Raw genomic sequence first — 72,089 nt, forward strand, 5'->3', positions numbered from 1 at the left:
CCAAGAAGGCGGAAAAGAACTAACAAAGAAACACACATGAGATGGGACAAATAAAAAGCAAATTGCAGGATGGCAGAATTAAATGCAACCACATGAATAGTTACATTGACTGAGAATGCACTAAATACTCCAGTTAATAATAAATTTCATAATAAAAAAAGGTCAGTTCATCAAGAAGATACAACAGTCTTAAATGCATATTCATCTAATTACTGTGTTTAACATAGCTCCTGGCACATAGAACTATTGTTAATGCAAGGATGACTCAACACAAGGAAATCCATTAATGTAATTCACTATATAAATAGATCAAAGGGGGTAGAACTCATGACATTTCAATATGGGCAAAAATGCATTTGCTAAAATTCAATCATCACTCTTAATAAAAAACAAGTAAACAATAACTCTTGGCAAGCTAGCAATAGACGGAAACTTGCTTAAGTTGATAAAGGTTAGCGTAAACCAAGAGCAAATACTTGGTATAAAACCTTATAGTCATTCCTCCTAATGTTAGAAATAAGACAAATTTGCTCCCAGCAGTGGTTGCTATTTAATCTTATAATGGAGAGTCTAACTAATGCAGTAAGACAGAAAAGAATAATATATATAATTATAAAGGAAAGACACAGGTATAGTTATTTGCAAATAAGAAATTGTCTTAGAAATCAGGAAAAAGTTACTAGAATCAATAAAGAATTCAATATGAGGATTAGATTCAAAATTAGCGGAGCAAAATCAATGCTTTCCTATATATTATCAACAATATATTAAAGAATGAAACAGAGGAAAAAGGAACCTATTCTCAACAAAAAGAAAAATTACCAGATACCTAACAAAAACATAAGATTCATAGGTGGAAAATTATAAATCTCTAGGAAAAAAATAAATGATCCAGTAAATGCAGATAGTCCCTTCCTAAATGGAAAGCCACTATTTTTGAGATATAAATCTTTTCAAGTTAATTTAGAAATGTGATGCAATTCTAATCATTATATATGAAACTTAACAAGCTGATTCTATAGATTACATGGGAGAAAAAAAATCACAAGTAATAGCCTAGCAAACTCTGAGAAGAAAGAAATTGTAGTAACTTCTCTTTCAGAAATTAAAACACATTTGAAAATAATAGTTTTAGAAGTATAGGGTTGGTGCAGGTATAGGCAGAAATAGTGATGAATAAAGATTGTGTAGAATTTAGAAACAGGAGTCTGTACACTGAGATTTGGCATCATGGTTAAGAGCATTGAATCTCAAGCCAAGGTGTAGTCGCTGCGCATTCTTGGTTAAGTTACTTAAACTCTCTCTGTCTTAGTTGGCTTATGCGTAAAATAGGGACCATTATACCATCCATATCCTGGGGTTGTTGAGAAGATTAATTAAGTTAATAAAGAAAAAGCACTTAGAAGAGGGCTTGGAATATGGTCAGAACTATGTAAATGTTCACTGCTATTAATAATAAAAATAGTAAGGAAATCAGTAGGAAAAAGATGAATTACTTCTCAAATCAGGGTGAAGTTTGGTTATCGGTTTTGAAAGAAATACACGTGGGGTGATGAGTTGTTCATCCTGAAAGAAATATACTTACACATATATCTTACCCAATATCCAAAAAAACTAAACATAAAGGTATTAGATGAAGGTATTAAAAAAATTCGTAATCATGGGATGAAGAAATCCTGTTTCAGCAAGATATAAAACATGAGAGTCATCAAGGAAAATGGCATATTTAAATACATAAAAATTAAAAAGATATACTAACAACATTAACGGGCAACATGAAGCCTGGGAATATGTTTGCATGATATTAACAAGGGATTAATATCAATATGAATCAATAGGGAAAAGACAAACACTCCAGTAGAAAAATGAGCAGTGTGGGCACCTGGCTGGCTCAGTAGGTAGAGCATGCGCCTCTTGATCTTGGGGTTGTGAGTTCAAGCCCCACGCTGAACATAGAGTTTACTTTTTAAAAAATGACTGATGGATAGGAAAAGTAATATAGATATTCAACAAGCTTTACAAAATGTTTAACCTCATTGGTAATCAGAGAAATGTAAATTAATGTGACACATTTTAAGGAGTTTTTACTCATCAAATTAGCAAAAATCTAAAAGCTTGATAATACCCAGGTTTAGTAAGGATGTGGCAAATGACACTCTGCTGGTAGGAGGGTAAGATGACAAAGCATTTTTTGGAGGGCAATTCTTCCAGTATCTACTAACGTAAAAACTGTCCATCTTTGTTGGCTTAGCAATTCCATGTTGAGGACTTTATTCTAAAGAATCAGCATGGACTAAAGGTCTGTGTATGAAAATGATCACAGCAGGATTGTTCATAATAGTGAAAAAGGGGCAACAGCCAAATACTGATCATTAGAAGAACAGTTAAATACATTCTGGTAAAGCCATAATGTTGAATACCACACAACTACTAAAAAGGATGAAGTATGTATATTTCATATTTTTTTAAAGATTTTATTTTTAAGTAAATCTCTGCACCTAACATGGGGCTTGAACTCACAACCCCGAGATCAAGAGTCGCAAGCTCTGCCAGTGGAGCTAGCTATATGTCCCTGTATATTTTATATTTTTAATAATATATAGGTGGAAATTTTCCAAGGAAGGTTAAAAAAAAGTAAATGTTTCAAGACAGTTCCTGGCTTTGTTATTTTGCACACACACACACACACACACACACACACACGTTTGTATGTGCACCTGTAAATATGGAAGGGCATAGGAAAAATACTGAAACAGAAGTACTAAACTGTTAACCCTGGCTAACTCTGGGCTTATGCTGGAAGAGGTACAGCCTCACATTTTCAATCTTTACACTTAGGTACAGTTTTAACTTTTTGTAATGAAAGCATGCTCCTACACATCTAGAATAACAAAGAACAATGAAACATAATAGAACTCTAATGACTGAAGAAGTTGAAGCACCAGGAGACAGAGTATTTTCTGGGAAAATGCTCTTGACTTAGCAACTAATCCATGTTACTTTAAAACTATTATAGAGCAAATGCACGCAATATTTTAATTATTTTAATATGGCTAACATCCTGAAACTGAAGCCAACAAAGATAACTTGTAACAAAACTACAGTTCATACTCATAGGCACAGAGGCAGACATTTAAAATAAAATACTGGGAAATTCAGTTAGTACACCACAATGAAGTAAAGTGTAGTCCATAAATACAAAAGTGGTTTAACGGTATGACAAATATTAATGTTTTTCATAGGCTACAAGAGACGCAGAGGCGTCTGACTGTCTAGAGGTGACCTGTCCATCATTGATTGATACATTCGTTCAACAGATTTGTAGATCCAGGCATTATTCTCAGTTCTGGGATAAAATCAGACACTCATCCGTACCCTCAGAAACACATTGTGGGGGCGAGGGGAAAGACAAGTAAACAGATGCTAATGCTAAGGTATGAAGGAGTATTTCGACAGGGGAAATACTAGAAAGAGAATAAATAGATCAAATTTCTGTCTGAAACCAATAGAAAATAACATTCATGTTGGGAAACACTAGAAGTCTTTTTGTTCCACTTGAAAGCAACACAACTACTCACTCCATTATTAAAAAGCTGCACTCAACAAGTTGGAACCAATGCCACAGAACAGGTGAAACAAATGAGTCGTCTGCACTGGGAAGGGAAATTGTGATATGCAATGATAATTACTGAAGACAATCAGTTGAAAAAATACTAGAAGAGAAGTGTGCAGTAAGGTGGCAAGTTACAAAAAATGTAGAGTGCTTTTTAAAATCTATTAGCAACAGTTACATAATGAAAAAAACTGTCCTTCATACTAGCAAAAGATACTATAACATGCCTTGATACGAATGACAGAAAACGCACAGGACCCATGACAAGAAAATGATAAAACTCTGAGGATGAAAGAAAAAAGTCCTAGCCATCTTCCTAGAAAGAAATATTCAGCATTATAAAGATGTTCATTTCTCTCTAAATCATTTATAAACTCAATGGAATTCTAGTGAAAATAGTGGTGTAATTTGGGGGGGGATTTAGAAATTGTTCTTATTTAAAATTTTAATCTTTATTTTTGTCAAAGTTATCCATACTCACTTTAAGTATGATGAGTTCTGCTAGCTTATAACAGCAATCCTCAGCTTTCCCCTTTCTGGCTTTTGATTCACACTCCCCAGGTCAATAGTAGCCAACATTTTGAGCAGTTTTTACTGGTGTTTATATCTTTATTATTTTCCAACAAGAGGATTTTTCTGCTAATTAAGTTTTGGAGATGATCAATTTTCTTCTTCTTTTTTTTTTTTAAAGATTTTTTATTTATTTGACAGAGACACAGCGAGAGAGGGAACACAAGCAGGGGGAGTGGGAGAGGGAGAAGCAGGCTCCCCTCAGAGCAGGGAGCACAACGCTGGGCTCGACCCCAGGACCCTGGGATCACGACCTGAGCCAAAGGCAGACGCCCAACGACTGAGCCACCCAGGCGCCCCTATCAATTCTCTTCTTACTGTGAAAGGTAATATTCACTTTTCTGATCCACTTTTCAAACCTCAGCCAGACTCCCTCCCACATACCCATACACATCCTACAAATGTGTACATGGTTCAGCTTCTCTTCACCCTGACAATATTTTTGGTTCTATCAGTGTTCAATGTTATAAGCAGAATGTCTCTGTAGATATTATTATACACAGCTGAGTCTCACAGTACTCTATGCTTTCCCTTCATGGACAACTTGCTTTCCTAGAACTTAATAATGTCTGCTTTTCTCCTCCCCCACCCCCACTTCTTCTTCTTCTTCCTATTATTATTGTTAAGCAAACTCTACCCTCAAAGTGGGGCTTGAACTCACAATCCTGAGATCAAGAGTTTCATGCTCTACTGACTGAGTCAGCCAGGTGCTCCAATAATTGTCTACTTTTAAATTTTGCTTTGTTATTGATACAATGGACAGAATTAAGAGAGCAAGGGAAAGGAGAGAGGAGGAAGAAACGAAAGAAAAAAAAAGAACTTCTCACCTTGGTCACACACTTGAGAAAACCTGAGAATTTCAGTTTTGCTTGAAACTATGCGTTCTGGATCATCCTTCCAATTTACACTGGACAAGTCCTCTCTGGACTCGCTGCTTAGCTTTGTCAAGATCTCCCCTTCATGGTCGTCCCTTGGGCTGACGTTGGAGCTCCCGCTTGGTGGGCGCCGTGTCTTCCACTGTCATGGCTTACACTCTTGTTTGGCGGGAGCACTTCCTCTAGTAGATTCCAGGGAACGGTGCCCTGGAACTCACCTAGAGAGGAAATGCTACTCTAGGGAGGCGCTAGAGAAAACTGCTGTCACCTTAGCCATTCCACCTCACACCAACCACTGGCACCCAGTGGGACACCTCTGCGCCCTCCCCTCCCCCAGTGATGCCCAGAAGCCTCTGTGGCCACCCAGTCCTACTATTTAGAAACTCTGCCTGCCATTGTGTTTTGAAATTAATCTGTTAGGGCGCCTGGGTGGCTCAGTTGGTTAAGCGACTGCCTTCGGCTCAGGTCATGATCCTGGAGTCCCGGGATCGGGTCCCGCATCGGGCTCCCTGCTTGGCGGGGAGTCTGCTTCTCCCTCTGACCCTCTCCCCTCTCATGCTCTCTCTCTATCTCATTCTCTCTCTAAAATAAATAAATAAAATCTTAAAAAAAAAAAGAAATTAATCTGTTAGACCCTTTTCTTCAAATCCGTCTTTACAAGCCCCGTTTCTAAATGTTAAGAAACGTTAATGCCAAGAAAATCTCCTCCATTCCTTCTACACAGGTTGGAATAATTCAAGCTACATCAGGTAGTGCCCCAGAGGGTTCATGCTCATTAAGTTGTTGGGTAAAACCAATCTGTTTGACAAATCTGGTTTATAATTTTAAGTAAACATGCACGGTTTTTTATAGCAAACATTTCAGCAAACATGATAACCCATAACACATGGTCTAATTGCAAGATTGTAAGCCAACATTTGGTAGAAATATTAAAAATAAACCTTCAAATATTACATGAGAGATTTGTATTTAGCAAACAGACCTAGGCAGAAACTCAAGTTTTTGGTGACAGGATACAGAATAACTATAGTTTTCATTTAAATTGCTTGGTAATAGGTATGTACATAATTGCTAAATATTACTCATCAACTTTTAAAGTTGTAAGAGCTAGCACAAAAAGCAAAAGGACTTTTTAAAAATTCGTTGAAAAATTAAGATCTGTTTCTGCTACTTCAGTAACATTTTCAGTCAAATGCTTCCCTAAAGAATATCATTAACATAGTGGTGAAATATGAAGATGAAATTATTCTCTGCAAGTCCGTGGGTTTAAATTTGTTTTTAATAGAAGGTTGATAACAGGATTCAGAGACCCATCGATCTGATATTTAAGTTTCCCCTTCCAATTGTGTTCCGCGTTCTTGCTTTGCCCAGCGAATTTTCTTTTCTCTGGAATGCAAACTGGAAAATTTTCTTCATCTCATCGTAGGGACCACACAACATTTGTGTTGACATCAATCATCTCTCCTTGGGGTAATCTATGGCACTGTTGAGGAATTGAGATTGGTTTTAAGAGATTGGAACATAAGTGAGGAAGAAGAAAGTTAAGAAACAGGAAGTGAAATCATAATAACAGCTCCTTACAAGCCCTGCGCCATTTAAATTCACAAAATTAATCAGAGGAAAGAGTTGTAAGTACGTTCATGTTCCAAGTTAGAGCAACTTTGACTTGAATATCGTCCATCAGTAATTCTTAAAGATTTATTCTTTGCTTCAGATTTGGAACAACAGGACTTTGAAAGACATGCAAGGAAGAAAGGGTAGGGTTGCAGGACCAAATTTATGGCCATTTCTCTGAGTTTCTCTTACCTAATTATATGTCAACTTTTTGACATGGAGGAGCTGCTGAGGGCCACTGGAGAGTGACCGACGGTCACAGTTCTACAATAAGCCTTCTGGTCAGGGTTGCACCCGAGAGCCTACTGCAATAAAAATTCCATTTGCAAGAGGATGTGAGCTTGAACTCTGAACGGTTGCAGATGAGAGGAGGTAGTGGAAAGAGGACTTGATACGGCTGATGATGATCCTCCATGATGGTAAGGTTGGTAAATCTGGGATAGGGATGGGAATCAATATAATCATGCTACTCCTGCCACCCACTGGCCAAAGCATGAGTTCTGCATAATTGAAAGGTACATGTGTAGGGTTATGATTTTTCTCAACCCACAACTTCTTTCATTTTTCTATGATCCAACAGTCTCTATTTTGAGCTTCCGTCCTCTTTGTTGGTGGGAAACTAACCCAGGCAAAGCATTATCTGTCTCCCAAGGTTTGAAGGCTTTGGGGAGAGGCTTTAAGTTACACTGAGATGTCAAGTGGGGAAGGTGTAACTGCAGGTCATCTTCCAGCCGGTCTGGCATTTGCTGTGATGGAACAACCCACCTGGGTCCTGGTTGTCATTACCCTCCTGTCATGATGTTCACATTCTTACATCATTTCTGGTTTTACATGGTTCATGCTGCTGTGTCTCCTCTTCTGGCTGCAAGGCCCCTCCCGGTCCACCAGCCACCTCTCAGCTAAATTTCTCAGGGTTTGGAGATAACTTTTGGATGATATCTCTTGCCACTCTGGGGCTGTGGGAAGCTGGGGAGTTACCTCAAGCCCTGTCTGCCTAGAGGGGCTGCCACATCAAGATGTCTCAGAGCATAAATTAAGACGTTTCCAGCTGTAATAGGAAATTTATCTCCAACTGCCTTGAGACAAGTTATTAGCTCATATAAGGAGTCAAGAGGTGAGGTGAGCTTCAAAGCGTGTTGATCCAACAGTTCAAAAATGCAATCAAAGACTTGGGTTCTCTCTGTCTCTCTACCCTGCCCTCTGCCTGTGATCTTCACTTTAAAGTGGATTCGTGTTGCATGATAGCCGCCTGCAGAAATTATGGCTTTGTCTTTTGTATCTAATTGCCTTCTCAAGCTTCTTTCTTCAGAATGAAGTAGAACCTTCCTAGAAGTCTCCAGTAAAACCCTCTTCATCTCTTGTTGGTGTGGCTGGATCACATGCCTATTTCCCCCTCCCCCCTCTTTTTTTTATTGAAGTGTTTAATTCCAGTTAGTTAACATCAAGTGTTATAATCACGTGCTTATTTTTGAATCAATTTTTAGCAAAAGGAATGGGATTACCACTAGACCAAAATCGGGTTGAACCCAGAAGCTGAGAGTAGAAATCACTGTCTCCTGAGGTACTTGGCAATGTGGAGAAGGGGTGAGCACCTGAAGAAATTTGGCATTTTTTAGGGGGAGAAGGAGGAGGATAGCTGCTCTCTAGGCAATAATATCGGTCAGGATTTAGTTAGGAAAACAAATCCCTCTAGAAATTTCAAGCAGAACGAGATTAACATAGGGAAGTAAGCCACAGAAATCACTGGAAGGGGTAGAAGAGAGGAAACCGAGGGGGTAAGGTGGAGCTAGTCAATGTTCAGGAGTTCCAGGAAGCTGCTGCAGCCCCTGTAGGAGAGCACACCTGTCTAACCCCGGATTCCTCTGAGCCTGTGGTCTTCTGCCCCTGCAGACCCAGTGCACCTGTCACAAGGTCATGTTGCGGCCCCAGCCAAAGCCCGGTGTGGCTCTGGTTTCCTTCTTCTCTTCAATCTTTTAAAAAGAAACAACAGATTATTTATTTATATACCATGCAGTTGAACAATTTTAAGTATGCAAAGTGTATAATTCCCTGGCTTTAGTATATTCACAGAGTTGTGTGTCCATCACCATAATCGATTTTAGAACATTTTCATGATTCCTGAAGAAGCGCTTTCTCCTCAGACATCACCCCCCCCACTCCCAATCCCTCTAGTCATCCCCCCCATCCACCCACCCTCCCCTCCGCTACACAAAAACTAACCTCCTTTTTGTCTCTGTAGATTCGCCTCTTCTGGACATTTCATATAGATATGAAATTTATAATGTGTGTTCTTTTGTGATTGGATTCTTTCACTTAGCATAATATTTTCAAGGTTCGTTCAGGTTGTAGCATGTGCCAGAACTTCATTTGTTTTTACTGCTGAATATTCTTCCACTGCATGGATAGGACCATATCTTTTTTATCCATTCATCAGTCAAAGGACATTTGAGTTGTTTCTACTTTTTAGCTGTTATTTATGCTGCCGTGACCATTCATGGACAAGTTTTTGATGGATGTATATACGTTGGACGTAGACTGAGGAGTAGAATCGCTAGGTCAGGTGATAAATCTGTTTCACCTTTTGAAGAACTGCTAACCTGTTTTCCAAAGTGGCTGCACTATTTTGTATTCCCTCCAGCATTGTATGAGGATTCCTTCATTTCTCCACATCCTCACCAGCACTTGTGATTATATGTGTTTGTTTATTTGTTTGTTTGATGATAAGCCTTGCTACTGGGTAGGAAGTGGTAGCCTATTGTGGTTTTCATTTGCATTTCCCTGAGCATCTTTTCTTGTACTTACTGGCCATTTGTGTATCTTTCTGGAGAAATCTCTCTTCAGAGCCTTTGCCCATTTTTAATTGGATCATTTGTCTTTTTATGATTGAGCTGTAGCAGTTTTCAATATATTCTAGATACAAGTCTCTTAAGAGACATATAATTTGCAAATGTTTTCACTCATATTGTGGATTGTCTTTTCACTTTTTGATAACGTTCATTGGTACATAAGGGTTTTAAATTTTGATGAAGTCTAATTTATCTGTTTTTTTTTTTCTTTTGCCCCTTGTGCTTTTGGTGTCATATCTAAAAACGCATTATGGAATTTGAGATCATGATGATTTACCCCTGTGTAGTCTTCTAAGAATTTTATAGTTTTAGTTCATAGACTTATGTCTTTACATCAATTTTGAGTTAATTTTGGTATATGGTATGAGGTAGGGGTCCAACTTCATTCTCTTGCACGTGACTACCCAGCTGTCCCAACATTTTACTTTAATCTTGCACAGATTCTTTCTACTGGCAGGTCCTGAACTGAAACCTTCCTACCAGAGGAGACTGGGAAACATAGCCCCTGTGATAGGGAGAACTTAGAGGGGTGGGAACTAACCCACAGTATGCAGCAAATAACTAAACATCAGCCTTTGTAAGGATTTGCTGTCTCTTTGGTGTCTAGATGGAAAGCAGGCTACAAATTTCCTTTTATTCAAAGATCCTAAACCTGTCTAGAATCATTTTGTCACCCTTATAACTTGAGAGGTGTAGACAATATAGGGCCCAACTCACTTTATTCTATTTTTCTCTTCTGTGTTCTTCTTTCTTCCCAGTCCACACAATTCTAAAATTGAGTCTAAGAGAAACTTAGCCGTACATTTTTCCAGATAGTTCTGTTTCATGTGCTTTTGTTCTGAAGAGCTATATCTTGCTTTTTAAAAGAATGAAAAAAATCTTAAAGGTACAAGAGATTATTTTAGGTACACTATTAGACCATAGAAAGCAGCATTTTGCCTGACAGATTGGGAATATGGTTTCATGAATGTGATGCAGAGCTCCAGAGACAGGGATGAAACTTTGGGGAAGGGAGACAGATTCTGAAGGAGGAGATGAATAATTATAGATAAGGAGCTAAAATTAATAGGTAAGCAGGACATTGATGCCTTTGCTAGAGATTTCCAGTTATAACCATACAGGTATTAGGGGCAACTTGGCAATGGTTTTACAACTGTATTCTGTAATAAACCATAGCATACAAATATGGACTGAACAGTTTAAACATCTTGGAGACTTTAATTTATTCAGCTTAAGAGCTTAGTTGAACGGAAAAAATAATAATGGAAACTAAGCTGTGGGATTGCTTTTCCTGAATTCTAAATTTAGCTTAAATATATTTCTAATCCTCCATGTCAGGGATATTTTGTTGGAAATTCATTTGATTTGTATAATCTGATCACCTTTATTAATGCACAGAATTAGGTGGGCATAAACATACTTACTGTATTTTACTGTGTCTATTTTTAGCCTAGGTAATCCTGTAAATGATTAGCTAATTACATTCTTTCTGATTATCAAGCTACTTAACTTAAATCCAGTATGATTATAAAAGGTGCGTAAATCTTCCGTGCCAATAGAGGAGATTCTACACATGGTTACATTTAAGAAGGTAAGGGAAACTGCACTGTATGACCAAAGCCTGTGCAAGATTAAATCCCCATTATCTGGATGACAGAAACTCGAAAGGAATAGAGTGTGAAGAGCAACACAAATTCACAGCCATCATTTTGAGTCCATCTTACCTGAAAAGACAATTATGATTGCTCCCTGAACTGATTGCCTTATAAAACTAGATGGGGAACATTCCATCACCTGTTGTAGAAAATGCCTCTCTCAATTTTTAATTAAATTAAAATTAATTTTTAATTAAGGTTCACATTATATCTGGGTATAAATGGAAAACTTTTAAGTGATGGATAGAAAAGGAAAACAGTGTTTGAGGACTCAAGAGTATGACATCGTTACAGCTCTGGGGAAATTTAAAAATGGGAACTAGCACATTCAGAATGTCTCTCCCATGCACATCATACTATCTCATCTAGTCTTCATGACAGGCCTGAGAGGAAGGCATAATTATCCCAGTATCTCTAGATGTAGACACTGGATCACAGATGTATTAGAATCCAGTTTGTCTGATTCCAAAATCTGTGCTCTCTTGGTTGTTAAATTTTGACAGCACGCTTTCAGGTACAAAACACAGAAAGAAATACTATTCTAACTGGCTTAGGAAAACCAAGGAATTTGTCAGCTTATAAAATTGACACATAGAGACCGGATCCTCCTCATTCAGCATTGTCTGCTGCAGAGATGGTTGGATCCAGGGGCCGAGAGGAACTCTTTCTCTCTAAGTCTCATTTCTACTTTTTTTCTGTGTTGTACTTGCTTTCAGGCAGGCTCTCAGGAGCTCCAGTTTCAATCTTTTAAAGCTTTAAGCCCGTGGGAAAAGAGATCTTTCTTCTAAGTTGGAATAAGAGTTCCAGGATTGAATTTTACTGTCCTCATTTCATCTAACCAGCCTTAACCACATACTATAAACAATTTGAAAGGAAAGTGAATGTACAAGGTTGGCTATATCAGGAAATGTGACTTGTAACTCTTAAGCTTATGTATATATGTTAAAGATGCAGATACAGATGGTAGAATGACTCCACTATATGAGGTTTTTAAAAATGTGGATCATGAATATAACCAGATAACTATAGCAATTGGTGCTGATCATGAAGCTTCCTGAGGTGAACAAAGGCCTTTACTTCTCTGCTGTTGATAAGGTTTTAGTCACACTAAAGTCAAACATACAGTCTCATTCAAGTCTCTATGAAAATATATTACGTAGCATGTTCAAAAGTATGTATTTGAAAGGGAGGAAGACCAATATTTATCAAATACCTGCTATGTACAGGCAAAACATAGGTACATTATATCTACTTTTTAAAAAAAGATTTATTTATTTATTTTAGAGAGAGGGTGTGGGGGGAGGGCAGAGGGAGATGGAGAGAGAAACCCAAGCAGACTCTGTGCTCGATCTCATGACCACGAGATCAGACCTGAGCCGAAATCAAGAGTCAGATGCCCAACTGACTGTGTCACCGGGTGCCTCATATTATATCCACTTTCATGTTAGACATATGATCCAGTGGGTACTAGCCACATGTGGCTACTTAAATTTAAAGCTTAAAGTAATTAAATTAAATTAAAATTTAGTTCCTCCGTCATAGGAACTGTACTTCCAGTGCTGAATAACCATGTGACAGTGGTTTCCATGATGAACAGCGTAGCCATAGAACATGTCCATCATTGTAGGAAGTTCTATGAGACAGCTCTGGATATCTGTCTCAATTTTCCCCTTTTTGTCAGAACAGAAACTAACAATCTTAAGTTATATGAGATAAGACTATAACGAAATAATCGGTGTAGAATGTGTATCTTCTGTAAGAAAACCACTCTGAACTCTTAGAAAAGTTGGTGTCATGGGCCAAAAAAAGTAGGGGGAGAGATATTAGGTACTAGATATTAAATGACATAATGGAATTATTGTCAATTTTGTTAGGTGTGAGCAAGGTGTTGTGGTTTTGTCAGACTATGTTCTAACTCTTTGGAGATGTGTGCTGAAGCATTTAGAAGGAAAATCTTGACGTTTTTCATTTACTCTGGAATGAAAGAATAAAAAACAGAGATGAAGTAACAGTGGCACAATGTAAACAATAGTTAAATCTAGCTAATCAGTGCTATTGTTTCTAATTTTGATGTATTTTAAAGCTCACAAAATGAAAATAGTTTTGAAAAACCTAACTTTCTTTTAGCAGTTTTTGCCTTTGATGTCACACTCAGAAAATGTTTTCTTAAATTAGACTTTTAAAAAAATAGTTACTGAGACAATCTTCTAGAATCTTAATGGGTCATTTCTTTTAACGCTTAAATCTTTTATCTCTTTGTAATTTGTTTTGATGTAATGGACACATTAAAGATTACTTTTATTTTTAAGTACTTAAGTGGTAGTGACTATTTGCTTTCCTAAATTCATTCACAATTTTTTTTCTAGAAACAGCCCTTGATTTTCATTTAGAGATCCACCTCCCTTTCACTTTCTGCCCGTGTGTTTGGGGTAGTGCAGAAACAGAACATTAAAAGCCTGGGATTCTTTAATTTACTCTCAGCTAAAAAGCCCCTGGGGCAGAAACCATAGTCCTTTTGGTAGTATCATAGGCAATTTAAATAATGGGAGCCTGTTAAAACATGAGCCGAGAACACTTTGCTAGCCATTACATCGTATTTAATAGATCAGAGAAAAGTTTAGAGAATATTAACATACCTGTTACCATAAAACAAAAGTGAAAGTTGTATGTTTGTTAAATGTCTTCTATCAAAAAGTGGAGTTTCTAGATTTATTTCCTCAGGAGAATGTTTCATTGACGGCTCAGACAAGAACATAAAACGGTGTATTTTGAGGTCTTAATACAAGGACTCAGGTGCTCACAGCCCCATTACGGGGGCTGAAGAAGGGTTAGGCAAGGGGCCATCACTAACTTTTTGGCACATCACCATGGAAGATCAGAGAGCCTCTGTTTGCCAGAGTCATGAACATGCAGGAAACTCCTGTACATCTCCTGGTAGTTCATAGCTCCAAGATGGGGAGAATGGGAAGGGAAGCAGAAGCCACTCCAGAAACTCACATTTGAAAGGCCCATGCTATGCCTTCTACAGCTCCCAGAGAAAGAAGAAAAATGACTTGGGCCTCCCTGCTGTCTTTCAGGTATTATGTGAGTTTATTTGTAAGACGGAGCCTAAACATGCATTCAGAACTCTGCTGGCTAGGGTGTCAGAGAAATCTACCTCTGAGGCTTCCAGCTTCTGCAATATAAGGGAGATAGAAAAGTTTTTAAAGCTGGGTGGTGGGCTGAGGGTCACCAGACATAAACACCGCAGAAGAGGTGAGAAGCTTTCCCACAAGATTCAAATGTTTATTTTCAAGATTCAAAGGATTGTTGATTTGAAAGTTTGAGAGGAGGTATGTTTGTTAGAGTATCTGGTGAAGGAAACAATTTGAAGTTGTAACCCATGTCTATCATAGAAGATTGGTTTCACCTACCATTGCTAAGAATTGACTTCCTTTGATATCATGTTGCGCAGTAGAGCTCCCCACCCAGTGGGTCACCCGATGACCTAGGGGTGGCTGAGCAGGCTGGGTCACCAGAGGAGCCTTGCAAAGGGCTCCAATTCCCTTATTGGTCCCAATATGTCATATAAACATAACTATCCTCTTAATGTATTATGAAAAAAAGCTATGAAGCGCTGCATTTTAGTGAAACCATCTTCTCTTGATTTAATGTGAATGTTGTTCCCGAATGTGAAAGCTCCAAGCTTCACACAAAGTGAATTAGTGTACAAGAAGCATCAGGAAAGACTCTTTGGGGGGCACTTCCTCTTCACGTGTGTGAATACATCATGGCCATGTAAAGTGGCAGATCTCAGGATTTAATATTAATATTCCAGAGAGGTAGGTTAGATAAATAACAAAGGAGGCTGATAAAAATTCCCTGGGTTTTCAGAAAAGTTAAAGGCTTTGATTAATTAATTCTTTATCTTCATCTCCTCTTCCTTTTCTTTTATTGTAAGAGTGAGATCGTTATAATCTGAGAGATGAAACAGAATTTACTGAGAGCCATATTTGTGCAACTCTGTGGTTTGGGCAAATGTGTTAAATGATTGAAAGAAATTCATGTTGAGAATGCTATGCTTTTAAGATAATTTTCTACTTAAAAAAGATAACTTCCAAGTGGAAAATAAAAACGCTCTACTAAGTTATAAAACTGTGTTTAAAATGTATTCACTATTTTTGAGACATTAGTATGCACAAGGACATTGCTTGGTGCTTGAGATATATCAGTAAACCAAATAGAGATCCCTGCCCTTGAAAAGCTTATATTCTGATGGGGAAAAGACAGATAGCAAAAAATAAACATAATGAGTAAGTAGATTATATAGGATATTATAAGGTGAAAGCAATATAAAAATGTAGAGTATTTTTTTAAAGATTTTATTTATCTATTTGACAGAGAGAGAACAAGCAGGGGGAAGAGGAGCAGCAGGGAGAGGGAGAAGCAGGCTTTCCACTGAGCAGGGAACCTGATGCGGGGCTCAATCCCAGGACCCTGAGATCATGACCTGTGCCCAAGTCAGACGCTTAACCAACTGAACCACCCAGGTGCTCCAAAATATGGAGCATTTTAAAGGGGATTAGGTATGTTGGGGGAGCAGAGATGAGTTGCAATATTTGATAGGAAGTCTCACTGAGAAGGCACTATTTGAGTTAGAAATGAAAGAGATGAAAGAGAGAAGCTGTACATGCCAGGGAGAGGGAATAGCATGGAGCCTAAGGGAGAATAATCCCTGGTGTTTTTGAAGAAAAGAAAGGAGATCAGTGTGTCCGGGCTGGAGTGAGCAAGAGGAGAGCAGAATATATAAAGAACTCTTATAACTTAACAAGAACAATCAAATTAAAAAAAAAAAATGGGTGAAGAACTTGAATAGACATTTCTCCAAAGAAGATACAAATTACCAACAGCACATGAAGAGATGCCCAACGTGAAAAAATGCAAATCAAAAGCACAATGACAAACCACCTCACACCTATAGAGTAGCTAATAGCAAAAAATGGGTGGGGCAGGAATACCAAGTGTCGGCAGGATGTGGAGATATTGGAAGCCTTGTGGACCATTGGTGGGGGTGTAAAATGGTGCAGTCACATGGAAAACAGTGTTGCTCTTCTTAGAAAAAGTAAAAACAGAATTACCATATAATCTAGCAATTCTACCTTTGGGTATTTATCCTGAAAAATTGAAAGCAGAGTCTCTAAAAAATATGTGTAAACCTATGCTCATAGTAGTGTTATATAAAAGAGCTAAAAGGCGGAATTCATCCAAGTTTCCATCCACAGATGAATGGTTTTCAAGGTATGGATATACATACAGTGCAATACCATTCAGCCTTAAAAAGGAAGGAAATCCTGACACATCCCACAATATGAATGAACCTTGAGGACATTAGGCTAAGTGAAATACACCAATCCCCCAAAGACAAGTACTGTATGATTCCACCTGTGTATCGAGAATGGTTACATTCATAGAGAGAAAATAGAATGGTGGTTGCCAGAGGCTAGGAGAAAGGGAAATGGGGTAGTTCATATTTAATGGGTACAGAGTCTCACTTTTGCAAGATGAAGCGTTCTCATGATGGATGGTGGCAAAAATAGCTAGGGGCACCTAGGTGGCTCAGTTGGTTAAGGCTCCGACAATCAGGTCATTATGTCAGAGTTGTGAGATGGAGCCCAGCGTGGAGCCCTGCCTGCGCCGGATGTGGAGCCTGCTTAAGATTTCTCTCTCTCTCTGCCCCTCACCCCCTACCCCGCACTCGCACACACTTTCTCTCTAAAAAAAGTAAATAAGAAAAATAAAATAGCCGGGAACTCTCAGTAGTGTTAGAGTGATAGTGAGCCACTTTCCTACCTACACAGCTCTCCACTGGGTGATTGCCAACAAGGTACAAAAACAGTAATACCTCCCACTTTAGAAAACCTTTCTTTGATCCTCCATGATTACGGTCTCATTTTTCTGTTGCAGTTTAGAACACAATTTGGAAAAGTTGTCAATACTCTGTGTCAAATGCCTTTTTCCATTCTGCCTTCACTTGCCTCCAAATGGACTTTCAATCCACTACTCCACTGTAGAAGGATACTCCAGACATAGTATGTATAAAATCTACCAACCTAGCTGCACTCACTGTGTAATACATGCATGTGGAATTGATCTGATGTAGGAGGGTTTTATTGAATCACATCTACTTCCCCCTGGCCTGACTAATCAGTATGGAATGATCTGATCAATTTGCTTATCTTTACTATTTCTACAATTTTCAGGATAAAAATAGGAATAACTTAAGAGTGTCTACTTTTAATTTCATAATGGAACTTGGTCAAAAAGTTTTTATATAGATTATTATACAGTATTAAAATGATACATACCTTTTCTTGCAGATACTTAAATTATTGTAATTGTGAACAAATGATTATTTGTTTTAACATGAAAATATGTAACTTTTCCCCATAAATCTTCTCCCCTTTTGTTAAGCATGAGATAGTCATTTCATGAACCAGGTGGGGAGTTGATGTCAATATACTATACCGATTTAAATTTTTAATGGTCCCAAGTAATTGTGCATGATGATTCAGATATGCCCACCCTGGGCCAATATCACTTTGTGTTTCCATTCATTGGAGGCCAAATTCCATACATGGTGAAGAGAGACTCTCCTAGTGATGGTGATTCAATTTCACATTAAATGATGACTTATCACAGTCCAATTTTTGCCTAGCTTTTGTTCACTTGCCTTGGTTTCATGAGAGCATTGGTCTTTATCAAGCTCTCATGAAACTGGTCTTTATCCACTGGTCTTTATCAAGCTACATGCACATTACCAGTTAACCATATTTCTAAGCTGGGTATCTTCCTTAATATACACCCCCTTTCTGTGTTGGATAAACATTCACCTTAACAGCAGGGCTACTGCATACAGCTGTTGGATGTGTGCTCTGCACAAAGACTCCAGCAGAGTGGTCAGGTGGAGCTAAAAGTCAAGTATGCTCTGCTCCCAAATCCTGACAGTGGCCTGGAATCACTGGAGAAGGGAAAGAATAATTTTGTCAACCAGAGGTGGGCATTTCCCTCAGTTGCACAAAGCATCAGAGACGCTAATAGTAATCCTGCTTGGCAGACTTGATTACAGGAAGAGGCTTCCTTTCAAGATAGAAACACAAAGGATAACCACTTACTGTTTTAGACACTTTTGCAACTGGGCCTTGGACATGTGACTTTAGGTTCAGCCAATGAGTTACATGTGCCCTAGTCTTTGATTTGGGAACTGGGACAATAGAGATTTCTTTTTGCAGCTCAGGGGAGGCAGCAACATCCCATCCACATTGGAGTGGTAGTTGCCTGGTCAGGATCCAGGGCTGGAGGTGTTTGTGCTAAGACCTCCAGCACCTGGTCATCCATGGTGGAGCAGGGCTTCCCCAGACCAGCTCTGAGGAGTGATTTTTCGCTCTGGGTGCAGAACCTCACTCTGTCCCTACATCCCTTCCCTACCTTTCCCTCCAGCCTTCCTAGTGTTTTACTGTGAACACCCAGTAGCTTCTCAGTGAATTCCCTTTCTATTTAAACTACTCCAAGTCTGTTTCTTTTATTGGAGAGTCTGAACTCAGCAGGATATTAACATGAAACCCTTCTATTTTATTTTTCCAACACTGTTTTCAGGTGTGTTTTGATAAGGAGCTGTTTTCTGCCCCTTCACAACATCTTGGGTAGCTCTTGTCACATCCCAGACGCTTTGAGGTTTCACAACATCAAGGCCAAAGTGATCCAGTTTACAGCTTGAATCTCAAATCCATTGTGACGCCCTTCCCCTCACCCGGACCAGGTCTGACCAGTAGTGCAAATGGTCCTGCCTTGAAGAATTTGGTGTGCTTTGCTTTCTTCTTCCTCCTCTACTTTTTCTTCCTTCATCTTTAGGGTCCATCTTTTCTATCTTGTCTAGAGTGTTGGGGTCCCGAAGGAGGAATCAGGTAAGGACCAACATATCCTGCTTAGCGGTTGCTGCTGGGTTCCATGCTGGATGGCCAATTCTGGCTGAAGAGGGGATATGTGCCTGCTGCTGAGGGGCAGGGCAAGGGTGGGCTCTTCCGGAGGTCTTGCTGGGGCCCCAGTTGCCCAGGCCTCTGACATTTGGTCTCACAGTTTCCCATCTGTTTTGGACCCCCTTAATGGCCTCCCCCAGTTTCGTTTTATGAGGTTAGTCAGAGTTGACTTTTATTGCTCGAGGAAAAGAACCTTGTCTGACACAGCAAGCATTCATATTGTGGACAAAAGGAGATCACACCACAGGAAATAGTGGGTTTTTAAAAAATACTCCTATCATTGCCACAGTCCCTTCTGGTCATCTTCTCTAACTTTCCTTTTGCACACAGTGATGAGAGTCCTCATTATGCAGATTGCATAGATTTATTTATTCCAAATTAGGTGTATTTATTGTGTCAAATGTTACAATTTTAAAAAGCAATGTCGGAAAGATATCCATGTCTTCTAAACATTTTCTGATCTTGGTGTGTGAAAGGTGAAGCCGATTTCCTGTTGAACTGCTTCCAAGCACGATACCATCCCACACGAAGTCTACTTTTATACAAATATCCCAGATAGGTCAGTTGTTGTTTCAAGAGCTTCTGCAAGCATAGTATTACACCAGGAAATAGGCCAGCACTGCTTTCAGAAACAGGCAGCCCAGATACATCCAAGAGTCATAAAAGTAATGTCACATTTAAATAAAATGAAATCGAATTTTGCTGCTCAAGGTGTGTCTGAGAAACAGAAACATCCACATAGGAGTTGGTTAAAATGTAGGCCTCACCCAAAATATTGAATCAGAATCATATATTAACAGAACCTCTAGCTGATTAACATGCACATTAAAGTTTGAGAAGTACTAGAATCGAGAATATCAGAGGACCTTACATACAGTAAGAGTCACTGTTGTTTCATGAAACTTGTTCCAATTATATATAAAATATGAATTTGATCATGATGAAAAATGTATTTCTGACTGTGGGTCACAGGATGTCAGCAAGAGGGCCAAATATGATCCTCGTCATTATGTGCCCACCACCACCAAAAATTCGGCATCAATCCGTGGAAAAAAGTGACTTTGGAGGAGCTGTAGGGTCCACACCATATCTCAAAGGATGGATGAAGGGTATCACCCACCTGTGCATCAGGTAATAGGCAGACCTTGGTCCTGAAGGTGGACCCTCAGGTGACCCATGAACTTGTATTAGCCCCACATAGTCACGGTCCAGGATCTTCTGGAGAACACTGACTTAGACAGTCACCCATAGATGAGAGAGTCCTTGGATAAGTCCAGAAGTACACTGGAGAAGTTCCAGCATACTGTTAGAGAAAAAATATATACATAAAGATTAGATGTATTATAGATAGTAAGAGGAACAGTTTGACTTCACCCAGGTCACCCCTCTCCCAAGGTAGCTCAGTTCACTACTACCAAGAGAGACTTTCTCAGACAATCATTTCTTCCTCAGGGAAAATGCAAGCATATGAGTAAGCACCCAGTTTCCCCAGCTATGCGTAATGAGGTCAAAGAGAACCATTTTTTGAAAAGGTATAAAGTAGCTGAATGGGTTTATTTAATTTTATTTTTAATTTTATTTTTACTATGTTATGTTAGTCACCATACAGTACATCATTAGTTTTTGATGTAGTGTTCCATGATTCATTGTTTTCGTATAACACTCAGCGCTCCATGCAGAACGTGCCCTCCTTAATACCCAAAACTGGGCTAACCCATCCCCCACCCTCCCTCCCCTCTAAAACCCTCAGTTTGTTTCTCGGGGTCCATAACCTCTCATGGTTCATCTCCCCCTCTGATTTCACCCCCTTCATTTTTCCCTTCCTTCCTCTCATGTTCTCCATTATATTCCTTAGGTTCCACAAATAAGTGAAACCATACGATAATTGACTTTCTCTGCTTGACTTATTTCACTTAGCACAATCTCCTCCAGTCCCATCCATGTTGATGTAAAAGTTGGGTATTCATCCTTTCCTATGGCTGAGGATTATTCCATTGTATATATGGACCACATCTTCTTTATTCATTCATCTGGTGAAGGGCATCTCGGCTCTTTCCATGGTTTGGCTATTGCGGACATTGCTGCTATAAACAGTGGGGTGCATATGGCCCTTCTTTTCACTACATCTGTGTCTTTGGGGTAAATACCCAGTAGTGCAATTGCTGGGTCATAGGGTAGCTCTATTTTTAATTTTTTGAGGCACCTCCACACTGTTTTCCAAAGTAGCTGTACCAACTTGCATTCCCACCAACAGTGTAAGAGCGTTCCCCTTTCTCCACAACCTCTCCAACATTTGTTGTTTCTTGCCTTGTCAGTTTTTGCCATTCTAACTGGTGTAAGGTGGTTTCTGATTTGAATTTCCCTGTTGGTTAAAGATGATGAACATTTTTTCATGTGTCTGCTAGCTATTTGTATGTCTTCTTTTGAGAAGTGTCTCTTTATGTCTTCTGCCCATTTTTTGACTTGATTATTTGTTTTTTGGGTGTTGAGTTTGAGAAGTTCTTTATAGATCTTGGAGCAGCCCTTTGTCTGTAGTCATTTGCAAATATCTTCTCCCATTCTGTGGGTTGCTTCTTTGTTTTGTTGACTGTTTCCTTTGCTGTGCAGAAGCTTTTTATCTTAGTGAAGTCCCAAAAGTTCATTTTTGCTTCTGTTTCACTTGTCTTTGGAGATGAATCTTGAAAGAAGTTGCTGTGATCGATGTCGAAGAGGTTATTGCCTATGTTCTCCTCTAGGATTTTGATGGATTCCTGTCTCACATTGAGGTCTTTCATCCATTTTGAGTTTATCTTTGTGTATGGTGTTAGAGAATGGTTGAGTTTCATTCCTCTCTATATAGCTGTCCAATTTTCCCAGGACTGTTTATTGAAGAGACTGTCTTTTCTCCATTGCCTATTTTTTTCTGCTTTGTCGAAGATTATTTGACCATAGAGTTGAGGGTCCATATCTGGGCTCTCTATTCTCTTCCATTGGTCTATATGTCTGTTTTTGTGCCAGTACCATGCTGTCTTGGTGACCACTGCTTTGTAATATAGTTTGAAATAAGGCAGCGTGATGCCCCCAGCTTTGTTTTTCTTTTTCAACATTTCCTTGGCAGTTTGGGGTCTTTTCTGATTCCATACAAATTTTAGGATTGTTTGTTCCAGCACTTTGAAAAATATCATTGGAATTTTGATCGGCATGGCATTGAAAGTATAGATTGCTCTGGGTAGCATAGACATTTTAACAATGTTTATTCTTCCAGTCCATGAGCATGGAATGTTTTTCCATCTTTTTGTGTCTTCTTCAATTCTTTCATAAGTGTTCTGTATTTCCTATGGTATAGATCCTTTACCTCTTTTGGTTAGGTTTATTCTGAGGTATCTTATGGTTTTTGGTGCTATTGTAAATGGAATCGATTCTCTAATTTCTCTTTCTACAGTTGCATTGTTAATGTATAAGAAAGCAACTGATTTCTGTGCATTGATTTTGTATCCTGCCACATTACTGAATTGCTGTATGAGTTCTAGTAATTTGGGGGTGAAGTATTTTGGGTTTTCCACATAAAAAGAGAGAGAGTTTGACTTCTTTTTTGCCAATTTGAATACCCTTTATTTCTTTTTGTTGTCTGATTGCTGTTGCTAGGACTTCTAGTACTATGTTGAACCATAGTGGCGAGAGTGGGCATCCTTGTCGTGTTCCTGATCTTAAGGGAGAGGCTCTCAGCTTTTCCCCAGTGAGCATGATATTTGCTGTGGTTTTTTCGCAGATGGATTTTATGAAATTGAGGAATGTTCCCTCTGTCCCTATACTCTGAAGAGTTTTAATCAGGAAAGGATGCTGTATGTTGTCAAATGCTTTTTCTGCATCAATTGAGAGGACCATATGGTTCTTCTCTCTCCTCTTATTAATGTGTTCCATCACATTGATTGATTTGCAAATGTTGAACCACCCTTGTACCCCGGGGATAAATCAGTGGATGATCCTTTAATGTAGTGTTGGATCCTATTAGCTAAGATTTTGTTGAGAATTTTAATCCATATTCATCAGGGATATCGGTCTGAAATTCTCCTTTTTGATGGGGTCTTTGCCTGGTTTAGCGATTAAGGTAATGCTGGCCTCAAAGATTGAGTCTGGAAGCTTTCCTTCTGTTACAATTTTTTGAAACAGCTTCAGGAGAATAGGTATTATTTCTTCTTTGAATGTTTGGTAGAATTCCCCAGGGAATCCATCAGGCCTGGACTCTTGTTTTTGGGGAGGTTTTTGATCATTGCTTCAATCTCATTACTGGTTATTGGCCTATTCAGGTTTTCAGTTTCTTCCTATTTCAGTCTTGGTAGTTTATAGGTTTCCAGGAAGGCATCCATTTCTTTCAGGTTGCTTAATTTATTGGCATATAGTTGTTGACAATAATTTCTAATAATTGTTTCTATTTCCTTGATGTTAGTTGTGATTTCTCCCCTTTCACTCATAATTTTATTAATTTTAGTCCTTCCTCTTTTCTTTTGGATAAGTCTGGCCAGTGGTTTATCAATCTTATTAATTCTTTCAAAGAACCAGCTTCTAGTTTCGTTGATCTGATCTGTGTTTCTGGTTTCTAATTCATTGATCTCTGCTCTAACCTTAATTATTTCTCTTCTAATTCGTGGCTTAGGCATTGTTTGTTGCTTTTTCTTCAGTTCTTTAAGGTGTAAAGTTAGTTGGTGAATTCGGGACTTTTCTATTTTTTTGAGTGAGGCTTGGATGGCTTTGTATTTCCCGCTTAGGACTGCCTTTGCATTATCCCGTAGGTTTTGGACCAATGTGTTTTCATTCTCATTGGTTTCCATGAATTGTTTAAGTTCTTTGATTTCCTGGTTGACTCAAACATTCTTGAGTAGAGTGGTCTTTAGCTTCCAAGAGTTTGAGTTTCTTCCAAATTTTTTCTTGTGATTGAGTTCCAGCTTTAAAGCATTATGGTTGGTCTGAGAATATGCAGGGAATAATCTCAATTGGTATCAGTTGAGCCCTGATTTGTGACCCAGTATGTGGTCTATTCTGGAGAAAGTTCCATGTGTGCTTGAGAAGAATGAGTATTCTGTTGTTTTAGGGTGGAATGTTCTGTATATATCTATGAAGTTCATCTGGTCCAGTGTGTCATTCAAAGCTCTTGTTTCTTTGTTGATTTTCTGCTTAGATGATCTGTCTATTGCTGAGCGTGGAGTATTGAGTCTCCTACAATTAACATTATTATCAATATGACTCTTTATTTTGGTTAACAGTTGGCTTATGTAGTTGGCTGCTCCCATGTTGGGGGCATAGATATTTACAATTGTTAGATCTTCTTGTTGGATAGACCTTTAAAGAATGATATAGTGTCCTTCTGTGTTTCTAACTACAGTCTTTAGCTTAAAATCTAATTTGTCGGATATAAGAATTGCTACCCCAGGTTTCTTTTGAGGTCCGTTGGCATGGAAGATGGATCTCCATCCCTTCACTTTCAGTCTGGATGTATCTTTAGGTTCCAAATGAGTCTCTTGTAGACAGCATATGGATGAGTACTGCCTTTTTATCCAATCTTCAACCCTGTGCCATTTTATGGGAGCATTTAGGCCATTCACGTTAAGAGTGATTATTGAAAGATATGAATTATTGTCATCATGTTGCCTGTGAAGTCCTTGTTTCCATAGATTATCTCTGTAAATTTCTGTTCTGCATCACTCTTGGTGTCTTTCTCCTTTTATAGAACCCCCCTTAATATTTCTTGCAGGGCCGGCTTAGTGGTCACATATTCTTTCAGTTTCTGCCGGTCTTGGAAACTCTGCATCTCTCCATCCATTCTAAATGACAGCCTTGCTGGATAGAGTATTCTTGGCTGCATGTTCTTCTCATTTAGTACCCTGACTATGTCTTGCCAGCCCTTTCTGGCTTGCCAGGTCTCTGTGGATAGGTCTGTCGTTATTCTGATGTTCCTCCCTCTGTACATAAGGAATCTCTTCCCCCTAACTGCCCTTAAGATGGTTTTCTTGGTTCTAAGGTTTGCAAGTTTCACTATTACATGCCGGGGCATTGGTCTGTTTTCCTTGATCTTAGGAGGGGTCCTCTCTGCCTCTAGGACATGAATGTTTGTTTCATTCCCCAGATTAGGGAAGTTCTCAGCTACGATTTGCTCAAATATATCTTCTAGTCCTCTCTCTCCACTCCCTCCAGGATTCCACTTATTCTGACATTGGAACGTTTCATGGTGTCACTTATTTCTCTGATTCTGTTTTCATGGATTTTGAGTTGTTTCTCCCTGGCCTCCTTTTTATCCTTCTTTTCTATCAATTGGTCTTCTAGATCACCAATTCATTCTTCTGCCTCATTTACCCTGGCTGTTAGAGTATCTAGATTAGATTGGATCTCATTGACAGCATTTTTAAGATCTGCCAATTCAGCTTTCATTTCTGCCCTTAGAGACTCTATGTTGCCATTAATCTTTTTCTCCATCCTATCTATTGTCTTCATAACTGTCACCGTGAAGTCCCTTTCCGACATCTTGGTTACATCTGTATCCATTTGTAAATCTGTGGCAGAGGTCACAGTCTCTGAGTCTTTCTTATTTTGGGGGTTCCTCCTCCTAGTCATTCTGTTGAGGGGTGATTGAGGGAGTGTACAGAGTCCAGATTATTGACCATAACCCGAGAAAGATACCCCTGTTTTATAGGGACCTTAAGGTTGCTGGCCTCTTGTTCTCCCAACCTGTCTTATGGGGGAGGGGCCTGCCACACCATTACTCAGGCAACCCTCTTTGGGCAGAGTTGCCCTGCCCCCTGTGGGGGGGGGATGGGCTCAGTGAAAACCGGTTTTGGGGGGCTTTTGTTCTCTGGTGGCTTTCCTTGGCAGCTTTCTGTGTCTCTTCCGAAAGTCAGAGCAGAAGAGACCGTTTCCAACCCTCTGCCTCAGAGCAGAGAGATCGCAGTCTGTTCTTCAGTAAGCTCTCCAGGCCACACTATCTCCGTTTCTGTCTGTGCTGTTATAAACTGCAGCATCCTGGGTTGTGTGCCCCTCAGCGGGGCTCTCAGTCCTTGCCTCCAGGTCGGGGCACGCCTCTGCCCTTTGTGCTTCTAAAACCACCAGCCACCCCCAGTTCGCATGTCGGCCCCGCTGCTCCAGGTTTCAGTCTGGCGGGCTGCCCTAAAGTCCTTTCCCTGTCGCTACTGGTCTGCGAGTCTGTGCCCCGTCCCCAGTGCAGGAGGCTATTGCTCACAGGTGGTGCAGGATCCCCACGGCTCCCTCCCCATTCCATTTATCTTCCAATATGTGCCTGTGTAATCATGGCTCCCTGCTTCATGCCTCAAAACCAACTGCCTGCAATATTCTGTTTGTAGAGATCCAGATCTATCTTTTTACATCTCAGGCTGATTTCGTGGGTGTTCATAGTGGTCGGGTAGATATCCAGCTCAATTCCGGGGACTGGTTGGAATAGGGTCTCCTACCCCTCCACCATCTTTTCCCCAATGTGGCTGAATGGATTTAAAAGAAAAAAGAAGACCCAACTACATGCTGTCTACAGGAGATTCACTTCATTTTTAGGGACACACATAGGCTGAAAGTGAAGGGATGGAGAAAGATATTCAGTGCAACTGGAAACTGAAAGAAAGCAGAGGTGGTTGTATTTATGTCAGACAAAATAGACATTAAGCCAAAAACTGTAACAAGAGACAAAGTCATTATATAACGATAAACAGGTCAATTCATCAAAAGGATAAAACACTTGTAAATATATGTGTTCCCAACATTGGAGCACCTACATATATTAAGCAAATACAGATCTGAAAGGAGAAATAATAACACAGTAATATTTGGGGACATCAATACCCTCACATTCAACAATGGATAGATCATCCAGACAGGAAATCATAAGGAAATATTGGACTTGAATTATACTTTAGGTCAAATAGACCTAATAGACACATGTATAGAACATACTATCCAATAACTATGAATACATATTTTTCTTAAATGCACATGGATCATATGATAGGTGACAAAGCAAGTCTTGGCAAATTTAAGAAGACTGAAATCATAGAAAATATCTTTCTCTACCACAGTGGCTTGAAAGTAGAAATCGGTATCAGGAGGAAGACTAGAAAATTCACATGTGTGTGGAAATCAAACAACACACTCCTGAATAACCAATGGGTCAAAGAAGAAATCAAAAGGGAAATAAGAAAATATCTTGAAACATAAAAATGGAAACACATCATTCTAAACTTTATGGGATGCAGCAAAAGCAGCCCTAAAGGGAAATTTATGGTGATAGATGCTTACATTAAGAAAAAAGAAAAATCTCAATCTAACTTTTCATCTCAAGGAACTGGAAAAAAGAACAAACTGAGCCCAAAGTTAATGGAAGCAAGGAAATGACAAATATCAGAGCAGAAATAAATAAAATACAGACCAGAAAACAATAGAAAAGACCAATGAAACTAGAGCGAGCTTTTTAAAAAGATAAAATTGACAAGCTTTTAGTTAGCATACTGTGTAAAAATGAGAGAAGACTTAATTAAAATTAGAAATAAAAGAGATATTACAACTGATACCACAAAAATACAGAGGGTCATAAGAGGGTACTATGAAAAATTACATGCCAACGATTGGGATTCCCTGGAAAAAAATGGATAAATTCCGAAAACGTACAACCTACCTAGTTTGAAACATGAAGAAGTAACCCTGATTAGACCAATACCCTGTAAGGAGATTGATTTAGTAATCAAAACTTCCAAACAAAGAAAAGCCCAGGACTATCTTGTGAGTTCTTCTAAACAGTTAAGCAAAACATTTCAAGAATTAATTCCAATCCTTCTCAAACTCTTTCAAAAAAATTGAAGAGGATGAACACTCTCAAACTCATTTTACAAGGCCAGCATTACCCTGATACCAAAGTTAGATAAGGACAAGAATACTATAGAGCAATATTCCTGATGAATATAAATGCAAACATTCCCAATAAAATATTATGAAAGTGAATTCAGCAGCACATTAAAGGGACCACACACCATGAGCAAGTGGGATTTATCCTTGGGATACAAGGATGGTTACAACATATGCAATTAATAAATGTGATATCTCACATTAATAGAATGAAGATAAATATTTGATCATCTCAGTAGATACAGGAAAGGCGTTTGACAATATACAACATCTTTCATGATAAAAATTTCTCAACAAGTTTGGCATAGAAGGAATGTACCTCAACCTAAAGACCATATATCACAAGCCCACAGCTAAAATCACATTCAGTGGTGAAAGTTTGAAAGGTTGAAAGATTTTTCTCCAAGATCCGGAACAAGAAAAACGTGCTTACTCTTACCACTCCTATTCAACATAACACTGGAAGTTCTAGCTAGAGTAGTTATGCAAGACAAAGAAATAAAAGACATCCAGTCAGAAAGTAATAAACTCATGTGTTTGCAGATAATATAATCTTATATTGAAAGTCCTTAAGACTCCATCAGAAAACTGTTAGAATCAATTAACAAATTCAGTAAAGTTGCAGGAGACAAAAGCAACATACAGAGATCACTTGTGTCTCTATACACTAATGATGAAATAGTTGGAAATGAAATGAAAAAATAATTACCTTTACAACATCATTAAAAACAATAAAATACTTAAGAATAAATTTAACCAAAGAGGTGAAAAATCGGTTCACTGAAAACTAAGACTCTGATGAAGGAAATTAAAGAAGGTACAAGTAAATGTATATTTGTGGATTGGAAGAATTGATATTGTTAAACCGTCTGTACCACCCAAACCATCTAGATTCAATGCAGTCCCCACCAAAATTTCTATGGAATTTTTCAAAGAAATAGAAAAACAGTCCTAAAATTTGTATGGAACCATAAAAACCACGAATAGTCAAAGCATTCTTGAGAAAGAACTCGAGACATCACACTTACTGATTTTTTTTCAATCTATATAAAGTCATCAAAACAGTATAGTATTGGCATAAAAAGACAGATAAACCAGTGGAACAGAAGAGACCAGAGATAAATCCATGAATATTTGGTTGACTAACATTTGACAAAGGAGCCAAGAAGTACTCAAAGGGGAAGGAATAATCTCTTTAATAAATGGTGTTGGGAAAACTGGATAATCACACACAAAAGAATGTAACTGGACTCCCATTTAGATTACTCACAAAAATTACCTCAAAATGGATTAAAGCCTTGACCATAAGACCCAAAGCCACAAAACTCCTAAAATAAAACATAGGGAAGGCTCCTTGACATTGGTCTTGCCAATGATTTTTCTCATATGACACCAAAGGCACAAGCAACAAAAACAAAAATAAATAAGTGGGGACTACATCAAACTAAAAATCTGCACAGCAAAAGGACCAGTCAACAAGATGAAAAGGCAACCTACAGAATGTGAGAAAACATTTGCAAACTTATATCTCATAAAGAGTTAAACAAATGTCCAAAATATTTAAGGAACTTACACAGCTCAATAGCAAGCAACAAAGACAACCAAATAATCTCATTAAAAGTGAGTAGAGGACCTTAATAGAAACTTTTCCAAAGAAGACATACAAATGGCCAACAGGTACGTGAAAAGGTATTACTAATCACTAATTATCTGTGAAATGCAAATGCATTTCAAAACCACAATGAACTATCACTTTATACCTGTTAGAATGGCTTTTATTATAAAGGTAAAACATAACAAGTATTGGTGAGGATGTGGAGGAAAGACATGTGCACTATTGGTGGGACTGTAAATTGGTTCAGCCATTATGAAAATAGTAAGGAGTTCCCTCAAAAGATTAAAAGTAGAGCTAACATATGATCCATCAAACTCACTTCTGGGTCTATATCCAGAGGAAGTGATATCAGGACCCTGAGGTGATATCTGCACCCCCATGTTCATTGCAGCATTAGTCACAGTAACCAAGATGGAACCAGCCTCAATGTCCTTTGAGAAATGAATGGATGAAGAATAGGTGGTATATCTATAAAATGAAATAATATTTAGCCACTAAGAAGAAGGAAATCCTGGCAATTGCCACAACATGGTTGGACCTAGAGGGCATTATGCTAAGGAAATAAGTCAGGAAAGACAAATACTGTATGATATCACTTATATGTGGATTCTAATTAAGGCGAACTCAGAAACAGACAGTAGAATGGTGGTTGCCAAGGACTAGGAGGTAAGGGAAATGGGGATATATGGTCAAAGGGAACAAACTTCCAGTTAATATGAATTGACATTATATGAGTTAATATAATATGAATAAGTTCTAGGGAACTAATGTACAGCATGGTGAGTATAAATTAACAATACTGTGTTATATACTTGAAAGTTGCTAAGAGCAAATCTTAAAATGTTCTCACCACAAAAAAGAAATGGTAATTATGTGACATGGTGGATGTGTTAAATAACCCTACTGTGGTAATCATTTTACAATATAAAAGTGTCTCAAACGATCAGGTTATATACCTTAAATTTGGACGTTATAGGCCTGTATAACTCAATAAAGCCAAAAAGTAATTTTTAGAGATAACAGCCAACGTTAAAACCAAACACAGTTCGATCGGTAGCGGGAGCGGAGAGCGGACCCCAGAGAGCCCTGAGCAGCCCCACCGCCGCCGCCGGCCTAGTTACCATCACACCCCGGGAGGAGCCGCAGCTGCCGCAGCCGGCCCCAGTCACCATCACCGCAACCACGAGCAGCGAGGCCGAGACCCAGCAGCCGCCCGCCGCCCCCGCCCTCAGCGCTGCAGACACCAAGCCCGGCACCACGGGCAGCGGCGCAGGGAGCGGCGGCCCGGGCGGCCTCACATCGGCGGCGCCTGCCGGCGGGGACAAGAAGATCATCGCAACGAAGGTTTTGGGAACAGTAAAATGGTTCAATGTAAGAAACGGATATGGTTTCATCAACAGGAATGACACCAAGGAAGATGTATTTGAACACCAGACCGCCATAAAGAAGAATAACCCCAGGAAGTACCTTTGCAGTGTAGGAGATGGAGAGACTGTGGAGTTTGATGTTGTTGAAGGAGAAGAGGGTGCGGAGGCAGCAAATGTGACAGGCCCTGGCGGAGTTCCATTGCAAGGCAGTAAATATGCAGCAGACCGTAACCGGTATAGACGCCATCCACGTCGCAGGGTTCCTCCACGCAATTACCAGCAGAATTACCAGAATAGTGAGAGTGGGGAAAAGAACGAGGGATCGGAAAGTGCTCCCGAAGGCCAGGCCCAACAGCGCCGGCCCTACCGCAGGCGACGGTTCCCACCTTACTACATGCGGAGACCCTATGGGCGTCGACCGCAGTATTCCAACCCTCCTGTGCAGGGAGAAGGGATGGAAGGTGCTGACAACCAGGGTGCAGGAGAACAAGGTAGACCAGCGAGACAGAATAGGTATCGGGGTTATAGACCACGATTCCGCAGGGGTCCTCCTCGCCAAAGACAGCCTAGAGAGGATGGTAATGAGGAAGATAAGGAAAATCAAGGAGATGAGACCCAAGGTCAGCAGCCACCTCAACGTCGGTACCGCCGCAACGTCAATTACCGACGCAGACGCCCAGAAAACCCTAAACCACAAGATGGCAAAGAGACAAAAGCAGCTGATCCACCAGCTGAGAATTCGTCCGCTCCCGAGGCTGAGCAGGGCGGGGCTGAGTAAATGCCGGCTTACCATCTCTACCATCATCCGGTTTAGTCATCCAACACGAAGAAATGAAGATGAAATTCCAGCAATAAGAAATGAACAAAAGATTGGAGCTGAAGACCTTAAGTGCTTGCTTTTTGCCCACTGACCAGATAAATAGAACTATCTGCATTATCTATGCAGCATGGGGTTTTTATTATTTTTACCTAGAGACGCCTCTTTTTGGTAATGACAAACGTGTTTTAAAAAAAAAAAAACCTGGTTTTTCTCAATACACCTTTAAAGGTGTTTAAATTATTTCATATCTGGTCAAGTTGAGATTTTTAAGAACCTCATTTTTAATTTGTAATAAAAAGTTTACAACTTGATTTTTTCAAAAAAATCAACAAACGGCAAGCACCCGTTAATAAAGGTCTTAAATAAAAACAAACAAACAAACAAAAAAAACACAACAAAAATGAAACAAAAAAAATTGAAAAACACTAAGCTAAGGGAAATACACAGGTGGATTTTTAATCCCATTGTTCCCCATCTCCCCAAGAATACCAAAATCCTTCACATCTGTGGAGACATCTTACATAAGGGGAGACAGAAAAATGCTCCTAACTTCTAATTCACGGTCATGGGCCGCAGACACAATTTTCCTGTTCATTGTCCTGTCTCTTCCCTTCTTCCCACGGATATCTTTAAAAGAGAGTAATCTTTAAAAAGATTTATTTATTCATTTTATTTTTAAAGATTTTATTTATTTTTTTATTTTTTTAAAGATTTTATTTATTTATTTGAGAGAGAGAGCATGAGAGGGGGTAGGGTCAGAGGGAGAAGCAGGCTCCCCGCAGAGCCAGGAACCCAACGTGGGACTCGATCCCAGGACTCTGGGATCATGACCCGAGCCGAAGGCAGTCGCTTTACCGACTGAGCCACCCAGGCACTTCTTACTTATTCATTTTAGAAAGAGCAACAGAGCACACGTGAGTGGGGAGAGGGACAGAGGGAGAGGGAGAGAGAGAGAATCCCAAGCAGACTCCCTGCTGAGCATGGAGCCCAGTACGGAGCTAGATCTCACATCCCTGAGCTCATGACTTGAACCGAACTCAAGAGTCAGACACCAGGGCTCCTGGGTGGCTCAGTCGTTAAGCGTCTGCCTTCGGCTCAGGTCATGATCCCAGGGTCCTGGGATCGAGCCCCACATGGGGCTCCCTGCTCTGCGGGAGGCCTGCTTCTCCCTCTCGCACTCCCCCTGCTTGTGTTCCCTCTCTCACTGTGTCTCTTTCTGTGAAATAAATAAATAAATAAATCTTTAAAAAAATGAAAAAGGGTCACTCAGTCAACTGAGCCACCCAGGAGCCCTAAGAGAGTAACTTTTTAAAAAGATAAACAAGGGTCATCCTCGAGAAAGAAGTGTAAAGAAAATCTAGGTGCAGAGGAAGAGACTGAAGAGAGGGAGTCTGGGGGAACCCTCATCGGACCAGAACTCCACCTTGCTATTTCTCCCCATCCTTTGGCTGAGTCTTATGATTAAAGTTACAATCTTTTTCAATCTGGCTTGTATTTGTACTGGGGTGGGGGCGGGGAATGAAGCTGTCTATACCCAAGATCTTCTAAGACTCCTGAGCAAAGACTCTAAATCAAGCCTACAAAGCAGTTTTTCAAGGTCCGTGGGGGGAAAAGTAAGTAAACATAGCACACTGGTGAAACACAGAGCTGCAGTGGGCTATCAGGAGACTAGAAAAGGTAAATGTAGTTCAAAGGCAGGTGAAGCAGTAGAGAGAGCATGGCGTTTGAAATCAGACCTGCTTTTGCCACTTACTACCTAGGTGAGCATGAGTAAGTTAATGGATCTTTCTGAGCCTTCATTTTCTGTAGACAGCAAAATGATACAAACTTCCTGTTGTTAGGATTGAGTGAAGTCAAAAACGTGAACGTTGTGCTGTATTTATAAATTAACACTCTGCAACGTGCCCTCTTCTTCTTCTTTTTTTTAATGGGAAGGAAGTAAATTCTGTGAACTCTAGTCTGTTGCTGTAACTAAGCAAGCTTAATCATAGACTTAAAGACACGACTGAGAGCACTACAGACCAGAAGTCATGAATATAAGAAGCTAATCTTGTCTGCTAAGAGGTAGAACTACTAGGCTGACTTGATTTCCTTTACTGGAAGCGTTACCAGACAAATAAATTGAAGGGGTGAGAATACATCTGCAATTATATGGTAATAGAAAAAAAATCCTATCAAGTCCTTGTGGCTCAGATCAAGAAAGTGGCCTGGATATAATAGAGTTGTAGTGTTTATAAGTGGTTGAATGACCATACTACAAGATGAGAATAAATATAAAGAGAATAACGTCTCTGTTAGAATATGTCTTTGAATTTTACCTGCTTTCATATGTTTAATAAGTATTTACTGAAGGGTATTGTGGTTTGCTGATTAAATTTCAAATTTCGTGATTTTGAGCTGGCTAGCTAACATACTAGGACAATAATTAGCTCCAGCAAGATCTTGAATTCTAAAGATTGACAGCATATATAAAAACAGAATTTCAAAGCCCTAAATGAATAGTCTTGTAAAATTACTATGGAAGTCCCAACTAATTGTATAAATAATATTTTTAAAAGTCAGGCTTAATAGCAAATATGAATAGTAATTGGAGTTTTAGTAGATTATAAATTCTATGCTAACAGAATTGTATAGTTACCACCACCAACACCAACAAAAGCCTGTAAAACCTTATATTAATAATGCTATAGAGTTCAGAATGAAGGTTAGTAAAAGTCTCGCTATAACCCAGGTTGAATTCAAGGCTTGATCCGAAATGCTTCATGTGTTCATTCTGGGTACTGCATGTGTATCATTCGAAGGTCTTTGGATGAAAGCAGCAAAAACCAATTCGTCATGCCTTATGACAGTGCATCAGTCTGCGTCTGATCCGAAGATAGAAGCCATACTGTCGGTTAAACAGGGGTATTTTAATATAGAGGATTATTGACTCTGATGAAAAGCAACTGATGATATGACAGTTCTGCCTGTGACTCTAGGGCCAAGAAAGTGCTTAAGAAAGGATAAAATTGGAAAGGGTTTAGACCTCATTGGAGAAGGTATAGTTCAATATATACTGTATAGCAAAGAAGTTTGCTGGTTTGCCTAGGCTTGAGCTGCTCTGAAGTCTCTTAGCCATCAGGAGGCAACCCTCTGGAGTGCAGGCAAAACACTGGTGACTAGTAACAGGTAGTGTGAGCATGCAGAGAGAGTAATAGCTCGGTGTGAATCCTCTGGACCACAGATGAGCCACAGAGGGGCCTGGAGAAGGAGCAGAGTCTCAGTAGACATCCTCTAGTTCACAGGCAAGCTGGGTGGGGATTTGCAGAAGGGTGCAGAGACTCAACGGGAAACCTCCAGGCTGCAGACAAGCTATGGCCGAGGTGGTAAAAAGGGACCTGGAATGCCAGTGTGGGCAGGAGACTTTGGAGTGATGATTTGGGCCGAAGACCTTCAGGGCACTAGTTTCTTTGTTGAGAGGATTGCAAAATCCTTATATAGATGGGAAAAAAATTAATGAACCTTCTGCCAGACAAAGTGATCATGGGAAAATAATAATCCAGACCAATATTCCACCATTAGTCATCAGGGACATGCAAATTAAAACATAATGAGATACTACTGTATACCCAGGAGAATGGCTAAAATAAAAAGACTGACGGTACCAACTGTTGATGTGAAACAACTTGGATAACTATTATGTAATCATACGCTTACTGTATAAACCAGTAATTTCAGTACTGTGAAACAAGGAAAAGAGCATATGTCCACAAGAGGACTTGTACGGCAGTGTTCCTAGCAGCTTTATTCATAATGATCCTAAGCTTGAAACAATGCAAACGTCCATCAACATTTGGTGAATGGGACAACAAATTGTGGTATAGCCACACAATGGAATGATGCTCAGCGATAAACAGAAACAATCTGCTGATTTAATCAGGATCAATGAATCTCAGAAACAATATGCTCCGTGAAGGAAGCCAGACACAAAGAAATACATATTATGTGATTCCATTCTAGAAACTCTAGGGAAGACAGATTTAATGTGTAGTCACAGAAAGCAGCTCGGGGGGCTGAGATGATGTGGTGTGTGGGAAACTGACTTCAAAAGGATGCAAAGGAATGTTCTGGCATTAGGGAGTCATTCATTATCTTGATTGGGGTAGTGGTTCCATGCATGTACACATTGCTCCAAACTCATCAGACCATACACTTAATATGAACACAACACAATGAATGTAAATCATATCTCAATATAGTTGATTAAAAAAATGAGAGGCGGTGGAACAACGAGGTTTCATAAAACATAAAGCGGGGTAGCTTTGGGGATTAAGTGACTAGAGCTAATGGCCAATCTTTAGAACCGTGTCATCTAGTCCATCAGCTCTAGATTTATTGGTCCTTGTGCTGCTCTGATCAAAGTTCACATTCCTGGCAGAGAAGGTCTAAAGGGACCAGCTTAGGTCAGATGCCTGCCCTTGGGCCTGGAAAAACTGGACCATTCTGTCAGACCTTCCCATCCTGACTGAACCAAGTGTGGCAGGAGTGGTCCCCCAAAGGAAAAATGGACGTGCTGTTAACCAGAAGATGGGGCAATGATGTCTGGAAAACAAACAATCAAGCAAATGCACTCTTCCCCTGGGAATTTCCAGGGGTGACCTGGGAGGAGGGTGATCTACACTTATCCATTCCATTCACTCAAGCGTTAATTTTGAGTATGGACTATTTGCAGAAGCTGTTACTGACTGGAGACACATATACATTTGAGATGTCTCCAAAAAGAAAGAGTTCATATTCACGTAAGCAAGAGAAACCTGGTAGGAGAGGATCATCTGGCGTGGGTATGGAGCACAGGACTTTTTTGGAGGGGTGGTGGTGGCGAGAGATGATAGAATCCACCTGAATATAAGAACTGTCCAGCAGTTTGAGGTTTGTGTCTGCTTGCATTGTTCGGAAGCCTGGAAATTCTTAGGTAGGGAAGAAGAAGGTGGACAGTTGGAGAAGCAGATTGCAGAATTCACCTCTTGGCTAACCCACAAATGGAGAAAAACCTTTTCGTCATTTTTTCTGTGATTTGTCTCCCGGGGCCTCCTTGGCTAGTCGGCAGAGGGAGCCCTTCCCCAAGAAATCTCCGCGCGAGGCCTGGCCCAGGGCCGGGGAAGATTCTCTTGCGGGGCCCCAGGAGTTCTCTTTGCCCCGCCTCTGCAAAGCAGGCTCCCTCACCCGCCCCCCCCGCCCCCGCCCCGCGAGTTCCTCGCTCCACCTCCCCAACCACTTTGTTGCCGCATCGCACACTCCGGCACGCCTAGGTCACCCACCCCTTCTCCGTCCCACATTTGCGATCCTTCCCTGGCACCACTGGGGACGTGCCGTCCATCCAGCGGGCCGCCCGGCGCTGTCCCCAGCACCCCGAGTCCTTAGAGAGGGTCTAGAACACCTCCCAGGGACTTTGGCGCGGGTGCTCTCACTAAAGGCAGACGGGCACTCTCTCCACTACCCCCTTGGTTCATTTCTTGCGGTGACCCCACGGTCTGCCAACTTCGCGACCCGACTATTTGCTAGGGTCACTCCTGCGCGGTGGAAGCCGCTCCGGGCAGCGGCGACCCGCGATCGGGACTCTGGAGCCGGGCGGGTAGGATCCTGCCGGTGGCACTAGGGAGTGCGCGGCGCCAAGCGACACCCCCCTGCGGTCACTGCCCCGGCGGCAGCAGCTGCGGCAGCGGCAACTGCTCGCATCCCAGCCCCGGCTCGGGTTACTCCCCTCCTCCTCCAGCATCTCGGGCCAGACCGGGAAAACCTTGTTCAAGTTTGCGGCGAGTACTTTCCCCGTGCGCAAAACTAGGGGTCTGGAAACGCGCCGAGACCGGCCTCCTTTCCCGCGTGTCCACTTTGGAGCCTGAACGGAGACCCCCAGGTATCGCTCTTCTCTGGGACGCTACTTTGGAGGCTAACTGCGCTGTTGGAACAAATTTTGCTTCTGGGCTGACTGGCGTGGGGGTGAAAACCGGTCAGAAAGGGTTGTGCTGCAAATCTCAGGATCCCGGGACCTGGGTAAGAGTGGGGCAAACTCCATTCCGGCAAGCCGCTGGACCTTGGCCGGACTCTGGATGGTTTGTTTTGGGTTGGGAGACGCGGGGGCAACATGAGGTGGGGCGGGATGGGTTCAGGCTTGGGTTGTTTACGTTGTCTCAAGGGTTTATTGTCACTGTTCACATTTGGTCTTGTTATTTGGGACCCAATAGGAACTTCCTGGAGTGTTTTTCCTGGAGAGACACCTCCGTTCCGCATTTTATTTTGCGTAATTTCGGCCCTTGCATTGCTTGTCTGTGTTTGTTCTCTGTTGACGGGTGTCAAAGCAGGATGTAGGGAGGTTTGGGGAGTTGAATCAGACTGAGAATGAAAAAGTGGTTTCAGCAGGACCCTTTCTTCCAGACTAGCTTTACTTCTCTGGGATCTTGACTTGTTTTCCAAACTTTTCTTTTTCCAGTACTTGATACTTACGTTGTGCACAGACTTGGGATGCTCCCTCTTCCTGTGTTCTCAGCGTCCTTCAGGGGTTTCAGAATCACAGCCTGGTGATTTAGATCGGATGGGGTCTCTTCCTGGTTGCAATGCCAGACTCCTCGGGGAATGTTGGGAGGGGCCATTCTTCAAGACATAGAAAGATCCATCTTGTGTTAGTCCTTTAAATAACTTTGATCCAGGACTTCTAGCCCTGGCTTAAGAGAAACCTTTTGTCTTTATATTTCTTTCTGGAATTAAGGATGGTACCCCTAAGTACATGAAGTGTGATTTATTTGATGTTTCTTTAGATAATATCCTCTTAGGAGGACCCAAATTCTTAGGAGAAAGTTTAAGTTTGGGGTTTTATTAGCCAACAAGTTCTTAGGCAGTGAAATCCATGCTGTTCCTAGGCAGAGGAGAATGACATTCCTTGCTGATTCTTCTTGCCTTTCTCCTTTATATCCTGGGTCTCACTTTGTATATGGTCTTCTCAACTAAAGGTGATCCTTCATTCCTTATGGATGAAGATTAGAATCGGATCTTTTTATACAGAAGTGCCATCTTCCTGACATGACTGCTCCAAAGGGTCAGCTTACAGAGTATTTTTTGTTTTGCAGCTCTGAGATCAAAGAGTTTTGCAGAGGGTGGGCTCTGGGACCAGGCAACCTGAGGTCAACTCTCAACCCTGCCACTTTCCAGTTGTGTGGTTTGGGGCAAGTCACTTGATCTCTCTCTCTCTCTCTCTGCAGCTATAAAATCTGAATAATAATAATAATCCTTCTTATTGTTAGAATTGTGAAAAGGATTCAATGAGTCAATGCCCATGGACTGCTAAGCCTGGCAGGTAATTAGCTATTACTATGATGAGGATATAGCTAACATTATTAACCATTGTATCACCACCATATTATAGCTAAGTGTTAGCTGTTATTTGTGTTGGGATGAGCTTTGAAGGCTGTGCTCATGTAGGCTCCAGTCCCACCTAGGACTAGATGTGTTCAGATTTATCTCACACACCATCTTTGTATTGCTTTCTGCTAGGACACTTCCAGAGGAAAGGAAGATGCATGTGGCAGTACTGGGATTTTACAGGAGGGGTGATGGTTGGGTGCCAAAGGGTGCTTGGGACAGGTTGGCAGGTGGGAAAGCTACACTCACTTTACACCCTGCATACTGCCTTAGAAACACCACATATTAATATACTTCCTTTAACCTATTTCTTAGAGGTCCATCATTCATACGTTCAGTAAATATTTATTAAGCATCTATGGCATTTCAAGCTCTGGTCTAGGTTCCATATTATTTAGGTTCGTTGGCTTCATTTTTAAAATGCATGAGTGTTTGCCTTATGTCCCCCCTTCCCCTGCCCATTCCAAGCATTTGAGGGCATCACATGATGCTAGCTCTCCATGAACTAAGTCCCAAATACTTTTTAGCCATAATGATTTCAAGATCTGTTAAAATGAGGAGGACATACCACTGAGGAATTGAACAAAATATTCAGTATAACCTCCAGCACATTACTTCTCCCATCACCTTCGTCATACGTAAATTTGTAGGGAGGGAGGTGGGGAAGGAGCTGGGTAATCTCCAGTGCTCCTTCTGTCTCTACAATCCTTAGATTAGCTGCTTTTCTTCATTAGTCGTTGCTTTTGAACTTTTTTTTTTTTTAAACGTTTGTCTTAGGTACATAAATTCTGTCACTTCCATTATTGCATGTTAATCAAATGAGTAATGGCACTGATAATTAGTAAAAAAGGAAAAGTAGCTCTGCTTATATTTCATTATTTTCAGCTAAATTAAACGGTGAGAAATTGACAAAATTTGACCATTTCTGACCTACATAAAACGGCGATTTCATACAGCTCAACCTAATATAAAGCCTGGCGCCCTCCACGTTGATTCGGATACAGGAAGTCTTGGGGGATATGGGAAAGTGTGCAGTACAGCAAGTTGCCTATTGCAAACCCAAGTCACGTGCTCACGTAGCAGCAGTGAATTTACCTTCCTTGTGATTGCTTGATCTAACAGCATCTTTCTAAAATACAAATCTGATCATGTCTTTACCTTGTTTAAACATCTCTGGCAGCTCCCCAGATTGTAAGATCAGTGTCAGGGGTGCTTATTTAAAATACGGATTTCAGGGCTTCACCCGAGATGCAAGGGCCAGACATCTGCATTGGAGCAGATCCCTAAATGAATCTGGTGGAGGTGACCTAAGATCACAGTTGGACTAACAGCGTAAAGCCTAACCTCTTTAACGTGATGCACAAGACCAGCCTAGCACGTCTTCTCTGGGTTGTTTCTTCTGCTCTCCTCTTCCTCTGGCCTCCAGCCCCACTAACCTTGATCTGGTTTCTCTTCCTAAGAGCATGCATTGCCTGCCTTTACTTCCTCTGTGTATGCTGTTTTCTCTGCCAGAGATATCTTTGCTCCTCTTTTCAGTCCAATCAACTTACTACCCATTTATCCTTCCAAGGTACATTCAAGTAAGACCCACCCTCTGAAGCTTTTCCTAATTCTCTCTGATAAACTTAGTGACATCTCTTGTGATTGCTAGTCTACTTTGCAGATGACTTTAATATGACATCTATTATATTATGTCAGCTGTATTTGTGATCTGGATGTTTGTGCAACTGATTGATGAATTTACCATTCCTTATTTTAAGCCTTTATCCGCATGACTGGCACATCATAGTTACATGATAAATGCCTAAAGAACGTGGGGGAAGATGCAATGAATGAATGCTCGTTGACTTTCCTTAGCGCACAAAGGGTTTGGGATCGTCCCTATGTGTGCACTCAGGGCGGTGGAGAAGCCAGTCAAGAATTTATAATTTGGCTAGACACTGTGTACAAAGTTAGTAACCTGGAGAGCTAAATGGGCAAGATAGAATATCCTAAGACTTATGAAACACCCAGTGCCACCAAATTAATGTTACATGTTCAACACTATGGGAGCACTATGATCCAAGAGCTGATTTTATTATACATTTGGGATGGTTCTTGTTGTGCATGACAGTGTGGGGGCACTGGGGTGGAAGCACCAATGTTAATAAAAATAAAGAACTTTTGCCCTGTGCTTGTCAATTTATACATACCGTTGTATTTGTTTTTATATTTGATCATAAATGTGGTGACTGGCTTAGTACTGTTTTTCCTACTTTAGTACAGGATGCACTCTTAAAAACAGGTCCAAATATTGATGGTGCAAAAGCCTACATTTTATAAGGAATGCTGACCCTATGAGCTATGTATATTATGAAATACCTCATTATATCTAGCCATTTATATACTGCATTCAGTGTTCACTCCTTTCTTTAATTTTTCTTTCTTTGAACTTTTTGTAATTTTGGTGATTTCCTTCTCATTTGAACAACAGTTGATCTGCTTAAGTTCAATAAATGTCTTGATTCAGATTAAAGATTTGCCATTTTTGGCATGCCTAATAACCTGCTTTTTTGTTTCACTTACATTAAGTTTTATGAGACCCAAAACTTCTCTTTATTACTTGAAGTTTTTAGTTGTTTCATTTCCCACTCATTTTTGTGATAATAGAAACAGGCAATAACATTTGAATGAGTGAACAAACATCACAGGATAACAACTAAGATGGTCATGTTGCAAAAATTGAACTTTTAGCTCACGGACAGCTTCACCATAAAATAAACCACGAAAAGTATTCATTCATAGGCTGATGCATGAAAGTTCCAGTGACATAGGGCAGGAAGGTAGCAGTATCAGCACGTGGAGTACAAACATCCGGATTGTTTGGACTTCAGATAAAGCAATATTAGGAACTGCCCGTGCTCTCCATTTCTCAAGGTTGTATACCCAGTATTCTGTATTCAAAATTAGCTTAATTTTAAGAGTGAGCTAAAAATCACTGGATGTTGTTGATGTGTCTTCTTTTTCAGTTCTATTTTCAAAGGGAACTTTTTCAACCTGAGTTTAAGCTTGCGACTGGATATACTTCTAAGTCTTTTAGCTGGTCCCTTGATCTCTTCATTCATTCAGTCTGAATTTCCCAACATTTTGTATTTATCTCTAGTCTCTCCTTTCTTCACAATTTAAGATGATTTTTCACGGTGGTGGTTCTAACTCTTCTAAAAACCGTTATTCATTAATAACACTTGATGAGAAGATTTCTCATACGATGGGGAAGAAATAAGTACAAACCAGTGTTGTTTTACTTTATACAACTTTATTTGCAAAACTGTGGGTCGTCATGTGGATGTCATTTGATAATGCGTTCTCTGCCATTAGCCTGTCTGGAAAGTGTGAATGTGATCACATACCGTGCTTATGGAGCTTCATTTCTAGTCATTTCCTCTCTTGTTTCATTTCTAGTGATTTATGCTCTTAGATAAAGAAACTCTGTAAAGCATTTTAACCACCTCATTTTAATTGCCAACACAAAGGGCAATAAATTGTACCCTTTCCCCCCCCCCCCCACTTTGAAGACAAAGAAAACACCATTTCAGCACGGGAAGCCTCATCTTGATAGGTACATGTGCGGGATATTAGCATCTGTTAAAAACATCTTATCTTCGAGAGCAAGGAGGCCCCATCCTACAGGGTGACTGAGTGCCTTGTCATGAACATCCTGGCCGATCTGGATGAGCTGCGCAGGTCTGGTTAGTTCTCAGACCTCGCCACAGGTGATTATCCCACGATGTACCTTTTAAATACCTTCTGGTAAAGAATCCTGTTTGTCTTCTTTAAAAAAAATTTTTTTTTGATGGCAAATTGAAAGCCAAAACACAAATTTACTTTTTTCCTTTTGGAGCAAAATGGAAGTATAAAATCTTTGTTTGGGGCCCAGGGGATTAATTCTGCAATGAAAATGAAAAATTTAAAATTTTTACCTCCATTGAGATCTTCAGAAGGGTACTTTATGTTTTTGGACAAGGAATTAATGACAAGATGTGACTTTGGTGTTCTTTAAAAAAGAAATGGGTTTGAGTTTATTTTTGCCCATCCATTATTTATTAGGGGTATAGGGCATAGGGATGATTATTATATGGAATTACTGAAATTCTTGCCTTAAAAAATAAAGATAAAAAAATACAACTGACTAGGTAAGGCTGGGTGTAGTAAGGGCCAGTGGGCGGTTCTGAGAGCTTCTTCGAGAGTTCAGTTGAGAGAGAGAGGGCTCGGTGTGCTCACACCAAAGGTTTCCTGGCATGGTGAGGCCTCGAAGAGAGAGGATTTGGGTTATGGCACATTTTAGACAGGGAAATGAGCTCTGCAAACATGCGGCCACAGACATTTGCAAGACATCTTCAAGCAATAGTGGCTAAAGCATTCTATAGGAGTGGTGAGGTAACATTTGAGAATCATTTCATGGTAGCCACACAGGAGCTCTAGGACGAGATTTGGCCTGCTCCCATAGCACAAGGTACAAGAGGAGCCCCATTTCATTATATAAATCAGATGTGCTTTAGGGCATCTATTGGGTTTCACATAAAAATGGAGTCCCATTCCAGGAGAAGGTGTGAAATGAGGAAACGGTTAATTCAGTCAACATCTCTGGGGCTTCTTGGGGGTGCGGTGTGGGGTCAGGGGCCATGGTTTCTCTAGCATCATCTGGATCTGAATTCATAGTTTCCCTTAAGATCTTCCGTTTAGAGATTATCATGTCCCATTGCTGTACTGTCTCTTTGGACTTGAAGTTATCCACTGACACACAGATATCACTTCTTCTTTCTTTCACTTTGTAAAATATCATCCAACGTGTAGCTCTGAGTGGCTGGCTTTAAAGGCCTGGCACTGTGGAGGAAGTTCACATCTTAAAGCGATTAAACCATTTATGTTATTAATTATTGTTATAATTGTTATATATTACCTATGATCATTTCATATATTTTTAATGGTTACTGTTTAATAATTAAATTATTTAAAATGAAAAATATGAAACCCGTATGTTTTTTAAAAGCCATCTGTCCACACCACCAATGGAGCTTTCTTCCTGTCCATCTTTTTCTGAAGGCTCCAGCCTCTGCCAGGTTACTTCTGAGTCTTCCTGCAATTTTTTCTGTACCTCCCTCTTTGTTCTTGTTGCTGGCCCAACCCTCAAATTCCTTTTCCCTTTTGACCAGCAATTTTTTTTTTTTTTAATTTCCAGTCTCATTCTCCACGTTCCTTGGTGCCCTGATCATTCTGATCATTCTCACCTGTTTTCTCCTGGTGTGTCCCCCACACTGGGATCTGGTACCCATGGTATCAACTAGCCCCCCATCTCCTGTGCCTTTCTTGAACAGAGAGATGTGCACACTCAGGCCATGAGTGAGCCTAGCAAGGCTTGAGGCCTCCATGCAGCCTGTTTTCAAACAGAGGCCTGAGAATCACCAGCAGATCCTGGCTCCCTTCTCATGATTTGGACTCAGTAGGTGTGTTGTGGGGCCCTGGGGTGTGTATTTTTGACAAGGTGTTCTGAAGCAGGTGGTCCATGGATGCACTGCAATCCTCTTTAGGGCTCTGTTGCTGCATTCAGAAGGCACAACTCTTTTTGCTTTTTCTTTCTTCTTCTTGTAAAATATTTTAGTGACTTGGTCAGAGGGGGCCAGGGAGAATAGCTGGTCTGTGAGAACCCATGCCTCTCCCTCTCTGCTTGCAGGGACAATGGCTGTAACACAACGCTGTTCATGTGACAGCAGAGAAAGGGGCCCATTGTTCCGGGGTTGGCTGATGCTACATTCTGCTTCGGCTAGCCATCCAACTGAGCTTGGTAGCCCCAAGGAAACAGACACACTTGAATCGGAGAGACAAAGAAAGGAGGTCAAGGCCTTTCACAGTTAAACTACTTGCAGCAATGTGTCCGAGGTAGGATTTGGGAAGGAGGAAAGTAATTCTGTGGAAGCATCATTAATCTGGTTTGGGACCGTGAGATGTGGCATTAGGGAAACAAGTCTGTTAGAACTCCTAGTTGATCTTGGGCTAATGAAGAATTATTTCCGAGTATGTTTCACTGACTTATTGCAGCGTTTTATTATTGATTTGAAAAATAAAAAAGACCTCTCTGTCCATGGGGAGGCACATTCTCTCTGCCTCTTTTCCCTAGGTCCCTCAAAGTCAGGTGTTTGATCCGAAAGTATAAATCAAGGCCTATGACCTCATAGAACGATTCTTCGTTCCAGGGTATGGTTACTGTGTATATCGTGACGTGTTCATAATCTTCCCAAATCTAGATTTAGATCTAAGATTTGAAACTGAGAAGTTTTTTTTAAGATTGAAATACAGTTAATTCCAGTAGAAAATTATGGATCTATTTAACAGTTATGATGTTGGGGGATTCCCTAGAAATCATTTCCATACCACCCCTCAACCCCAACTTCCAAACTGGATTCTAGCCCTGAGGAAAAGGCTTGCAAACTTCCTGTAAAGATCTAATCCAGAGCTCAACAATTAGCTACATTCTTTGTGTCCCAGGATTCAAATTCAAGGTCATAGCCTCAGCAAAGGTCACAGACTTTTCGCACAGGATTGTTCGTTTAGCCTGATTACTCCCTTTATGAAAAAGTATGTCATTCATTCAGCCTTTGACTCTGAGTTTCCTTCAAAAGGAAACTTAGTCCCTGGTTCCTGTGGATATTTGTAGGTGGCTATTTTTTCTTTTTCTTTTTTTTAGTTAGGCCCAGAATACAGCCTTGAGTGGGGTAAAATGGGGAAAGCCTTTTCTGGATGTAGAAAGACCATTTACAAAGAGTATTCAGGCAGCTGGTGCTCATTGGCCAGTAGGAATCTTTTTGTCTCTGAGATAAGAGGTTTCCTAGCTGGGAGGATTAGGCTGAAGGAGGTTTGTACCCAGGAGAGGGCAATATATGATTTTCTCGAGGTCACTTAGGGCTCCTTGTAATTAAGTCTGCCATTGCACCTTGATGATAGACTATCATTGTAAATCCATTAAAGAAGAAGAAGCAAGTGGATTGCAGAAAGGCAAGTGGCTTTATTTTCTTCATCAGACCTCCGCTTCCCCCAACTCCTTGCCGTTTGTTTATACTTTACTGAGTGGATATTTGCTTTTACCAGTGATGTAGGGGCCTGTGAAGTGGAGAAGGGGAAGACAAGCCTATTCTTTGCAGGTGGCAAAAGGATTGTGTTAAACATGCTCCTGATGAGTTAATTAAGTTTCACTTCGTTGTCATTAGGCTGTTCATTTGGCTCCATTCCTGCAATTTGGAGAGGCTCGTTGCTCGGTGCTATGAGGGATGAGTACCGTGCTTGGCTTGAACTTCTGGGTGGATGCAGCTTTTGTTGAAAAAATAGGGAAGTGATATGTTGTCTTTTATTGTGGTTATGTCCCAAGTAGCACTAAATGCTTTTTTTTAAGGCACAGGGTGTTTGTGGGGACTTCGTTTTGTGTCAGAATTAGAGCCCTGCCCCGAGGAGGGCTCCTGAAAGGCAGACATGGTTCTGTTTAATCTGGGCGTCAGTTACATGTGTGTGTTCATTTGGTGGAAAATGTGTTGAGCTGTCCAATTCTGTTTGTGTCCTTTTTTGTATGGATTTTATACTTAAAACGCTCGAAAAAATTTTAAAGCATAATGTTTAGTATAGAATTTAAGCTGTAGCAGTGATAGAGAACAGTAAACTTTGGGAACCCCAAATGTCATATAATTTGGATCTTGGTGGAGCTGGGAAAGCCTGGAGCTTTAAATGTCCATGAATTTGCCCTTCCTTCCATAGTTGGTAGAGCCCAGGGTCAGAAAGCGATGGACCAGCCCCAGCATAGTTGATTGTTTTTACTTTTCTAGGCAGCACATCCAGTGCCTAAGAAATCAACAGTGTCAGCAGAGCCCCCCTCTTGAGAATCTAAAACACAAGCATCCCTCCAAGTTGGCCAACTAGCAAATCTCATTCCCATTACTCACCTCCTTCATTGTAATCTGTCGGGAAAAATCAGAGAAAGACTCTATACATTATTTATTTTTTTCTGAGTCTTTAGGTAACATCTTTCCTGAAGTCTAATATTGGAATGCTTTTATTTCTTTTTTCTCCCATTTTGCTAACTGCAACTTAGCGGTAGGAGGTGTGGGGTCTTGGGCTCCTCTCTCTTGCTTATTTCAGCCGTCACTTCCTGAGTACCACAGTGAGCTCCAGGAGCAATACCATAAGCAAGAGGATGCTCCCGGCATAAGCTCAGCCTGTGGTCTTTTTCTATCTAGAGGACATCACAGTGTGGGTCATCAAAGCCAGGTTTGCTGTTACAATGTGGAGCTAGTAGACTCAAACAGAGAGAACAGGAGGGTTTGTTTTGTTTTTAAGGAGAACTTGGGAGTTCTTGGCTTTGAAATGGCTCTAGGACATCCGTGAGACGTCTGCATATCCATTCTGTACACTTCGTTTAGGTATTGGACTAGAAGGTTAATTGTTGATTTACACAAACATGGGATTAAAGTCATGAGTTAAGAGACAAGATTTTGATGGTCTGGGTTTAGTCCTGGCTGGTCCTCTCATTTACCATATGACATGTGACAACCTGGCTCAGGATCCCACGTCCACCCCTTGAACCTTTGTGGCCTTGGGCAGGCTCCTTAAGTTCTCCAAGCCTCCTTCCATCACCTGGGAAATGTGAACAGTATGTACTTTGAAGAGAGTTACGTTTAGCATAGTAGTAGGCACATAGTATGCTCCCAATCAATATCAGTTATCATTACCGAACACCAAATAATCTTAAAAGAGGGAAGAATAATAGGAATAAGGTTTGCTTATGCCTTTTTAAGATTTTTTTATCTATTTGACAGAGAGAGACACAGCGAGAGAGGGAACACAAGCAGGGGGAGTGGGAGAGGGAGAAGCAGGCTCCCCGCTGAGCAGGGAGCCCGATGTGGGGCTTGATTCCAGGACCCTGGGACCATGACCCGAGCTGAAGGCAGACGCCTAACGACTGAGCCACCCGCGAGCCCCATTGCTTATGCCTTTTATGAAAGAATCATCCACGGTCTTAAGTCAGATCCCATTAATTAAACACGGACATTAGAAATAGTTTCTGACACAAAATATAAGCTATAAGAAATTTAAAATACTCTGGAATACAACAGTTAAATTTACACACAGGCATCAGTGTTTTGTCATGAAGATAGTATTATACTAAAAGGAAAGTTTCGGGTGCCTGGGTGGCTCAGTTGGTTAAGCGGCTGTCTTCGGCTCAGGTCATGATCCTGGAGTCCCGGGATCGAGTCCCTCATCGGGCTCCCTGCTCGGCAGGGAGTCTGCTTCTCCCTCTGACCCTCTTCCCTCTCGTGCTCTCTGTCTCTCATTCTCTCTCTCTCAAATAAATAAATAAAATCTTTTTTTTAAAAAAAAAAGGAAAGTTTCATACCTACTATAGAATCAGGATGAGGCTTTTAGTTAATGAATTTGTTCTTTCCTAGTAGGATATCAGCCGAATGACAGTGTTCCAGGGGCGCCTAGATGGCAGAGTCGGTTGAGCATCTGACTCTTGCTTTCAGCTCAGGTCGTGATCTCAGGGTTATGAAGGAGTCTGCTTCAGATTCTCTGTCCCTCTCCCTTTGCCGCTCCCCATGGCGCATGCTCTCTTTCTAAAATAAATACATAAATCTTTAAAAAAAAAAGTGTTCCAACAAAAACTTGTGCACAAATGTTCATATCATCATTATTCACAGTAACTAAAACGAAAACAACCCAAATTTCCACTGACTACTGACTGGAGACTAGATGAAAAAAATTTCATATATGCATACAGTGGAATATTACTCATTCCTTTAAGAGGAATGAAATATGATACATGCTATCAAGGACATGGATGAACCTTGGAAACAGGATGCTAAGTGAAAGACACCAGACACAAATGACCACATACGGTATAATCCTATTTATATGAAATGTCCAGAGTTGGCAAATCCATAGAGACAGAAAGTAAGTTAGTGGTTGCAAGGGGCCCGGGGAAGAGGAAATGGGCAGTGATTTTATTATGGGCATGGGGTTTCCTTCTGGGGTGATGAAAATGTTCTGGAACTAGGTAATGGTGATATTTGCACAGTGTGGTTAGAATGATGAATTCTATGTTGTGTGTATTTTACCTCAATGAAATATTTTGACCTTTATTTATTTACATCAGTAGGTGTTTTGCATTTAGATGAGATGTATCTGCATCAGTCAGTCTCTGCTCTTGATGTGTCTGAGCCAAGCCTTTTTTTTTTAGAATTTTTATCTATTTATTTGTCAGACACACACAGAGAGAGAGAGAGAGAGCACAAGCAGGGGGAGCGGCAGGCAGAGGGAGAGGGAGAAGCAGACTCCCCACTGAGCAGGGAGCCTGATGTGGGGCTCAATGCCAGGACCCTGGGATCAAGACCTGAGCCAAAGGCTGATGCTTAACCGACTGAGCCACCTAGGCGTACCTGGGCCAAGCCTTTTGTATGTTGGGGAGAATACCAAAAATGACAAGGCATGGCCCCTGCCCTCCATCTGTTTGTGAGACAGGAAAGGATGAAGAAGCAGGTGATATGTTCCAAATATCCTTCTTAGGAGAGGGAGAGATCTCTGGGACTCTGGTGATGAGAGAAGGCTTCTTAGAAGAGACTGGACTTTGAAAGATAAGGGAGCTTCATATAATTGACGAAGACTGAGAGAGCACCCCAGCTGGTAGAAATGCACACGGCCAGGGTGAGAGTGGGAGGGGCAGGGGTGAGGGCTGGCCGAGATGCCCAGAGGGGAGTGTTTTATAATGGAGTATCAGCACAGGAGGTCAGAGGTGTACGTTGGAGGCAAGTTGGAAAATCTTTGAAAGCTGCTTCAATTTACCTGGCAGTGGATAGCAAAAGGTTACCAGTGATGATAGGAGTAGAAAATCATATAAAAATGGAAGACAATGAGGAGAATAGTACAGTAATTTCATGACTTTCTCACATAATCTGTTCTTCATTCATTCAGTAAATATTTATTGAACACCTGTCACCTTCCATGTGATTTCCCTTGGTCGGAATGGGATGATACCGAAGATAAACAAGGTCCTTGCCCTCTTGAATTTGCGTTGTGGTACACATTTTAAGCCCTGACTGCTATGTCCAGTGGACAAATGTACTTGGAAATTTAATGCCCAGGTGTGCTCTCATGTAGTGGTTTAGAGTGTGGGTTCTAGAACCAGACTTCCTGGATTTAAGTCCTGGTTTGTCCCAATGCGTGCGAGATGTATGACCCTGAACCAGTTACTCCAGACTTCAGTTTCTTTATCAGTTAAGTGGGGGTAATAACGGTAGCTGTCTCATAGACCCGTTATGAGGATTATTTAGTATGATGAATATAAAAGACACTACCTGGCATATAGTAAATGCTCAGTAAGTTTTATTTGTTTATTTGTATCTGATTAGTTTCAACTCAAGGATTTGTTGAGGTCACTTATCTTTTTAATACCAGGGAGGCTCCTGCAGAGACCTGCTGTGGGGCATCTCAGGTCTAAGGTCTTTAAGATGCCATACTATTTTGGATGTTGACCTTGTCAAATTACTTAGCGTACAAACTCTGCCTTCATACTTCAGGAAAACAACAAAGTTCCTCTCTCTGACAAACTACAATCCTGATCTTGGCTTGGGCACAAGCTTCCGGATAATGCTCCTCTTACATTCTGAATCAGGAAGCCTTTATCAATGTGCTGGTCTGAGAAGTACTGCCCTGTCAGCATTAGGAGTCTGGTGATGAGGAATGTGGTCGACGTTGCAGACCTTAGCACCTCAGGTCTCCCTTTGGAGACTCAGCCAGAGCTTGAATTTAATTTCACAAGTGCCACAGACAACCTCAAATGTCTGTGACTCTGTGTCCCCTTCTGTGAAGCAGTGACATAGCCAACCACCTCTCCGGGAGGCACATTTTTGGAATGTGCCTGGAAGGAATCCTTGGAGCTTATGGGAAGAGACTGCATAGACCTTGAGGGCCCTTCTACTTCTAGAATAAATGGATTCTAGCTTTTAAGCTCCTTGAGCCCATAGGACCTGTATTTATTGCCTTTCAGTCCCCAAATGGTCAAACATATTGCTATGGACTGAATTGTATCTCCCAAAATTCATATATGGAAGCCCTGTCCTTCATTGCGACTGTCTTTGGACATAGGACCTGTGAGGGGGCGATAAAGGGCTAAATGGGGCATAATGTGGGGCCCTCATTCAATAGAGCTGATGGCCTTAGAGGAAGAGACACCAGAGCTTATTCTTTCCATCCTCTTAAGAACCCAGGGAAGAGGCCATCTGTGAGTCAGAGGGGAGCTCACACCAGAAACTGAACTGGCCAGCACCTTCTCCTTGGACTTCCCAGCCTGCACAACTGTGAGAAATGTATTTCTGTTAAGTCACCCAGTCTGTGGTGTTTTTGTTAAGGCAGTCTGAGCAGACCCAGGACATACTGACTTTTTCTGTTTTCTTCTTTAAAAAAAAAATAGACAAAGTACTTGAATCCTCATAGACCTGATCAATTTCAAGATTATTCAGAACTACAGGGATGTAAGAATCACATGAAAAAATGAACCTGACCCTCAGTCCCAATCTTCACTCCAGTGGATAATCTTGACCTTGTCACCTGCCATATACCAGCAAGACCGCAAGGGAGCATCACTGCCTGACTCAAACTTCCCCAAGACACCCAATCTTTCCTCTAGTGGAGGTGCTTCTGCACAGTGAAATAGTCAACGGGAAGTGCAAGCTATTGTTAGGAGGACAGGAGGCAAAGGAAGAGCTCGCACAGTTTCTCCTTTGGATTTTCGGGCTTTGAACTACTGACGCCCTAGCTACTCCTTCATAGAATGCAGGACTGAAGGGGAGAGACTCTGAGGGAGGGTGAGTAACGGAGGCCATGCCAGCACGGCAGCCCCTGTCCTCGGCTGGGAGAGGCGAGATGGTTCCTCACACCAAGGCGGGGAGGTCCTCCTCCAGGAAGGGCCATGATTGCCTCTGAGCCCAGCCATGGATTCAGGTGCAGAGGGTTCCTCAGGAGAGTTGGCTAGATGGCCCACTTTTATTTTGGTGAAGACCCGCCTGGGGCAAAGGCACTTTCCTTCTGCCATTCAAAAGCGAGAACAAAAAAGCTTATGATGTGGAACTCTGCCAAGCTAGAGCTAGGGGGAAAAAAAATCCTTGCCTTTCTTTCAAGGCAGTATGTAAATGACGCTTTGTAGTTTTGTTTGTGCAGCCTCTGGGGACCATTCAGAGGGCCTCCCCCCAGCCCATCACTTCTGGAGAGTTTAATTTTTATGATGGTGATCATCCTATAAGCTAACCGTCTGGGTCCGATTGTCACCTCCCAGCATAACTGTCTTCAGTTGAGGATATCGTATGGTTACGAAGTCCAGAGATCTTCTGAAAGCGATCCCATAAATTTGCTTTTAGAATTTCAAACATGTGCTTATGCGTAGCCCTCTTCCTAGAGGACCAAACTCTGATCTTTCTCACCTTGTCCGGAGTTCAGGTGTTCAGACGGAGACATATCAACTCTCTATCCAAGAAGGATTTCTCATAGCTTGACCTAGGGGAACTGCTGTCTAGCCAGAGAATTTGGAAGAGTGTTCTTCATTTTTTTTTTTTTTTTTTTTTTTTTGGCCAGGTTGTAACTGTTTGGAAAAAGGGAACCACGAGATTAGGGTCCAGCGGCATGTAGATTCATTCACTGGCACATACGGGAGACCACAGTGTTTTTCTGTGTTAGGGGCTGACGTGGCCTCTCTCTTTCCTTTGATGGCGAGTGCGTCAGGCTCTGCTGCTGAGAAGGGGGGCAACCAAGGCCTGACAGGAAGATTTTCAGAACAAAGTGTCCGTGAGTAAAGAAAGGGCTGTGGAAGCCAGGCAAGTTTTGTCATTGACTTCTAAGAACGAGTTCTTTAAAACAAAGACGGCTGCCCAATCTCTGTCTAGGAGCTGGACCCATCACAAGTCAGATCCCAGGCAGAGCAAACCGCCTTCAGTGTGTACTGTGGCCATTTCTTCCATGGTGTGCTCCCCGATACGTGGGGAGATGACCGGGCCTCTGCCTGGTTCTGGCCATGGTGCCCACAGAAAATGAGGCATGTGCAATGGCCGTCCACCCATTCTTTTTTAGGCGCAGCCGTTGTTGGCAGCTGAGCCGCGGGGGAAAGTGAAGGTGCTTGTGGGCGGTCAGTGTCAGACCTCAGAGGGATCCCCAAGGGCCCAGTGGAGAGCCGACAGTTAGAGGAAAGAGGTCCAGATGAAGAAAATGACTTAAGGAGAGATTGACTTTTGGGAAGTTTCACTCCACTGAGTCAGTTCAAGGTTTTTTGTTGTTGTTGTTGTTTTTAAGATTTTATTTATTTATTTGAGAGAGAGAGAGAGCATAGAGGCAGAGGGAGAGGGAGAAGCAGACTCCCCGCTGAGCAGAGAGCCCGACTCGGGGCTCAATCCCACGACCCTGGGATCATAACCTGAACCAAAGGCAGACACTTAATGACTGAGCCACGCAGGTTCCCCTGATTCAGTTCAAGTTTTACCTTCAGTGTGCTTTATGCTGAGTTGTGGGAGGTCAGCGGAATCCCCCAAGTATGAAATTCCAGTGCTACCCATGAGTGTAGCTGCCTACTTTTAGAATTTTATCAGTGTGAGGTAAATGTTTGTGTTTTCCAATCCTGGTGCCGATGAAAAGCATGAAAAGTGAGCAGACGTTAAGGTCAGTGTCACTAAACCGTTAAATTTTTAATTATTTTAGCGTGCTCCTCAGTGAAACAAATAAACATTTCTTGAGTGAGGGAGCATACCTTCCCCAGTAGAACTCTGTTAGGTAGCCTCAAGCAGTAGAATGAGTATCTCATCTGGAGATTAAAGATCTTGTCTTGCGATCTAGCTTTTCCTCGGTTTGATCTTCGGCAGCTAAAAAAAAAAAAACACCAAACCTCTTTTGTGTGTGTTTCCTTATTTATAAGATGAGGAAGTTAGAAAGGCCTGTTCCGACCACATGAACTTGACTAGGAAGTCTCTGGGGCCATGTCTGGAGCGTGTGGGTGCCACTCAGTGGACAGGTAAGAACAGGGTAGGTGAGTGATGCAGGCAGGCTGGGTCCGGGATCTCAGGGGAGGCTCCCCCAAGACCAGCCAAGAGGGTCCTTGGCTTCACACAGGATGGAAATCAGATGCAAGCCAGAGAAAATGGAAACAGAGCTTACTGAATAGTGTCAGTGACAGAGAACAGCAGATGGTGTCTCTGGGAGACTCAGAAAGGAAAAGAGAATGAGTCTTGTCCCTGCTTGAGGTTCAGGGTTTATATTAGAGAAGGATTTAGGGTACATGGTCCTCCAAGCATCCACGGTAGGGTCCAATCAAAGGTGAGTGTCTGGTGAACAATAGGTGTTATTCTGTGAATTACCGAAGGTAGGTTTCTTGATGTCAATGTGCTAGAACATATTTGGGATCTGGCTTTTCGGTGTTACCAGGTGTTTGCAGCCTAGGACAAAACTCAGAGAATAATTAACTTTCATGCGTCCCCTTGAAATGGGAGCAGAACTTTCTAAAATGGATTCCCTTCAGTGTTCCTGCGTCCTGAGGGCTGACTGCCCACCTCCCCGAGAGCAGAGCCACAGCCCTGCCACGGAGCTAGACACCAAATGCAAGGAGCACAACTGTGTGACAGACAAAGCTTACTCTTTCTGCGCCCTTCTATGGACTGCAGGAACTGAGGACAAGCTTTGGGGACAGCTATTTTCCTGCGGGCTCTTCCTCTGTGTCGGCTCCTGGTTAGGGCACAGCCTGTGACCAACATGTGGGACGCTTGCCCTTAGAGCGTAACTTCAGGGAAGTCCCAAAATTTAGCTAACTTCAGACCGAGTCCAAATCTTCTCCTATGGATACATTTGCTTCCGCTCCATTATGACAGATCTTTGGGAAAACGGATAAAAATGAACTGTTCTCTTTCTCTCTTTTTAAAACTTAACACACATGTTAAAAAAATAAAAATAAAAAAAGAAAGAAAGAAACGGTTAGCTTTTACACATTTCGTGACGTCTGGTATCTGCTCCTGTTCCCCAAGAGACCCCGAAGAGAGTCAGGTGATGGCACAGAGCCGTGGTTGGGGAGGTTTCTGGCCTGCTGGGTAGCAGAGGACCGGGACTCTCTAATCCGCGCCACATGCAGTGACCTGATCGGACCCCGCAGGACAACAGAGGTCTTGCTGTCTGCTCGCAGAGCAGTTGCTCAGAAGCCGGGGTACAGCTGTGGCCTGCTTTGTGGGGAAGTGCAGTGTGACTTGATCTTTTAAGCCCCTTTCTCCCTATAGGTCTTGTAAATAACAACTGGTCCGCAGGACTACCTGCCCTGGGGGGGATTGAGAGCTGCATTCTGTACTCAAGAAGGCATTGTTTCATGTAACCCTAACTTCCTCAGCAGGGAGAGGGGTGGGAGACCCAAACCCCAAAGCAAAGCCATTTTGTTGTGACCCAGAAAATCCAAGGTGAGGAATTCAGAATTGAAATCGAGGAAGGCAAGTTCCTCCCAAACCTCAAATTCCTTAGAACTTCTCTAGGAAAGTAAAGAAGCACACCCAAGTCAAACCCTCTACGTGCCTTTGTTCCAAGTCAAACAATCGACTCCGAATTCGGGCCAACAAGTAGCGGAGAGCCAGAATTCTAACCTGGCACAGTGACTTTGGAATGTGTGATGCCCTTTGGTTTCCATTTGCTTCAAGTTGAGGGATAGTCAGATGGCGCTTTGTTGCGTTTCTGGGTCTGGGTTCTGAAGGAATTGTCGTCTCTGGGAGAGCAGGAGAGGAGACATTCTGGCCCCCAGGAGGAGGCAGTGATGGGTCTGGGGCCAACGGAGGATTACATCGTTGTTATTATGCTTGCTGACATTTGCCTCGGGTTCTCGCTACCCGATTACAGGGCCGTGCATGCGCCGTGGAAGAATGTGTGAATGTTTGTTTTAATCATGCAGATGGGTAATAAAAAGAAGCAAACAGGAGTCCCCTATCTCTTGGGCAGTCATCTGTTACTTCTTAGAATTTGGCTTACTCTAGATATTTCTTTCTTTCTTTCTTTTTTTTATTGTGGTAAATTAACATGTAACCCTTTTTTAAGGGTAGGGTTTTGCGGTATTAAATGTATTCACATGGTGTGCAACCATCACCACCCTCCCTCTCCAGAACTTTTTCATCTTCCCACACTGAAACTCTGTACCCGGCAGAAAGCAACTCTCCATTTTCCCCTTTGCTTCCCGCCCCTGGCAACCACCCTTCCATTTTCTGACTCTATGAATCTGACCATTCTAGATACCTCGTATAAGTAGAATCATACAATATTTGTTGGGTTTTTTTTTAAAGATTTTATTTATTCATTTTGAGAGAGAAAGAGAGAGCATGAGCAGGGGGGAGAGCAGAGGGAAAGGGAGAATCTCAAGCCGACTCCACCCCTAACACAGAGCCCGCTGCAGGGCTCCACCTCATGGCCCTGAGATCATGACCTGAGCTGAAATCAAGAGTTAGTGGCTCAACAGAGCCACCCAGGGGCACCACAATATTTGTGGTTTAGACTAAGACATCACTTAGCATAATGTCTTCAGGGTCCATCCATGTTGCAGCACATGTCAGAATCTCCTTCCTTTTTAATGCTCAATAATATTGCCTCATATGTATATACCACATTTTATTTATCCATTTATCCATTAATAGACATTTGTGTTGTTCCCACTTTGGGGGTATTAGGAATAATGCTGCTGTGAGCCTTGATGTACAAATCTGTTCGAGTCCTTGCTTTCCATTCTTTGTGAATATACGCCCAGAAGTAGAATTGTTGCATCATGTGGTAATTCCATGTTTTAAGTTTTTTGAGGACCCGCCATACTGTTTTCCGCAGCAGCTGTTTGTGCACCAGCAAAGCACAGGGTTCCAAGTTCTCCACATCCTCACCACCACCTGTCATTTTGGGGGTTTTGTTTGCTTTGTGTTTTGATAATAGCCATCCGAATGGGAGTGCTGTGCTGTCTCGTTGTGATTTTGGTTGCCTTTCCCTAATGATTAGTGATGCCGGACATCTTTTCCTGTGTATGTTGGCCATTCCTATATCTTCTTTAAAGAAATATCTGTTCAAGTCCTCTGCCCATTATTTTTTTTTTAATTAGGCCGCTTAGTTTATTGTTGTTGAGTATAGGTGTCTTTTTTTTTTAATGTTCTGGATTTTTATCAGGTATGTGATTGGCAAATATGGATTCCCACTGTGTAGGTTGCCTCTTCACCCCATTGATAGTGCCCTTTGACACACAAAGGTTTTTATTTTTATGAAGCCTGATGTATCTGGTGTTTTTTTTTTTCCTTCTGTTGTTTGTGCTTTTGGTATCCTACCCAAGAGATCGTTGCCAGTTTGCTTTTAAATATTTTAACATATAGCTCCTTTCTCTCTAATACCACAAAAACTGTGACTTGTGGAAATGTTTCTTTTGAGGGAATTTTGCTATGGAGTGGCTCTTTTTTTGTTTGTTTGTTTGCAGAGGGCCTTAATATAATTTCAGAATTGGTTGACTTCACTTTCGCCATGCTCTACCCATCTTTCTTCTCTTCTCAAGATCACAAAGGCTCATTTGTGGATAAAGAAAAAAGAGAGAGTGAGGGAAAGGCTTAGTTTGAAAAGAGCCTCAATCATGTACATTATACGGGCCAAGGAGAGAAAGGCCAGATTGAAGAAGTCTGGGGAGTATGAGAGGGCCCTGTGGTGACATGGCTGGCAGGAAGTATCTGACACTGAACTGGACTGCCATTTGTCTGAGAAGGCTGACATCTATTTCCTAAAGCTCTTTTCTCCCCTCCTCAGGCTGGAAAGATTCGTGAAAATGAGGCAGGCTCTAGGCACAAAACCTCTAGGGAACTGGCGTCCAGTCTGCATCCCAAGGACTGAAAGACTTGTTCCATAGACCCTTCTCCAAGTGTATAGATAATGGCTTTTATCAATGTTCGTTCCTCTTTAGAAAACACCGTATGTTCCTTTCATTTTTATTAAATGCTGGTAAGACTCTTCTCATCGCTCAGAAAAATCCTTTCCCTGCTTGCTCATTTCTCGCACTTGGCTCGTTATGATTTCGGGATTCTATTCTGTGCACAAATCACCCTTAACAGGAGCCACGCATCCAAAACGCCACGGATCTTGCTTGGTAGGAAACAGCCACTGAGGAGTGCATCGAACATGTATACAATCTCATCCTCGAGGAGCAAATTCCAGCCAGAGAGAGAACGCCTCCAGGACCTTCTCCTTTTCACTGGACTATTCCAGAAGAATGTATTTACAGGGTATCTGTGTTTTAGTATTTTCCCTTGACTGCTGCTGCCACCGCGTGTCACACCTTCTGGAGCCCTGGGCTGTTGTTTACTTTTGGTGATGGTGGTGTGTCCCTACCTGGCGTGTGCTCAGGGTTGAGCTTGTGCTGACATTCCTGGCTATCTGGTGGGTCTGGTCTGAAGAGTGGTTCCCTATACCAGTCACTGTCCCCACGCTGCTGGCTGCACTGTCACTCGAGTTGGGGGTGTCTGGATTTTTGCCCCGTTAAAAAGTGGAACGGTGGCTTACTTTATAAAGGCAACCCTTCTCAAAAGAGCTGTGGCTTCATGCATAGATCCACACTTGCCTGCATGCCCAGGCTGGAAGGTGTCCGTGATGAGCTTTCCTGAGGACAAGGAAGGAGGGCAGTGGGTTTCTCTGACATGCACGCTAGAGAACGAGACGCTACATTCCTGAAAGTCAAGTTTGGTGGTTTGTTCCTAGGGTCCAGGATCCTGAGAAACCCGCTCCTTGGTGTTGCCCGTTCACCGCGTGTTTTAATGTCATCATGACCTCAGAAGCTGGGAAATGCTTTCCACCTGCAGCAAAACTCAGTGATCATCCCCAGTTTAGTGTCTGCAAGTAGGCATCCCAACAAAACCACAGCCCAGCCCGTGATTGCCTCCCCTTGCTCCTTTGCCTCCCCAACGGTGCCCCATATGTCATGGGCTGCAGGGAAGTGGGGTGGAGGGAAGGAGGGCGAGGAGCAGAAGTCAGAGCAAGCCGACCAGGCCCTGCAACCGGCTTCCCTGGCACCAGGAGAAAGTGCCTTCAGCTGGCACAGCTTTGCTTGTTTGCCATGGAAATGCTGGTGGTAACAGAGACCGGTGCCATTCAGGCAGCGAGCGGGAAGCTGCTTTCATGGGGACGCTTTTTTGGCACCGAGTCCGACATACACTCCAGTCAATCACGGTAAAGTGCCTAATAACAGATGTGGTAATTAAGCCTGAAGAACTCTGTCTCTATTTTTCCGTTTTTATTGCAGGGAATAACAAAGTGCCTCATTAAACCTCCAATCACGCTGATTTTTGAATTGGGCCCACCGGTATTGTCAAAAATGACATCGCTGCAAGGGCTTTCTTCCTAAGTCCTTATCAGCCAACGGTGCCCCCAGGGGAAGGGTGGATCAGTGTTGGGGAGGACAATCCGGTTCTTTCTGTAGTGCCCTGTGCACTCCAGTACCAAAGCATATGAAGATTCCAGGGGCACAATCAGATTCCTTTAAGTAACTGCCATATAAACAGTTTTAGCGTCTACGTGCTTGTGTGAATATAAAATGCTCCCTGATGCTCTTAGGTTCAAATTATACTGCTTATAGCAAGAAATTAACTTCGGTTTTCAACCCTAGAAAGGTTTCAGATAACCTGAAACCATGGTAAATTACCATATTTTAATAGGATAAATTATCTGGGAAAAAACATTTAATTACATCTGAAAAGGTCTGTCTTTGTGGCAGTTTCTAAGGCAAATGTCTTCATTAAGGTTGTTTTTCCTTCTTTCTTTTTTAATGATGAACATGAGTCTGGCTCATCATTAAGGAAAATGAATCTAAGAGTTTAATGACCTGGGACAGGTAGAAAAAAATATATGTCCTTAATAGTAAGAGAACATGGCTCGAAACTTCTCTTGAGCTCTTCTGAATAGTTCAGAGCTGGTTCTGTGTGATTGTGGTGCTCTTGGGAAAGAGCCAAGTGCTCTGCCCATTTCTGCCTTGGCCCTATTGGATAGTGTCAATTTGGAAGCTGTATTTATATCATGGAGATAATTTTTTTGTTTCTAATCCAGGGTGGCCATAGGCATGGAGATTTGGGCAGACATTTTGTTTTGAATATTTTGTAAAGGCTCTGGATCCCTTCATAAAGTTATCGATTCATTTCCTTGTCTCCTAATGCATAATTTTGAGTTTTTCAGGATATTTCCAAGAGAATTTCTAGTTGACTATGTTCTTAAATGTGGCTCTTAATCTGACTCACACGAAACAGGTGATTGGTAGAGCATAATCAAGATTTAATCTCAATTCTTATATTCATGGAGCATAAACTTGTCCTACTTCTAATTTGTATATATTTAACATTTGGACATACACATGCATGTAAAGGTGTACCAGCCTTAATGTTACTCCCTATTTGTTGACTCATCTGACACCTAATGTTTGTAATTTACTTTTTACCACCTTTATCCATATAGGCAACATTTTCCATCATTGGTGTCAAACATGTTCTTGCCAAATATGAAAGCAGCCATGTTTAGACTCAGATTTTTACCACGTTAAAATTTGTTTTAAGAAACAAAGATACAGGACGCCTGGGTGGCTCAGTCAGTTGGGCATGGGACTCTTGATTTTAGCTCAAGTCATGATATCAGGGTGGTGAGATCGGGCCCCACCTCAGGCTCTGCGCTCAGCTCCAAGTCTGCTTGAGATTCTCTCTTTCCCTCTCCCCGCGCCTGCGTTCTCTCTGTCTCTCTCTAAATAAATAAATAAAAATCTAAAAAAACCCAAGACACCAAAAAACCAAAACAAAAAAGCAACAAAGATACAGTAGGAAAGACCTGTGGTTCAAAGATGCTATGGTCAGGATTATTCAGTTGCAGGCCAAGCTAAGCTTTTCTTTACATAAGATTCAGATTAGTTTTCTTCTGTTTTTCCTAAGAACAGCAAGATCTTCTGGGTTAACACAGCTCAGGTGTTAGTTTCAGTTCTCTTGTTGGGGAAATATTTCTATAACTTAATGAACAGACCTTTTAGATGAAATGGCGACTTGGCCAAGCCAGAGCAGCCCTGGGCAGAAGCCCCATCTCTTGGTGGCATGGTTTCTCAAAGTCACCCGGGCTCCCAATGAGGTGTTCGTTGCCCCTCCTACTCTCAGTTATCAACCTCTCACCTCAAGCCTCTGGACTCATGTCAACTACCCCTGATTCATAGAGTGCGATCCCGGGTTGCCTTTCACTCTCTCAGATCACTGCCCGCCATGATGTGATTCTTCTATGCACTGTAGCCCCAAGTTTTGATCTAGCTCAGTTAACAACCATTCATGGAGCATCTGTTATATTCTTACAAATGTGGAGAGAAGTGGAAATCAGGGACAAGTACAGGGAAAGACTAGAGCAAGGGGCGGGCTTTGCTTTCCAGGCGTTTCTAGTCGAGTTGAGGAGGTGAGATGGGCTACGTCAAAAGACGAACCCGCAGCCTCAGGTAACAAATACGTATCAGTTGAAGGATGTGCAGCATTGGTTCCATCGGAGGTTTCTATTGCAGTTTTTAGTGAGAGGATTAAGGATATTTTTATTTAGGTCCCAACACATCATTAGCTGGATATTTAATGAGAACATAAATTATTGCAGAGAGAGAAATAAGTTGACAGGAAGCTTATGTAATGGTTTGAATTTCAAACACTTAGTGAGGCTTACACGTTGACCCGAGGGAATTACAGAAATGAATCATAAACCCTTGAAAATTAGCAGGGCAGGAAAAATATAATCTGTGCAGGAAATCATTTCCATCCTCCACAGATTCTTCAATTGAGATGGTCTTCATGGGCAGTTTAAATCCATTAGGTTTTAGTTTTCCTTTTTAAATGAAATGATTAGAGAGTTTAAAACCTTGAACAAATGACAGTGATACAGTTTATAGGAACTGATTCTTCATAAGAAGGAAATGAATGTATTCAGTGTGATGGGGTCAGCTTCAATTGGATAGCTTTCTGCTATCTGTAGTTTCCATCATTTATGATGAAGTGAAGACATTGCTATTAGAGATTTTGAAATTTAAAAAAAGTGTCAAGGAAGAGGATTTATAATAAAAGCAAAAGGGAAATGACATTTTAAAAAGAGCAAGAATGGAAGGGAAGAAATTAAACAAAATGTTGTAAATTTGGGCCTGTGTCCCTGCAGACTTCAGAGCTCACGTCTTTAGTTCAAATACCTTTAGCTTCTTTAGTTCAGAGTGCCCTTAAAGAGTTATCAGGATTTGCTTTTAAAAGCAGAGGTGTTATTCACCATGAAACCTGTAATTACTTTAATATTAATGTTGTAAATAATTAATATTATTTTAACATTAATGTTTACTATTTAACATTAATGTTTAATATTTAATGTTAATGTTATTTATTTATTCTGAACATTATACTTTGTGTGTATTTATGCCCACCTGTGCTTTTCATTTCCTTGCCTTATTTAGGTAATGTACAGATGCTTACGTACATTTGGGGTCCATTGAAATGTTCTTTCACTTGCAGTCACGTTGTGACCTTCATCAAAGACCATCAGAGACCTTAGTTGCTTTTCAAAATTAAGCCTTAAAATTATATGAACCCCTTCCTTTTCCTTTTGTCTATATTTCTAATGTATATTTTAAATCACCATATATATTCTTTGCTCCTTTCTAGCTTGTATTTATATTACACTTCATGAACACATTGAAGCAGGGCAGTCCTGTAGTTACTGTAGACTATAATAATCTGGTAATGAGTGAGGGTTCATTCTAGGGTATTCCCAGACATTGTTTTACTGGTGAAGTTTGCTGAGATGGGTCCCTATACCAGCATACACAGTGCACCCTAGGAATTGTGCTTTTCAGCCATGAGGACTCAAGTGTTCTTCTTAGCATAGTAAAAGGTTGCCATTGAGAGGTTTGTTCCATTGCTCCTTTGCCCCTGACTCCGGTACCTTCCTTTGTTACTTCTTTTGCCCGACTCCCAGCCCATCCTGGCCCGTCCCTTTGCTGCTTCCGATGTATGCTCACGGTCACTTCATTGTGTCTGTAGCTGAGATGAATACCAGGTCCGTAAGAATCATGACTAAATGTAGCCATGTCAGAGCAGAGCCACTTACTAAGAATACAGGAGTGCCAGTGAAAAGAAAACTTTAACCTTTCAATGAATTTACAGAATAACTACTAATTAAGCCCTTGAAAGTATCCATAGAATTCTCTTACAAAACAACATAAAATTTTCCCTAACTGAACTACATATTTTTCCAGCAAAGCTTTTCATTGTTTTTCTGTATTTATAATTCCCAGTGTTGTAATCATTTTGTTTCAACTCTGGGATTTTCCTTTGCAGTGGTAGAGTTTAGCAATTAAATGGGACTGTCTTGACCTTCCATTTCTTCCTCTATATATTGAGAAAAGTATTTCAAAACCCAAAACAACTGATTTACATGTTCTGAGCTTTGTCTTTCCCATGGGTCATTCATTCATTCATTCAGTCAATCAATAGTCAAGAGATGTTATTGAGCCCCTCATATGTAACAGGAACATGTAGAGGTGAACAATGTACTGTTTTGACATGAAGGAATTTACCAGCTGGTAGAGACATGAATGAGACAATGGTGAATAAAATATCGTGCCTTTCTAGTCTGCAAAAGTCCACGTCATCTACTCCCAGGATGCACCAGGAGGATGGGAACAAGGAAGGCTGTTTAGATTGGCCTGGGAGCACTTCTAAGAGGAAGTAGCATTTGCTTCTTGAAGGATAACCAGTAAAGTCAGGTAGCAGCCACTGCTCAGGTGATAGAAATCATACATGCATGCCAGAACTTTCTAGATGATAAGGTTGGGCTCAGATTATCTTGAGTGAAGGAATGCCAGTTTGAACTTTACTGAAAAGGAAACCTCTCAAAAACTTTTAAGTATAGGGGCGCCTGGGTGGCGCAGTCAGTTAAGCATCCGACTCTTGGTTTCAGCTCAGGTCATGATCTCATGGTCAGGAGATTGAGCCCCTCGTTGGGTTCTGTGCTGAGTGTGGGGCTGCTTGAGATTCTTTCTTCCTCCGCCCTTCTACCCCTCCACCCCTGCTCTTGCTCTCTCTCTAAAATAAATAAATAAATCTTTAAAAAAAACTTTTAAGTATAGATGCGTGATATTCTGATTTGTGTTTTGACAGAATTGGGGGCAGCCTGGAGGACCAGTTGGAAGTTGATTGGTAAAAAGAATAAATGGATCAAACTGAAAAGCTATTCAAAAGTTAGTGTTTCTAGACTTTGGTTTTAAATTTGCTATTAGTAAAACCTACTTTATCTTTACAATAAGAAGTCAAACTAAAGGACCAATACTACCTCCCTGCTTACTGCTGTGGTTAGAACTGGGAATAAAGTAGATGAATGATAAATGACAGAGGCATATTATTTGTCAACTTTTTATTTTGTATTTCCATGTTAAAATGAAATTTAAAACTTAATGACCCTCTCAGGAATAGTCAACCAAAAATTGGCCATTTCTTCATTCCTAATAGAAGTTTTGCTGATAGAAGTTATAATGGTGATAATTTAAAGGAATGCAATCATACTTAGTAGGTACAGTTGGCATCACCGACTGAAAATGATTTTAAAAGTACTTTTGAAAGCAGATAAAGTGGTCAAATGATATGTCCAAAAAAGTAAAATCATCCTAGAATATACAAAGCTTATAAATGCATGAGGTAAGAGGGGTGGCTTAGTTGGTTAAATGGCTGACTCTTAATTTTGGCTTAGGTCATAATCTCAGGGTCATGGGATCGAGCCACTTGTTGGGCTCTATGCTCATCAAGGAGTCTCTTTGATATTCTCTCTCTCCCTCTCTTGCTGGCCCTAACCTCACTCTCTTTCTATCTCTAAAATGGACAAACAAATCTTTAAAACAAGTAAATAAATAAATGAGATAAGAGATGACAGTTCTTGCAATAATTTTGCCACTGGAGCATTGACTGATGCCTGAAAAATTATGAAAAATAAATTAATGAAAAACATTTCCAATAAGCAGATCAAGCATAATTGTCTGAGAATAAGAGAGAAAAAACTAAAATGCCCATAAAAGTTGTAAAACTTGCCTTATTTCAAACTAACAAGGTCAAAGTCCCCCCACCCCAAAACTTGTAAAACACAAAAAAGACAAGTATTTTTAGGGTAATTTAAGGTACACAGGGATGCGCAACCACCTCATGGTACATAAAAATTATTAATTCTTGGAAAACTCATGACTTGAAATACCTATTTTTCACCAGATTTTTATTTGTCCCATTTACCAATTCCAGATCTTGCTAGACTCAAGAGAGGTCTTACTAGATCCAAGATTTTTTTTAAATTCTTCATTCAAATCCACATATTTGAGGTGCCTGGGTGGCTCAGTCAGTTAAACATCTGCCTTCGGCTCAGGCCATGCTCCCAGGGTCCTGGGATCAAGCCCTGCATCAGGCTCCCTGCTCAGCGGGGAGTCTGCTTCTCCTTCTGCCCCTCCCTCCCACCCAGCTTGTGCTTTCTCTCGTGCTCATTCCTCCCCATAGATAAATAAAATCTTTTTTAAAAATCCTCATATTTTTCTCCTCTTTATACTTTATTCATTAAATTCATTCATTCATCCATTCAGTCACCCTCCTCTCTGCTAAGTGCTGCTCTAGGTACAAAAGATACCCACAGAAAACCAAAAAGCATCATTGCAGTGAAGAAATTGGGGGTGTCCAATTATCTTTTATCAGCTCCTTTGTGACAGCCATAAAACTTCTATAGGCTCATGTCTAATTTTCTCTTTCAATGCACAGACTGAGTAGACATAATTCCTTGTGAGCTCCTCCTCCTTGATATGAAAATAAGTATTCACAAGTTGCTTTATGAGTCTTGGACATTTCATCAATATTTTAGTGTTAAACTTTTAGAAGAACCCTAGGACTTATAATTTGCATATTTATATTCTATTAAGACTGGCATCAGCCACAGGAAAAAAATGTAATTTTGTCTTGATTATCTTTGTGTGCAGCAATTCATAATATTGTGCAAGACACACTGACAGGATCTTGAATTTGGGGCCAATATTAGCCTAAGGAGAATCTATTTATGAAAGAGTTTTGTGACCTTGGGCATACACTGAATTTCTCTGGATCATGGTATCACCATTTGTAAAATTAAGAGTCTTGGACCAGCTTCCTGCTACAGGCTATGTTCATACAAAAGCTGATGAATCTTGGGCATTCTGGAAGTTTACAAGAAAGGCAAATGGAAACTATAACTCTCTTTGTAAGTTTAGAAGTTTGCTTGCCATTCAAGCTGCTTTCCTGGCTGTTATTTATGAAAGAGAAGTAAAGCAGAGAGAAGATAAGTGACTTGACAGTGATCAGAGTCTGATGCCGAGCCACACTAGAATTTTCCTTGGTTGCCGTACTTTCCTGTCCTGCGGATGGCATGCGGATCCTGAATTACCCTAAAAATGGCAGAGGAAGACAAGTACAGAGAGATGCAGGGACATCAGAAGAGAGAATGATGGATAATGTGAATGAAGGAAGTAGAATGGAGAATGGCCCTTAATTTCCTATCAATATGAGATTGTTCTTGAACCATTATTCAGGGTCAGACAGGGTCACTTTGTGAATAAAAGATCTGTCTAGATACCACAGGAAGTGGTATTGCTACTTCAGCATGTGGTACTTTATCTACTAAAACAAAGCCCTATTTTAGGAGTCATAAAGTTGGGGTTTGGGCTGTGGCTTCTTATATTTGCATATATATGCAGTTGGTGAGGAAGCGGAGGTGGGAGGGAAGGCTGCCCAAGTATTTTCTCCTTAATGTCCGGGCCAAATGCAACTTCGAATAATTGTGTTCTTCCGCTTACTTATATTTCTTCAGCAATTTGTTCACATTTTGCCTCAAATCTTCAAAGCCTTTGACCATGTGGGCTTAAAACCATGAGGATGAAAGTGTCCAGACTCTTTTGTGGCCATGCCTGCTTCGAGCCATATCTGTGGTCACTCTGCATCCTGGTCTGGATTAGTGGTTCCGAACTGAGCAACCCTGGGAAGAATGGCATTTGAGTCCCGTTGTCCCTGATTATTTGAAACATCTGTACAGTGTAAATATGGAAATACCTTTTGCTCTTTCTTTCCTTCTTTCTTTCTTTCTTTCTTTCTTTCTTTCTTTCTTTCTTTCTTTCTTTCTTCCTTCCTTCCTTCCTTCCTTCCTTCCTTCCTTCCTTCCTTCCTTCCTTCCTTCCTTTCTTTCCCTTCTTTCTTTCTTTCTTCTTTTTTATTAGGCGACATGCCCAGCATGGAGCCCAACAGGGGGCTTGAACGCATGACCCTGAGATCAAGACCTGAACTGAGATCAAGGGTCAGACACTTAACCGACTGAGCCACTCAGGTGCCCCTATGTTTTGTACATTCTAGTTCAGATTCTCAGTTTTGGCCAGGACATACCTTGGTCACTTGGAGAATCCAGCTTTTAATGAATTTGCATTTCAAGAAGCATTTCTTGCTCCATTATAGAGGTGGAATGTTATTTTAGAAAGACTATGGCTTTTTCACTGGGTGAAGATGATTTGCCTGAAATTAGGAGCCCTGACTTCTGGGTTCTAGTGTTGACCATCCACAAACTCGCTCTGTGATATAGCTGAGTCACCATAACTTGGGGCTCCAATTATTTCTTCCATAAAAATGAAAGGATTTTGATTGGAGCTCATAACGCCTTAAACTCTAACTTTCTCTTCCGTGTTTTAGTATAAAAGCTCTCTGGACCCCGAGATATGTGTCGTGCCCTGGAAACTTTTAGGAACCAAATGAGTGTTACAAACCTAAATTATAAGGCCTGTTATGAAGTATTAAAAAATAGAGGAACGCTCTGTGTGTGTGTGTGTGTGTGTGTGTGTGTGTGAGAGTCCTTCATAGAATCTGGACAGATAGTTGATAAGAAAATTTTCTAAAATCTTGGTCCCCTAGAAATTCTTTCCCGCATAAGATCTTTGTTCTTCTGTGTTTTCTTAAGTAAGAGATCATCTTCAGGGAAAGGAAGGCTTGAGTTGGATTGCTCAGCTGTGCCCTAATAGTAAGTATCTCAGAAACTGAGGGTTAGTGCAATGACCCAGAGTTAAGAGACCAGGTGACATATGGGTGGCCCTTGTCATGCCAGTGGTGGGGGCAGAATGAGTGTCATCATCCTTCCTACTTACAGCAGTATGCACCACTGCAAAGGATCTTCCTGAGAAAGAGACTGTGCAAATACATAGGCTTCCCATTCCTGTCCCTGTCTGCCTCTGACCCCATGTGTAAGGAAAGACTTAAGATTCTGATGATACCCATGTATCCTGCTGTATGTCAGAAAGATATATTTTCTCCTTTTCCACTGTAGTATAATCTGACTTTTTTTTTTTGTCTAAAGGAAACTGCCTTCTTCTGTCATTTATTTTATTGCAACTGGATTTTTTTCTTGCTGGCATTGTGTCAGGGGATTGGTCAAACCTGACCCATCAGCTTCTTCAATCAGTATTGTTGGTTAAAAGAAAGAAAAAGGCAGTAGGTCTCCCTTTCTTCTTGGGCTGATCAAGTCCTATTTTCTAGTTCATTTTTCTCAAATCCACTCATTCTTTGCCTGAGGTCTCACGAGCATTTGGATGTTTTACCTCGAGTCAATCATAAACCATGATATTCAGCACCCAGTGCTGACGTGTCTCTAAAACTCCTCTTCACTCACTCGGTTTTCCACTCTGTGTTCCAGACAGTCTTGCCCATTTGCCTTTCCCTCTGCAAAATTTCTTTCTCTGCCTTTGCTCCCAGTGGTTCCTCTGGGTACAACCTCCCCTGCTCCATCTACCCAACAAAATCTGCAACAATGCGATCTTTTATGCCCACTCACCAGTTGGGAAGATTTTCTTAACTCTCAAATTTATTTGGTAACCCTCTTTTGACCCTAATCCCATTTTACATTGCTTTGTCATTACCGTAGACATGATACCACTCTTGTGTTCGACTGTAAACTCTGCCTTCTCCAGGGTTTGCTGATTGAAAGAACAGTTGTTTGTTTTTCAGCAAAGCCTTTGAAAAATTTCTATGTAAAAGATGGTTAAAATAAGGACATGATTAGGACAGTTGATGAAATTTGAATCAGGTCTCTAGATTAGATAGTAATATTGCATCAGTATTAAATATTTTCATTTCGGTAATTGTACTATAGTTACATATGTGAAGGTCCCTGTTAGGAAATGCACATTAAAGTATTTAAAGGCATAGGGGCATAATTTTATGTACAGATTACTCTCAAATGGATAAATGTGTGTGTGTGTGTGTGTGTGTGTGTGTGTGTGTGTGTATGGATAGTGGTAAAGTATACATTACTCTCAAATGGTTAAAGGTGTGTATGTGTATGTAAGTGGATAGTGATAAAGCAAACGTGGCAAAATGTTAGCAGCTAGTGAGTCTGGGTGAAGGTCATTCTTTGTTGTATATTTATAGCTTTCAAATAACTTTGAAATTATTTCGAAATAAAGAGTTAAAAGCAAAACAATAATTAAATTTTATTTATTTTACATATAAATTTTATTTCTATCAGTAAATTTTTATGTATTTATTTCATATACAATTTATATATATTTTCAGAGATCATCATAGAAAACTAGTTCAAAGGCAGGAAAGGAAAAAGAGCATTTATTTGTAAATGAAAAAGCAACCCAGAGAAAAGTTTGGAATCCACCCATTTAGTATTTTGTAAGTGACCAGTAGGGCTCAAGCACATGGGAACTCTCTAGGTTATCATGAGGCAGCTCAGTTACCTCAGAACTTAGTGGCTTAAAACAGTGAACGTGCATTACCTCAGTTTTGGTGCGTGTCAGGAATTTGGGAGAAGCTCAGCTGATGGCTCTGGCTCAGGAGCTCAGTACGTCAGCAGGGGCTGCAGTCACCTGAAGGCTTGACAGGGGCTGGAGGATCCACTCACATGGCTGTTGGTGGGAAGCCTCCCCTGAGGCTTCACTTTGCTGCTTGAGTGTCCTAATGACATGGCAGCCAGCTGCCTGCAAGAAGGGTGGTCCAAAAAGCAAGATGGGAACTGCGTTGCCTCTGATGATGTAGCTCTCGAAGTTATACTCTGTCGTTTTTGCTGTAACCTGTTGGTTGCACAGTCTACTCATCGAGAAAGGGGCTGACACAAGGCAGGGATCATTGGAGGTCAACCTGGAGGTTGCCTACAACCCTAGGGTATAATTAGGGCTGCCAGAGCATAGTTGTTGAAAAAAGAAAGAAAGGGTAAATTTTATAAAAGGGATAATAGAGCTTTTTTTTTTTTTTCTTTTTGGTGGAGGCCAAATAAATTAGGACTCCAGATGGAGAAGAATGAGTGGGAATGTTATTGAGGAATATGAAGTCATGAGAAGTTTAGGAAGATCAAGATGATTTTATTCACTGAACCCTGGAATGAGAAGTGGTGCTTGAAGTTTCTTTTTCTTATAAAAAAGAGAGGTATTGTTTCCCCAAAAGGAGATGAGTAGACTGAACCGAGCAAATAAAACTGCAATTCATAATGTTTTAAGCCACAACAGCTGTTCTTATTTTTTATTTTTTATTTTTTTTTAGAGAAAGAGAGCCGAGCTGGGAGGTGGGGAGGAGTAGAGAGAGAGAGAGAGAGAGAGAATCTTAAGCAGGCTCCATGCTTAGCACAGAGCCTGATGTGGGGCTTGATCCCAGGACCTTGGGATCATGATCTGAGCTGAAATCAGGAGTCAGTTGCTTACCTAACTGAGCCACCCAGGCACCCCAACGTCTCTTATGAGTCTGTTCTTACATCTCTCTCTTTGTTTTTCTGATTCTGGGTGTTTTTACTTTCTTTTTTTCATGATCAACATCAGAAGTTTGTTTTCTTAGTTTTTTATTTTGTATTATTTTATTATTATTCTTTTTTTAAGTAGGCTCCACACCCAGCCTGGAGGAGAACACGAGGCTTGAACTCACAACCCTGAGATCAAGACCTGAGCTGGGATCAAGAGTTGGATGCTTAATTGATTGAGGCCCCCAGGTGCTGCCGCGTTCTCTGATATTGACCCTATATTCTATGATTTCTGCCAGTCTCACCAATTCTTACTTTCACTGGTTTCCCATATACTTCCCTTAGTCTACCCCCCCAAGGGCAGATCCACCCCATACCTGAATGCATGAACTTCCACCCCTTTCTTTGCCCCCAGTCCCTTTTCCCTTCATTGGATTTTGCACACCCTCTCTGTGTTAATCTCCAAAACACCTCTTTCATCTAATAATGCACCCTGCTCAAAGACTTCAGTGTATCCCATTGCAGGCAAGATAAAACCATATGAACTCCTTAGCCTGGTGCTCAAGACACTTTATCACTGAGCTCTGCCTACTTTTCTAGCACTGCCTCTCAGGATTCCTTACAAGTCCTCCTGCTCTCCACCCGTAGGGCTTGGCTCCCACTTCCCTCTTTGCCTCATGGCCCCTTGCCATGGTTTTCATTTACTCAAGGCTTCCTTTTACCCGGATGTGATGCCAACAACAGACCACAGATGTTGTAGTCATCAGCCAGATTGGTTCAAATCTCTGCTGTTCTAATTGTCTGTTTTCAAGTGAAACATTTAATCTCAGCCAATGAGATTACGTACATGAGGTGCAAGGCATGAGGTAGATACTCAGTGATTTCTAGTTCTTTTTCTTTTGAACACTCCTGTTCATGTTCAACCTCTTTCATGAAACTTTACTGCTCACACTGGTTTTTCCCTCCTCTTAAAACTCTGGCCCTTTGTTTCTACGTTGGCTCATTT

General features: G+C 41.2%; 1 pseudogene; it reads left to right on the forward strand.

Annotated features, from left to right (window-relative positions):
* Window positions 1–20,194: 20,194 nt before the first annotated feature.
* On the forward strand, window positions 20,195–32,038 carry LOC114209413 (Y-box-binding protein 1 pseudogene; annotated as a pseudogene).
* Window positions 32,039–72,089: the final 40,051 nt, after the last annotated feature.

The sequence above is a fragment of the Eumetopias jubatus genome, unplaced genomic scaffold (genome assembly GCF_037043125.1).
Source record: "Eumetopias jubatus isolate StellerSeaLion01/CBP00866 unplaced genomic scaffold, mEumJub1_p1.0 scaffold_5, whole genome shotgun sequence".
In the NCBI taxonomy this organism is placed as follows: Eukaryota; Metazoa; Chordata; class Mammalia; order Carnivora; family Otariidae; genus Eumetopias; species Eumetopias jubatus.